The sequence below is a fragment of the Platalea leucorodia genome (assembly GCF_965183815.1).
Source record: "Platalea leucorodia genome assembly, chromosome: 7".
Taxonomy (NCBI): Eukaryota; Metazoa; Chordata; class Aves; order Pelecaniformes; family Threskiornithidae; genus Platalea; species Platalea leucorodia.
Genome location: NC_138829.1, coordinates 65,348,081 through 65,420,169, shown reverse-complemented (window position 1 = coordinate 65,420,169; position 72,089 = coordinate 65,348,081).

Genomic DNA, 72,089 nt, shown 5'->3' with positions numbered 1-72,089 from the left:
CCCACTGACTTGAGATGAGTCTTGGCTCCCACGTGCCTAAGCCACCTTTTGAAAACACCCATTAAGTTCTAAGGAACTTAGCAAATGTCACCTACTATCTTAAAAGGACATCAAACTTCATTTTATTATTCTTGCCTAATTATTTAATCTGATATCTATGTAGTGATATCTAGAGATCTAGTATGTTTGTCTTTGCTGCAGCACATCAAAAATCTAGCTTAACTCACCTCAAAATTCTAAATGAAAAGTCTAACTCAGTTCAGCCCTCAGATAAAAAATGAATACTAGATAATGAAGTTAGAAATATCTTTATGACATATTTTAATCTGGAGAACAGATTTTTAAAATAAAGCAGTTGCTTTGGCATTACTTAGGCAATCCCAATGGCATTGTGTCCATTCAAATAATAACAGAAAGTAAGGAGAAAGAAAGTACCTAAATTATGGCTTATGTAGGATTAACCTGAAAAAGGGAAACAGTGTAATACAGAAGAAATGTGGTTTTCTTTTTTATGTCAAACCTCATTACTGTTAATGATGAGGATAAGGTCTTTAAAATTCTGATATTTAGGGACTGCCATAGCAACATTTAGATCCATCAAGTCCCACCGCTGATGGTGGTTGCTGCAGAAGAAATCCAGCTGCAAGCAATTAGAAAATGATTTGCCTCTCCAGAAAATTTCCTCCCATCTTTATTAGTTAGGGGTGGTTTACATCTTGAATGATGATTTGTGTTACACCAAGCTACTGCTCACCTTTTTTATAAATTTTAAGCATTATCACAATGCACAGCTTTTTTTCTTGATAATTTTTTACATTAAAAAAAGAAAATATGATGCTGCAAGAGAGTCAAATCTACAGCAATAGATCAAATCCTTCTAAAAATCCAGAGTATGTCTCCTGCTCTCACACCAAACTACACAAGCCTTGTGAGGAAATAATTGTGACATTATATGAAGATCAAAGTCAATCCCAGGAATACACACACATATTTACTTGCTAACTTTATAAAATTGTCTTCTTAATATGTGAAACAGGCATTCAAATATTCGAAACTGTCTTTTTTTCTCTAATAGCTTTTTTTTCTTGAAGTTTGCTTCAAGGCAGCCTCTCTAAGTAGCATTCAGTGATAACAGCATGTGGTGGTTGCTCAAAATATGCAAATTCTCAGACTACTAGCAAGGCATACTCTTACATGGGGCAACAAAATCGATTGAGCAGGAGTCTAAGGGAGCATAATCACCAGTGCTCTCCCACAAACATGGGCTCTGTCAGATGTAAGAACAGAAATATTTGTTATTCAGATTTATAATTGGAGTTAGCTTTCCCAAAATCTATGTCCTTGGTTTAATTTCAAAAAAGGATGTTACCACTTTATTCTCAGTAGGTAAAAAGCTATTTCATCTTGAAAAAGAAGAATGACAAACACTAGCAAACTCTTTTGCGGTTTAAAAACTCCTGTCTGTGCACATTACTCTTTCACAGAAAAAAAAAAAAAAAAAAAAAAAAAAAATCTCTGTTTTGCTCTGTACACAAGGCTGCAACTAATTACAAGAAGAGACAGATGCTGAGTAGCCTTAAGGCTTTCCCTGCCACCACAGTGAGTCTGTGCGCTAGTCAACAAGCAGGTAGTGAGTGAACTCAAATGTTATCTGACAAGGCAGCAGATCCCATCACCTAGGGTTAGAATACAGACAAGCAACTCCGTGTTCAAAAGTAAAGACAGAAAAATTTCAAGCAGATTGTTTCTGACAGAAATCATATCACAGCCGCACTTTCTGACAAAGTCTACGCGAATGAAACTATACACTTTCTGTTTCCCATCTTCCCCTTTAAGAAACAGCCGGTATTTCAAAGGTGCATTGAAGGTGACAGCTCAATGCACAATGGTTAGCAAGTTCTTCTATGCTTGTTTTCTCTTTGGAGGGACTGGAGGAAACCTACTGCTTATCTATGGGATAGCAGAAGATTGCCCCACTTTTTCATCATTCTTTGTTTCCTAAACACTTCCAACTTGTTCATAGATGTGAAGTATCAGTTTCACAACATCTAATTCACAATTATATAAAGAGACTTCACATGACTATGTAGAAGCTTTAGAGAAGCTGCATCACCCTGAAAAGGAAAGTTAGCAAAAAAATAAGACCTGGTTATAATTGCAAATATCATTTCCACTGCAAGACAAACATTATTTCCTAGGAAATGCACCAGCTGAACCCTAGCAGAGAATTTGGTTGTTAGCTTTGAAACAGAATTTTTGTCCTTCCTCTACAATAACAATGATCTCCAAGTTAAAGAAAATTATATGCATTTTTAAGTGTTGCACACCTCTGCAAAGTAACCAATTTGAACAGTTTTCTTGCTTTCCACCCAGAAAGGATTGAATTGATCTAGATTGATTTGGCTGTTTCACTGTGAGTAATGTCAGAACAAGACAGGAGAAATACAGTGTTCAATGGAGCACATCAGATTTTATGTACGTAGGTTCTAGCAGTGTCGCGGATTTTGACCCCCAAGCTGGGCATTTGCTCCCAATGGCCCGTGAAAACCCGTAGGGAAGTTTTGGGGCTTTACTGACTAGCATTACAAATACCACTTACTTTTGCTGAAGAGCAGTATTTTCCAACCTTAAAAATTAAACGGAGAATGTGAAGCATGCTTGCTTACCCTGTGGTATCATTAAGACACTGAAGGTGAATGAGGCATTCATTTCTAAATATTCCTTTTAGCAGAATGTGATATACACACTGATAATTACCACAGATGAAAGAGAGAGGACTGTAAACAGGAGAAGCAAGTAATGAAGTATCAAACATTACAGACAGAGCAATTTCACCCTGTGTTAAAGTTATTTTGGACTCCAGGTTTCCTTTAAATTTCCATTCCTCCCTCTAACATTTTTAGGAAAGACATTAATGATTGTTTAATACTGTGGATTTGCAGCATTGATCTCTACTTTTATCGTTACTAAAATGACTATTGCAACAGATTTCACTTGAGATTATGCTAGAAAACTAGTGGTGTGGAATATGGAAAATATATTTGAGTGTCATCTCATTGGAGCCAGTCGATTTTATAGCGTTCCCTACCATGTAACACACTGATTTCTGTGTAAGATATTGGCTTTAGTCGTAATTAAATGTATGTGGCTTGGGATGTAGTACCTTCCACACTGGAACAATGCTACAACTTACATTGTTTTCTAAATTGCTTAATTTTTAGAATAGTCTCTGATAGATATTTCTAAGGATTAGAGCTATTAGAATTATATTCCCAGTAGTAGTCCCCAATTATATAGTTCTACAATAAATTTGGTTTATTAGCCTTCATACCACACAGAAAAAGTAATTTGTATTGTTGGAATGTTTTCCTGTTCTAAGCTAAAGTCTTGTATAGAAAATCAAATTCCTGTTAGCAGTAATAATTTGTCCTTAAAAGTCTGGTTAACAAGACTGCGCTTGCTATATGGAGGTTTATCATACTATAGCTGCTTTCGCCAACTCCTTCAAAGTTAATGTCTCTGCTCACTGATACAGTAACAGCAGTGTCATACAGTTTATGAACAATTTAAAAGCAGTTAGACTTTGGGGCCAGTCATGTACATCATGTGTAGATTTGAGTGTCCTGCCTGAGGTTATGAAAGACCTACAGCCCACTTCTCTTTCTTTAAAAGAGTTCTGAAGAACCACAAAGAGAAAAAGCATCATTTGCAACAGCAATATATTCTACCACAGTATTTCCCCATTTCTTCTGACAAACTCTGGATCTCCACTAGGGAAATCAACAAGCAGTCTGAAAGGTGGGGGACTGGGAAGAGCAAAAACTTTATGGCTTTTGTATTAAGAGAAAGTGCCCAAGAAAAAAAACACACATGAAAAAATTAACCAAAACCTTGATGACTCCAGAACTTTGGTACCTCAAAATTGGCATACGGTTTAATTCATCCAGGCAGACCCTGAACTTGAGAGCACTTAGGCTTTGGACCTTTCAGATTAAATGAATGGTTGGATGACTTACTAAATAATAATAATAAGCTCTTTCTATAATCAAATGAGCTGCCTGGTCTCTGTGAAATCGTTATATCATGAACGCCTGAACGTCATGAGTTCTTTTGATTAATGTGACTAGCCAGGAAGGCAAAGTTCACAGAAGGATGAAAATTACAAGAAGTTAAAATTACAAAGAAATTACAAAAGAAAATTACTAATATAGCCCAGTGACTCAGTTACTCAGTGGTTATTCCAGGCATACAGTAGGATGAAAAATCTGCTTCAAACATTAGCTCCTTATCCACTTTTTCATCCTGATCCTTGGAACAAAAGCTATTAGTTCATCCCTCCTTAGACACAGGATCAGTTGATTTAAGAAGTGTTGGGCAGCTGTACACAGGCAAGATTCCTAATGCATTTGAGAGAGGGTCTCTACAAGTTGGGGAACGTTTTGTAGAGCTGAGCAGAGATGAGATATATTCAGTAAGAGAAGTGGACAAGTGTCCTTTATTGAACATTGCAAAAGCTTAACCAGTTTGTTAATGATAGTTATGCTCTTGTAGTAAAAGCAGGAAGAAAAATGTTTCCATCTGATCATTCATTGCTTTGGCTGCAAAAAGCCAAGTACAGATCAGGGCTTCGACAAGAAGGGGACCTTTGCCTGGCAGTCTGTCAGAACTGGAGCTCACCAGAATCCAGACTGCTATTTATCTGAAATAAATAGTAGTGGTGTATGCATACCTCTGTCTGGCAAGTTTCCTAGTGTTCACTGCTTACAATCCCTACAGACTTAGCAGTTTTTAATGAAAGGAGGACAACAGGTTACTAGAGGCTCTATATTAAGATTATGTATTATCAGGTCCACGGACTTTTTCTTCTGTCAGATTCAATTCTCTGAACTACAAAATCAAGATATCCGAGACTGATCTCCAAAAGCAGTCTTCTCTGCATGCAGGCTTCCCTGCTCTCACATGCAACAGACAGAAGTTGTTAAGAAGCTTGAAAGTAATTTTCATTTTAAAGTATATTTTTAAAGTCTACTTTAAACATACAGATATACTACAAGGGATATATATTTATCCAATTGGAATTTAAAGAGAAACCACAGAGAGAGATACGTGTACTTTAAAAAGCATCTGGCTGTCTCATTGCAAAAGAGAAACAGAAGAGTTCTAAGAAATAACTTAATGACTCTACAACTTCATTGTGCCAATAAATGAAAAAAATAGGTTAGGCTTGGAAGGAATTTCCTATTTACAGGATGAACATTATGTATTCCTGCTACTTCACTGCTTTTAAAATACTTCAGAAATTATAGCCTCGTCACCACTATGTCTGTTTTCTGCCTCCATAAAATTCTACGTACTTAGAGGATATTTCTACAGTAACATTCCTCCACTTTCTTGATCTTTTGTCTATTTTGTCGACCCAAAAGGCATAAGAGAAACTTTTTGGAATCTATTTATACTAAATTCTGTACATTTTCCAAAAGTAGTCACGTGTTTTCTTAATTAACACATCTGATGAAACAACTGGCATTCCCTGCAAATCCAATAAAAAAGCATTGGAAGAAATGGCAGATACCTTCTATTAGGAAAGTATGATTACTTTATGAAAACAATGAAGTAAATTACTAAAGAAACAATTTGCAAGCATGCAGAAAAATATATGGTATAGATTTTAGAGTGTGACCTAAGTATTTCTGAAGGACTCCTTAGAAATTGTCATTACTGCACAGCATCACAGCAGTAGGAGTGCTTTGTTGTAGCTGTCTCATGACTCCAAATGAGGAGGACATTGCACGTCAAGGAGCGTTGTACTGAGAAGTTAACATGCCTCTGGCACTTTCAAAAAAACCACATCCTACTTTTAAAGTTAGAAATACTAAACTTAAGAATCCAAGTGGCTAAATAACTGATTGGGGACTTCTTAGGAAACAGACCCTGTTGTCAGTGAATTAAGGATAAGCAGTTGTCTGAATTCTATCTCTGGATTGCCTAAGGGCCCAGAAGTCAGGTTGTGACACAAGCTATAAAGCAACGCAAGTGGGTCAGCACAGGTACTCATGAGACTCTAAAATAAAATTTAAAAGTGTACTCTATATGTACTCTAAAGTGCCTTTCTGTGCATTATGATCATTTAAGGATAGCACGTGCCTCTTCATAAATGATTCACTCAGGATGCTGTCTCTGCAGATGAAAACATACATGAGTTGTCTCTTAATCTGTTGATAAGCCTTGTTGCAAGGAATTCAATGGCCAATTTCATGTGTAGCCTACAGAGGTAAATTTTTGGGGGGGCGGGGGGGGTAAGCAGCACAAGATAATATTTTGGTCCTGCTACAGATAATTTCACTATGTATTTATTTATCACACTAGTTATGTGTTAATTTTAGTGTAGCAAATGAAAGAAAGTAAGGTTTTTCTCCTCTCTTCTTCTGCTGTTTCTAGGTAATTGTTGCTAGTTAGTCCATACAATTAAAAGAGTTTCTGTGCATCAGGTGCTTACAAGGACAGGAACTTTGCTTTGGTACACATCTGTAAAGTGCTATGTGTACTTCTGATCCTTTAAAAAATAAACAACACTAGTATGCTTCATTTAACATATCTAAAAATATTTTTCCCCCAGGAACAGCAAGCAGGCACTCTGTAGCTGGCCACAAGGCCAATAAAGTACCGTGCACAGAGCCAGTGAGGATTGTCTCTCTACGTCTCACTGCCCATTGCTATGATCTCTGGCTCCTGCTTAAAGCTCTACCACATTGGGAAGTGGGTATTCCAGTAATTAATAATCAATATTGGGTACTGTTACTGTATACATCTAGCTATTTAACCTAGCTTTTTTTCCTAAATGAGGTCCTTTGTTATAAAAAAAAAAAAAAAAAGAAAAAAGAGAAGAGAAAAACATTTTTAATTATTTTTTCAGCCCTCAACTTGGTAAATTAAAGGAAAAATACATATTTGTACATAAAGGGCAAAACATCATATAGAAGTGTACGTTGTGTATGAAGATAACTGCCTGCATACTTTTCTGACACAGAACATGCCAAAAAGCAGTGTTAAATCATACCTTCCAGTTTCCTTTGCGTCCTTATCACTGACATTATTTGCTGCTTCTTCCCATGTGCTCCTTCAGGGCACCGTCCATTGGCAGAGGCTGGCTGTTCCTTTTCTGAACAAGAGATTCTCTATACAGCCTCCTGACGAAAGTTTGATCATCATTGACAGTTGCCCTGCTGCTCTCAAAAATGCCAGGAGGAAGAGCTGAGGGACAGACAACTTACAGGTACAAAGCCATTTCCATAAACGTTGGCCACAAATCCTGCCTCTCTAGAAACACACGAGCAGTGCAACATTTACAGAACTAACATAGCTTTTGTAGGAGAAAGACAACATGTGCTTGTTATCATCAATTTTGCATCTCAATTGTTTTTGTTAGAAATTCATTAGATTTACCTTGTGACTGGTTTTAGTTTGGCTGGTTGGGGGTTTTTTTGTGGTTTTTTTTTTGGTTGGTTGGTTGGTTTGGGTTTCGGGTTTTTTTGTTGTGTCTTTTTTGTTTGGTTTTTTTTTTTTTTTGAGTTTTTTTTGAGTTTTTTGGTTGGTTGGTTGGTTGTTTTTTTAATACATGTTTTGGAAGAGTTCTTCCTATTTGAACTACACATTTTCTAGAAGAAATTTTCCTGCTATTCAGACAGCACCTAGTCAGGTATTTGCAATAACCCAGATTCCCTTACTTGTTCAGGGACACCGTTTGAAACAAAAATCCAATGTAACTAAGCTAATGAATAGAGCTGCATAAAGACATTTCAGTTATACAAGATACCTTTTACTCACCCTGAGCCATACTTAGGACTCAATTACTCCTAAAGGGAGAAAAGCACAGAAGATTTTTTTTTTTTTTTTTTTAATAGATCAAATTAGAAGAATCGCCAAGAAGCTTCCCTGAGAAGTCTTCAAAACTGGACATGGATTTTCCACGAGGACATGGATTTTTCACGAGGAGCCACTCAATAGGAAACAGCAGGAAAATATCTGCTTCAGATCTCCTAAAGTACATCAGATACGCTCTAGTCTGTTGCTAAGTTTGTTTCAACTAATTTCAAATGGAATGGCAATGCACTGCAATCTTACCCTTAAAGAAGGGAAAACCACACATATCCTCAGTCTCAGAGCAACAGCATGGCGATGTAGAGAACAGAAGAGAGAAGTAGAATATAAGAGTAATTTTACCAGGTTTTAGTAGTAGTAGTCAAACTACTAAACGTATACACCTATACAAAGGAGGCATATGTAAACCGTAATCCTGTAACGCACGTCCTGTGGGTGAACTGCTGTTCAAACATGGATCTACCTTGACTTCTTCAGGATTCTTTGGGACAAGATAAAACCAGTCACATTATAGATCCTATGTCTAATTTTTTTTTTCCGATCATATTTATGAGCTCAATTATTAATTGTTAAAAATATAGCTAAATTGAGTAAAATGTGCTGTATATTTGTCTTGACTATGCAAGTAAAAGCTTATTGAATCAGTATCCAGGAACACACTGGGGACACTCTGTGCCATATACTAAGATTATTTGTTCGCTGATGTTTATTTTCCACGATTACCAATATCTTACCCTTCAAACAACAGATAAATGCAAGCATTTGTTTGAAATAAACATTATTTCAATTTTACACAACTTAACGGGGAAAAAAAGCACAGGATTAAAACTATTTTCACTAACCTCCAAGAAAAGCGGTTTATGGCTTTTGGGTATTTAATGAATTAAGTCTTGGTTTTGTTGTTAAACATGATTTTTAGCCACATTGAAAATTGTTTCTTGGTAATGATAGGTTTTCAACAAAATGCTGCTTCTTTTTTTTTTTTTCTTTTCTTTCTCTCATCAACTGCTATTTTGTTTCTCTTTTTGTCTCCAGCTGCTCATGTTATTACTTGCTTAATTTTTCCTCTTCTCTTTCGATCTTCCCTCCCTCCAGGTGTTTCAATGCTAGTTTTCAACTGTTCTATTTTGTTGCAGATTTCTCAAGCAGGGATTTGCTTCCATCATGTCGATAGGTTTCACGTATTTATTGTTGCTATTTTAAATTAAAATAATCTTATCAGATCATTGTCATTCCTGTTAGAGTGATTTTTTTTTTTGCATAAATATACATGAGATTAATGTGTCGCTGAACACAGCTTCATTTTACAGTATAATTTCAGCTTTCTATTTATTGGTTACAATCTCAAGAAAACATACCATCAGCTCATCAAAATCAATATATTGTTGGAATTTATATTCAAGAAGAATTACTACATTAACATTCACTCACATTCTGAGTTTGTTTGTGGGCTTTAAAAATGGTAGCAAATAATTTTCCTCTCCCTGCACATGTCTGTTGCAGGTGACCTGCAGACTGGAAACCATATTCACGTAAAGTAAATGCCACAAACAGAATGTGTACAAACCGCACAAGGTACGGGACAAACAAGGCTGATTTCTATAAATGCTATGTCATCCTGTAGCAGTGGAAAAATCAGAAGCTGATTGTTTAGCTTCAGTCTAAGCCTATTTACATAAACTTCCCACAGTTTGGTACTCTAGGGAGCAATAAGGTCCAGCTCTGTAGTATTATAGTGGTCCAGCGGAACGTTTGTCGCTTGGGCAGTTTCACAAGTGAACTCAGTCATGGACTGAACTGAAACAACCTGCCCACCAAATTGCAATTGCTCTTAGAATTATATGAATAATTATCTCTCATGACAAATATACTCTCTCAGATGTGTTGATAAACCATTTACTTAGAAATAATCTGATTTTTCAATATACTTCCATTATATTTTGCCATGTTCTTGAGATGACACATTCACTAAACAACCGTTAGAACTTAACAAATTTCAGTGATTAAAATATCATCTTATAGTATTTGACATCAATGAGAACCACAGGCACAAATCTCAGAACCTAATTTATTTACATAGACAGAAGCTTTTATAATTGGGGAGCTACACAGGGATGGAAGAAGAAAACTGATCAAAGAGCAGCACTAACTTTGCCTCCTTACACTGATTTTACACTTAGAATAACATCATAACATTTTCTTATTTATATATATGTGAATAAAAATTTTAAAGATATGTATTCATATATATGTATATGTATATGTTGTTATGCATTCAAATTTTACGTGTTTATCTATACCTAGAGAGATATTTCTTGTACATTTCAAGTGTTAATGCCACGAGGAGCAATCTGTTCATAACCACGTTTTTGTTTTTAGTTAATATTTCATGCTTGCTTGGAGTGGTTTTTTTAAAAAAAATCATCATTCTCTAAGAGACCTGCTGATGCTCTCAATCATTTCCCTTCATACAGTAAAGCCTCAAAAAACTCACCAATAATTTCTGTGGATAAAGAATGTCTCTGAAGCAATATGAATAGGAGTTAGCCAAAAATACAACTAAAAAGGCCAGCACAAATACCTTGTGGATTTCTGAGGCAGATACATTTGTATCTTCATACTGTCAGCATACCATAATCTATACTGAGACGCCCTCAGTTTTAATTCATCGGTGCTACCTTCTGGGCCAAATGCTATGACCATCACATCAAACAACTGATCCTTGCACTGAGATGCTTTTATACTTGTTCGAAAGTGAAAAATAAGGAGTACATGCCTAAAAACCTAACTTCAACACACGTTTAAAGTTTAAAGAAACAGTCAAAAAGTCTTAATTTAGTAATTCCACTACAATAAGACTATATTTTAGATAATTTACTTTAAACTTATGAATAATTGAAGTCAGTAAAATTTCAGCAAAGTGAAAATGCAACCGACATTCCAGTTTGCTCTACTTCTGCTGTTTTTCTTGGCATTACTAAAAAAGCTGACAAGCTTCCAGCACCATAAAGGTCTATCAGCAGTGGCCTGATAATTTCTCCATAAGATTTTTCAGCTTTTTTTATTGAGGGGATCATGTTGCAACACAGAGAAATATAAGTCTATAAAAAGGTAGTCCCAAAGCCTCAGGACTAGCAACTCAAAAAAAAAAAAAGGTAGTCTTTAGTTACATCGCCTTAAATTGACTAAGGATACAATAGACATCTACTGCAATCAGACTACGTGAATTTTAAAACTAGATTAAATGCTACATACCTACACACCTATTTTACCCATCATTTCTTAATGGAGGGGGATTCACATAGAAACAGGTAGTGATAGAAACAGTAGGAAAAAAAACGTTGCCTAAAAAGCCCAGCTTCAGGAGAGGAATCCCCTCGTGGTCTGCTGTGGGGCTTCCTCCTTTGGGCTGCATGGTGGTGGGGAAACAAATGGGTTCAAGCCTGCCATTATCCTACCTGGGATTCAGCTCAAAATAGGGTTACACTGTCACTGTATGCAATTCTCAATCTTTTCTCGTCTGCAAATGTTTATAGGACACAGGGTATCCTTTACCAAAGGAGAGAACATGTAACGATAACATATTTATGAAACTTAAATGGTTCAATTATTTTCATCCCAGTAGCTTTATGGGAGAGGAAAAAGTATGAAACTCCATGAAATGATATAACTCCTAGAAATTATTACAAGGCTTGTGCATTACTACTAATTCCACCCTATTAGATGATATTATATCTTTTCATAATGAAGATTAAATGCAGCAGAAACTATATAATGGCACAACTACTGTAGATCAAATTGAGTCTACCATAAGAAAAATGATCACTGATCCCAAGACGTTATGGAATAGTAAACTTAAATTGTGCCGCTTTTCAAGTTTATGTGACTATGATTATTTAATTTTCCTTTGTGCGTGCTCAAGTATAGCTGTTATGTGACTACACATGAGAGAACCTGAAATTAATTTGTCTGTATAAGATCAGTGACTGTACAAATTCTTATGAAAACTAACATGCCATGACAATAGTAATTTTGATAAAATTACAGCAAGAACTGCAATTCTCTGCCATCTGGCTGTCTCATCATAACTACTTTGATGTGCTTTTTATTACTTATTTACTTACTTCAACTACTTTATCAGTTGTTTCAGAGCTTAGAAATGTTAACTGCAGAACAATATTAAAGAAACAGCATCTCCAAAGCTTAGCATTAATTCCTTACAAAAGCTTAATCTGTAGTAATTTTTTAATTAAAATCCTAAAAATAATAGATCTACCCTAGGAAAAAGCAGGCATTTCCTATTTTAAAATGCAAATATGTATCAATTTTCAGAGTATCCTGGTTAGTTTCTTCAAAAGTCTGAATGAACTGCCATTCTCCTTTCATCTTCCTGTACAAAACCTTTCAATTAAGTTTGGAATTTAATTACATATTTACTTAATATACAGACACAATTAACAGACTAGCAAAGAAGTATATTTAAGTACATTTTTATAAATCACGAACCCATTTACTTGCGGTCAGGGTATCAGTACTGTGCATTTCTAATTCAATCACATTTATTCTAAGGAAAATAATCTCTTTGGGGACTTCTTATGACTACTAACTAGCCACCATAATTTATTTTCTTTATAAGGGTTGGAAAAGAGTGGAGAAGGTCAAATACTGCCTTTATCTTACCACTACAAATTCGTTTGCCTGATAAAGTTCCTGATCTGAAAACATAGACCTTTTCTAATTTTATACTGTAATGTTTCAGATTCAAATTCCTGAGATAAAAACCGGCATGTCCAAAGCTCAAAGAATCATCCCTCTTTCAGGGGATATGGATATTTTCCATATCCATTAGAGAATTATTATATCATAGTATGCAATATGGTTCAAAACATGCACACTAAGTATCATCTAGTATATAATATATAATTTCACACATGTACATTTTATAGAAACGTTACATTTCCGAAGCCTAAGACTAAAAAAAAAAATTTACAGAATGTAAGCACGCAGCTACCAACCTAGCAGCAATCTAGCTCTGGTTGTATTTTTTAATGCACTTTTTAATACTTGAGAAGTACTTAGATACCACCTGAGAAGAGTCACTTAAGTATAAAGAATAAATTTGGCTAGGTAAGTAGATTCAGTGCAATGTCTAGTGAAGACTATCATGAAACCTGCCATCAGACCTGGCACTATTGACATTCTTGTTACTGCTAACAGTTCAGCAGGAAGGTTATCAGGGGTGAAATCCTGGTCCCACAAAAGTCAAAGGCTAACTAACCCACATTGATCTTGGTCTGGTTATGATTTTACTCATGACCCTGCTTCCACTTTGAAGTGGTGGTCAAACCCTCACCTGGTGTGAGCTGCCAGTTCATTGAATTAATTGAGTTCAGTGAAACTGTAAGAATTAGTACCAGGTTAGACTCTAAATCTGTATCTCTAGGTCAGGGCTAACGCCTGTAACGGTAGAAACTCCGCTAATGATGCTGTATTGGTATTGTGAAGCTGGAAGTGTACAACACTGTTAGCTTCACCTTCCATGAGCTCTAAATTCTCAGAGAATTAAATAAAAAAAACAACAAACAAAAAACCCAACAACAGATAGTGATTGCCATCAGAAACTCCTTGCAGATGGCATAAAATAGCTTAACTACAATTCACTGGGAGCTAATTTCAGTCATTGCTAATACATGCTGTGTAGAAAATTAGTGTCAAACAACAAAATGGCATGATTTTTTAAAAGCATTTGGATTCAAGTTTCAAATACTCTCAATTAACCAAGTTTCCAGATTCAAGTCTCTCCTATAGAATTACACACTGCCAGCTATTCTTTTAGTTTTAAGAAAAAAATACATAGGATGTTGGACTTCATTGTTAGATTGCAATAATTAGAGCAATAAAACCTATGGCTATATAATACAGCCATGTATTTATGTAATGACTGGACAGATATAGCATTCTGCTAAATATTTGCTTATCTGAGTCATTTTTCTCTGCTGAACAGTGGAAAGTTTCTGCACAGAAGTCTTCCTTTTCTCCTGTATTCGGTCCCTCTGGAGCTTTATTAGTAGAGACTCGTTGGAATAGGCCATGCTACCGAAACTATGGAGACAGAACATGCAATTCAAATTTCTTTCCCTGGGTCCCTTTATTTATTTTTGTAAAAAGCTTTTTTACTTATTAATTTGAAGACCTACAAATTAAAAGACCATCAAGTGCACCATAAACAAGTGTATCAGTTGATCTGCAGATTTCTTTCAGCGACAAAAAATAGGCTTACTGTAAAAATACTTCAAAAAAGCACCAGACCTGCTGCTTTGGTAACACCACATAAGAAGATAAGCAACATTCATGGATGATACTTTTATTTTGTTTTCAAACTTCATAGATTAATGTCAAATTCAAACAGGCAATAATGGGCAGGTACTCTGTACATCTAAGACGTTAAACTACTTTTTTCATCTGTATAGAGTTAAGACTGCAATACTGTTAATTCTACAGGGTTTCTGAAAGTCAAGAGGTAATATTTTGGATTAGAAGGTGAAGAGTTGTAAGAGTAACGGATTTATTTTTAAAAAGCTTGTAGATACTAGTAAAAGTCAAGCAATGGGTTGTGTAAAACCAGAGGCAGGTACTTGACATAAAAAACCCCCACACAATTTTTGCTTTCTGTTATTGTAAAATTAGAGAACTTTCTGATTTCCTTTGCACCTACATATATTCCAAAGTCTGACCTGTGTTCATATATACTTCATATATATCAGGCAGCACATAAAAGATAGATGTACAGAAAAATACTAAATGCAGAGGCCAATTAAAGCTAAAGGAACTAACAACAGTTGTCTGTAACTTTCTAAGACCTTTTGAATATGAGACCTTTTGCATTCGTCTTTAACACCGGCGTTGTTATTCCATATTAAAACTCAGAGCATTCTCAACTCCATAGCTTAAGCGAAATCTCTGTTGGGCTTTTTATTTTCCTCCAAGCAAACTGTGCAAGGATAAATACTTATTAGTTAGGAAGCCAAAAATGTTGCAATTCTAAACAAAATAAATTATTTGTAGAGTGAGGTTTTGTTATGAAAGTAATTACATAGCAAAAACCTCCGAACAATTATGCTGGGACAAAACTATGACTTAGGAGATAAGGGATAGAGCCAGCAGGGATTAAAATGTGCAGGATTTCCTGGTCATTTACTCACTGGAAGATTTGAAAATCAGTTTATTCATAGGAGAAAAATAACCTATTGCCATCAGTCCTTGATCATAAAACAGACATAACTTTAAACTCTCAGTGCAATATTGAAAGGAGATAAATGTGCATCTAATCAGCTTTGCCCTTCATAGCAGGTATCACTTTGGCAATCAGGAGCACACTGTGGATAGCAAAAATAATGGGAAGACAATATTCTGAGTGGGGAAAAAAAACAGCCCTACACACTTTGCAAAATACACAGAAAGACTGTAACCACAGGTGGCCGTTTTTGCTGACCTAAAACAATTCCCTAAAACGGTGGCTGTGATGCAGCCAGAACATGAAGGGCATGCTTGCTTTTTAACTCATGCATTCTTCTGGAATCCTGAGGTCTGAGTAAACCGCACCATCCCCAATAACCCTTCAAGATGCAAAGGAAAGCTCACACTGACAATCCACAAAGAGGGTGCATTAAATGACTAGCTCTTACTACTGAAATCCCAAAGAACCATTTTTCTTTACACATCTATATCAGGAATGTTATTCACTTCCACTTGAGAGAAACCTGACAAAATGAAGCACCTTTACTGAACAGGATGGTAATTTTCATAAAATGCACAGTCAAACTGGTAAAGACAAAATCATCTAAATTCTCCAATTTTTACTTCAATTTGAAATAAAATAATGTGAAATACAGTCATTGTGGGTTTCTTATAATAAGAAACATTTTACAGGTACTAACACCAATAAGTAATGTATATGAATAATTTTTTTCTGGCAATTCTGAACTGCTTGTCTTTCATAGGATTTCTTATGGCTATTTACATTTTCACTCAGTGAACATCAATTACCTTCCTGCAATAAGCCTCATTTGCTACCTTTGAGTATAATAGAAACACCATTAGGATGATGACATTACCCAAAAGAAGGGCACCACACAGTTGGTAGACATAAATTAAGGACCCTTTCACATATGCATTAGAAATACTGCTGTGACTGAAATATGCATAAAATCTGTATCTATTAGAGCTATTAGTGTGTGCTGGTGATGATTTTGAAGGAGGAGGGGGAGATTGTGATCTACTACTTTGACAAAATTATGTATTTCCTTTTTTTCTCAGTATGTGCCACTGATGCAATAAGCAGAGGCCCCCAGCTGAGCTGCATTTGGAAATGCCACTGAGCATGGTATACGCGCTTCACTTCCCTTTGCTGAAGCAAGACACTGTCAGGAATAGAGTGCATGTGTGCTGCCAAGCCCGCTCCTCCTTCCTCACCCTGACCTCCGCTGCTCTGCGGATGTATGCCTGGGTGAAGGCACCGTTCATGTGGAAAACAGCTCCTGCAGATCAATTCATAGGATTTAGGGACATTTAACTTCCATCAAGACCACATCATCTTATTGATATTTGAAGACTAACTTATTACCGAATGTTAATGGGACTAACATGAAGGGCTGTGTATTTGCTTGGGGGGGAAGAAACTAAATTAGAGATTCCTCCCTTGGAGTCTGTTAAGCAGAGGAAACTACTTCTGAGCGCCGTTATTTTTACCTGGGTTCTTATGAGCTTAAGCAAAACAAAATTATAACACAGTATGATGATGTATTATGTATTAAAAGCGTAAAATGCAATTCCCTCCTTCCATATTCATTTGACATACCAATGAGCCCATTATGAATAAGGAAAATATTGGGACGCTCTCTCTCTTACAAAAGGATTACGGATCATAGTTGTCATGTGCTAGGTAACAGAAAAGCTCTAGTTAGCTTCTCTTGTGGACACATTAAAAACTATTTCAGTTCTACCAGTACTTAGGAAAAAGGCAGGTTTTATGCTTGCTCTTACAAACCAGAAGTTAGGATAATCTCAGACCTACAGCAGACATTCTGCCAACAGTGCTACAAATATAGAGTTAAATCCATCAAACATCCATCATAAATATATGAAAACTTGCTTAATTATCAGACAGAAGTATTTAATATGCAGAAGGGTGATCCAAGACTCCTGACATTCCATGACAAAAAGCCACATTAGCAATACAACAGAAGCAGTAACCTGGGGCTCCTCTGGCTTGTAAATTAGGCAGATGAAGGTGCATGGACAAAGGCAAATAAAGGAGAGAAGCAGCAGATCTAGGAACTGCTTTCTGTAGTTAGGAGTTCCCTGTATTTTGAATCTCCTTCTACACTGCAGTTCTGTAGTCTGACAAATCAGAGGTAGTAGTCCTACACAAAGCGCTTGATACTGAGCAAACAGGCATCATCAGGCAAAACAAAAGCGTGCATCTGAAAAGTCTCCCTAAAGATCGAACATTAATGCCCTTCAGTTAACCAGATGTATAAAATGTTTTACTATATTTGAAGAAAATGCTGAGAATCTTGCAAGGTAAAGCCCACAAATCAATAGTAGGGTTAGTAAGATTTTTCAGATGCAAGATTACCTTGCTCATAGTAAAAAAAGGCTTTTTTCTGGAATCAAACTTATTTATACAATTATTTTTATGAAGTTGCCATCAAATCCTGGACAATCATTGTAATGTAAATATTCAACCACGCTGGAAGAGAATGTACGTGTAGTATTTCCTTGGTAATTTTCCTTCTAATCTATTTCATTTTTCTCTTATGCACGAAAAATAATGCCTGTATAGTTGGCTAGACATTATTTCCAACTAAGCTTGAAACAAATAAGATGTTACTGAGTTCTTAAGAAAAATGCAGTAAGGAACTAGCCTCTTCTATATTTTTTTCCTAGAGAAAATGCATATATAGAGACTAAGTGCATAAAAAAGTAATCTTACAGTGTGCATGTGATATATTTTACATTAAAAATGATGGTTGGTAGAGGAATACTCATATCTCTTCAGGCATTTACATTACTACAACATACAGTAGAAAATATGCAGAATAGATGTGGTTTCAGATTAATCATTTAGACACTATACATTTCATAAGGATAAAGGTCATAACAGTTGAGCAACCCATTTCCATCAACATTTTAAATAAGATTATGTGATGCACAGAATTTTCATTTAAACTAACTGGACAGAATGTGTGCAAGGTATTGTAGCATTCCAGGAAATTATCCGTCTGAATGAAGGAAACACTACGGTGGAAAAAAATAACAGTTCTTTAAATGGAAAACAAACAAAAAAACAATTAAGCATTAGATTTTTCTTTTCATTGTCTCAGACGTAGTTTTAAAAAACTGTTTCATTTTAGGTACATGTACAAGTGCCGCATCTATTCAAACCCTAAACTTATGAGGTTTTTTTAACATATTTGAACTTTTTTTTTTTTAACATATATATAGGGTTCTTTAAAAAAGTACATTTAAGCAAAATGTGAAAGGAATGTCTTCTCAGAAATAAATTTAAGAAATTAATAAGAATTTGGAATTATGATAAATTCCACTATTTATTGCAGACATATGTATCTAGGTGCAAAACTACAGAGAGAGTTAAATATATTGCTTTTCTTCCTCAGATAATTACATTGTTCTGCTCTTTACTATATAAATGTATGGGAAGAGAAACATTAATTGTTTTCCTGTTACTGTGTTCTTTTGCATTCAATTATTAGCAATACTTAGTAAAATATTTGATAAATATCTTTATTAAATGACTGATGGATCTCAGTTTAGAAATTACATAATCTGGTAAGGAATCAATTTTTTCTCGTGAAAAATTGTCTCTATATTGAAAAGCAAGACCTCGTGAAACAGACACCTTCCTTTCCCTGCTTCTCTTTCATCCCAATGTCCCATTCCCTGAAAGAATGAGATTAGAGGGAAGATGAGTAAAAATTCTTTCAGATTATGAAATAAGTATTCCAAGAAAAACTTTTTCTGTCACAAATATATTGCAAAATCAGAAATAAGTACACTTGATACCAAGATCAGGGAAGAAGAAAGGGAGTGCCTCAGGAATTGAATCTTTCCTAAAGCTTTGGAAGAAGAGAATATGTCTTGTTACATTAACCTTCACTTAAAACTATAGGGAGTGTTTAAGCATCTGATATTATTAGCTTACTTATTGTTGCTTCATGTTGAAAGGGAGACATAAAGAGAATGGAAATTAAGACGGGTCTCGTCCTTCTCCATCTCACTGCTTTTTTCAATTTCAATCAAGAACTATGGCTAGCCCCTTGAATTCAGTCAAGCTATACCACAGAACAAAGTTAAAATGCCAGAGCAGCCTTGATGCAAGCATCCAGTGTTCCAGTAACATTGAGAGCCCCCAAGAACCAAATTCAGCAGCTTTACAGCCATTTGGCAGTACCAGACTAGGCTAGAGCAGAAAAAAAAAGACTGAAGTCTTGGGGTTTAATTTTATCAGATAACACTAAATTCTTGTGAGGTTCATATGTTGATATACAATGTCATCTACAATCTATGAAAAACAAGTATTTTGGAAAATAAGACCACACAACTAAACAATTAACAGTTAGGAAACTAAGGCTGAATTGGAATTCCAACTTTCAGCTCCTTTGTTTCATATAACTGATTTTAACCTTATTCATTTATAGTAAGACAAATCCTTCCCAATCAGTTGAAAGACACCAACGATAAGTTTAGTCTAGATATTTTGATTACTTACATATTGCTTCCTTAACTTACATATAATTTTTCTGGCACTTTAGATGTGCTGGAAGATTTAGATTCCAGGAGACTGCCCTGCTAGTCCTGTAAATCTGCTAGTGTTCATCTAACTGAAGTATTTCCAAAACACTAAAGACTCAAGCAGTGTCTTTCAGAGACTGCAAATAGAAAGGAATACTTACAGCAATGTCTCATACTGCTCCTCTGCTACCTTCCATTATCACACCTCTGCATATCACAGCCATCACAGTTTTAGTTTAACTAGACAGTGCAGAGGTACTTCTGCAGTATTTATCAAACTTTATCATCCTTATTAGACCAAATATTCATACTTAGAGGGGAAAAAAATAAAAATAATTTTTTTGTTCTTTGCCGAGGCTTGTGCTTCTGTGGAATATTACCTTACCGTGCTCTCTACAGGTTTGTAATTGTTTAACTCCAACTGCCTGCTAAAGGACAAGATATTGCAATAACAGAAGGCCCTATGGAAATTTCAGCTGCACAGCAGCTCAGTGTCAGGACAGCGGATCATATTTTAGGCATTAACAGAAAAGGAGCTTTGCACAAAAATGAAAATATCCCTATGCCACTGTTAAATCCATGAAGAACCAGCATCTTCAAAAACCACAAGCAGTTCTGGTTCTTGCCATCTGAAAAAAGATATATAGAAAAACTAGAAAAAAGCGTGAAGATGCACAACAAGTACAATCAAAGGTGTGTCGTGGTTTCTAAGCAAAGAACAACAGAGTAGAATAGGATCCTTCAGTTTGGAAAGAGAAGACAGGGAGTATGATGGGAATCTAGTAGATGAGCATGGAGAAGGGACTAAGGGATGACTGCCTGACTGTTCACTGTCTATTTCAATGTAAGAAGTAGGAGGTCATCAGATGGAGCAAGCTGTTACAGGTTTCAGAACAAAGAAAGGAACACTTCTTAATAAATGCTTAATTAACCTGTGGAATAACTTTATATATAATGTTGTAGCTACTAAAGGATTATACGTTTTGAATAAAGTCATGGAATAAAACTTTTCTCATGTTTTTAAAAGTCCATGCTACCTTCGTTATGCTGATAAACCCTTGTAATGGTTCATTTCAACAATATGAAGCAAATTGAAAGATGTATGTTCTAACACATACTACTGTAATATTCTCTTGAATTATTTTTACTGTGGATTTGTTATGTATACTACAAGATTAAAAAAAATTATTCTTAATGGACTGGAATAATCATAATTGTCACCATGAAGAAACCACCGCCACCCCCTCAAAAACCAAAATACATTATCTTCATCTGTCTCAAAACATATGTATACACTGTAGTTCAAGAGACTGTCATGGTATGGTTATCTCACATTCAGGGTACTAATAGGATGATGGTACTTGTTCCTGGGTCAGTGAACAAGCCAAAGCTGCCTAAAGTCAGACTCAAGCTTCAAGAGAAAAGAGGGTTTTGCTTTTTTTTTTTTTTTTTTAAGAGGAAAATGTACAGAAATGTTTAGTTTTTATGGTTCCACACTGTTTCATCTTTGTATGCTCTCTGCTTTTTATTTCAGCATAGCTGTGCTAGTAATATTCTTGCCTTCAGGCCAGAAGGTCAGGGGTTGAAGGACAACATAAAAATTTAGGCTCTAATTCAGCAGTGACACAGAGGCACAGTGCTCGTAGGGGAAGAGCAACCATACTGTCGAAGGTGTTGTCTTTGGATGAAACACTGAACAGAGGTCCCTACTGGCAAAGTCAAATGAAAAACGAATAAAAGCTCCATGCTGAAAAATGTATTTTAAAATTTGCTTCCATAGAGTTCAGAAAGAAAGCTAAAGTTCTGCTAGAGTTTTGTTATTTAGCTAATAAAAATTTGTTTTACATACATTTTCAAGATTTATGGAGGTCTGGCAAAAGAAAAATATTTTCGTTATCAGTGTCATATGTCAATGAATTCATTGTCAATATCAATTCATATTAGAATAATTAGAATACAAAATCTGTATCTTATTAAAAGTCATGTAGCTTTGTTTAATACAAATCAAGGTTTATAACTGAGTAAAAATTAAGCAACTTTTATTTTTGCCTTTTCAGAATCAGATTAAGAAGGGACTTGAGTTGTCACATTTTAAAATTTTTAGCTTACTGTCTTCGTGTTGGCAGTGGGTTATTAGTGAACAACTGTTTCAGTTTGTAAGAAAATTATTTAAAAAGTGTGGTGAAAGATATTTAAAAATGAATTAATTCAGTGAACACTAAATTAAGAACAAAGCTTATCTGAAAGCAAACAACTAACATTATTTTGAAGTCCATAATATTAAGCTGAAAAAAGTAAAAACATGGATGAAATACATTAAGTAGGAAATATACCAGTAATTGTTCTTGCTGATATATTTTGGGAAAGGCATGCAGCAGAAAGAAGGAGCAGCGCATTTGGGAACCTGAGCATAAGCTTCATAGGAAACTCGCTTGCCATTAAGACTCTCAAACGCCAGAATTGTCTGTCAAATGGGCATACAGAGTAAAACAGCATAGAGACAAGCATGTGAGTTGGAGTGGAGAAAAAGAAATGGTTACAGTATTTCAGAAAACAAACTTGTTCCTGGTAAGCACCCTTGCAATGAAGTGTAAGATTCTGCTAGAACTGAGGTGAGTCAAAGTAATGTGAGAAATTTAGAAAGATGCATTTTTTGTTTAAATAGGCTAGCAATGTAACCGTGTACGACTTAACTAAGCTTCACCATTGGATCAAGTGGGATTAATTCCTATCAAAACTATGGGAAAGGTGCAAACCTATGTAACACAAAGGGAGTGATGGGAGTAAATTGAGCAGAGGATATTTTTTGGCTGAATGTCAGAAAAAATATTCCTAACAGAGAAGATGACTATTATACTGTAGAAAAGACACCCCTAAGGGACGTGATAGAAGTCTCATTCCTTCACTTTTTTAAAAATGAATTAGCTAACGCACAAGAAGAAAGATACTGTAGGAAACAACTCTGTCCTTGTTGAAAGATTTTTAATACAACCTATTACATCTTTCTCATCTCTAATTTCTGTCATTTTATGACTATGAATGGAAGAGAATAGACCACGCATAGCAAGGAGGGAAATCTGGGTTTGTCATTGGCTTTCCTCCCTGCTAGCCTCCCTGTTTCTTGCCATTCACAACCATTTCCATCATCTACAGATGGCTAGAGGAGCAGGGGGCAACACACAATTACAAATTAATCTCTATTATTGTTGCAGCAGCCTGGAGTTGCACTCCAACAGCCCATAGAGCTAATTTTCTTGTCTTTTCTTGGGAGTGGGAAGATTGGTTGCACATTTGTCAGTTTTGTCTTTGTCAGGGGGGTTGTATGCTCAGTATGAGGAGATAAGTAAGTAAAACAACATTTCTCAGTTTTAATATCCTAAGACTTTTCACTGACATGAGGATTAATGGCATGAAGCTTTCTTACAAAATTCTTATGTCACATACTGTATTACAAATCTATCAAATTCTCTCCATTTCAGAGGCACTGACACATTTTCTAACCTTTCTTAACCTTAAGTCTCAGGATTTTCCCATACTACCAAAAAAAAAAAAAGAAAAGAAACAACCAAAAACCCCAAACCCACACCACCATCTGTTGCATTTAAAAGCTGATCTCAAAAGAAATTCAGCCCAATTCCTCAGATACAAGCATTTCACCGTGACTTTCAGCTATACCTACTTTTAGCAGGAAACAAAGATTGTCCTGTAATTTAGGATAAATTCTCACCTTTTACCTTCATTAACTAAATTATATTTGGATTATGAGATATTACTTCAAAATATAAGCTAAGAAGAAACATGCTTCCCTTTCTCTCTTCACTTGTGTATCACTTTACCCAGAAATAAACTTATATCTTGAAAAAACCCAAACAAACCACAAAACACCCCAAACGACACCCCCAAACCACACAAAACCAGCAAAAACAACCTGTAAAACACCCCCACAAACAAAAGAAACCTCTCAAAAACTGCTACTTGTGACATGAAAAAAAACCCCTCAGGAGAGCATGCACTGCTCTTAAGTTTCTTTACTATTTATTTAGTTCTTTTGTATTCTGTACATCCCATCTTTCTTCATAATTAAATTTCTCCAGTATTTTCTATGCCCTCTCTATATCTTTGGAAGAGGGGTTGTTTTGTTCTTTTTTTTTTTAAAGCAAGGTTCCTTTAAATACAGTTAAATAACTTGATATTGCTGTTATTGGTTAATGAAGTATCTCAAATCCAAGAATGGGGTGAGGAAAGAAAATAAAAATCGTGCAACTTGACTGGTGTGGTCTAAAAAGCTGTAACTTATGTAAGACAAGACCAGACCACAGTTAGATTGTTTGTGAGCTTATTTCTATTCCATAATCTCCAACGGAAAAATGGCATGTCCCTTTCAATTTTGACAAATCAGTAAGGATTACATAGCAGCTCGATTTATACCTGACACACGTTGGCTGTCTAGGAAACCCTTTTTTCCTTCTGTCTCCTATTCCAATATGTTAAGCATTAAAAAAGCAGCAGCCTTTGCTAACCATAGTTATGTTGTCAGTGACTCAGTTCCTGCTGTGGTCTTGCTCATTCAAGTTCATTAACTCATTCAGTTTGTTTTTATTTTCAGTTGATAATCAGCACTTGATAAATACGTGAACCTGGATGAAGATACGTCTATGCTCTCAAGCATAATCTGCCTATAAAAGCTGGCTTTTTTTTTTTTTAAAGAATTTCTTTGCCTATTTTAAGCTAATTTGAAAGACTTCATACAATTTAAGTAAATTATCTGTTAACTAGCAACTGTGAACATGATTGAGCTCCATACAAAACCGATGAAAAAATATTTTGAAGGTTAAAAAATTGGATTGTTACTTAGATAAAGTATACAAATCAAGTCATACTTTAGTTTATGTAGACTTGCACACTTATCTATGAGCAAATTGGATCCTGTAAAATATAATAAACTGCCTAGGCAAGACATCTCGTTTTGTTAAATATTCAGTATTTTTTTTGTTATTTCACTCTCCAAGTATTTATAACACCTCAGATTCTACCTTCCTCAACTTTCTCTGAAAATTTTCTTTGAAATGCAGGAAAAATGTAAAGCTAACATTTTATATGAAAACATATGTGCATATACATGTAGAAGTTTTCAATTTTTCTGAAAAATAAGTGCACCCTTATGGTTTTTTCATTGAAAACTTTCATTTTCTTTAAATCCTTCAAGACTGACTGATAAATAGATCTTCTTCCACTAATGTCAGCTTAAATATTTCATAGGCTTTGTCAAAAGAGGTAGTTGTTGCACTTGGGAATTTAAGATCAATTTACCACTGTTCAAATAGCTGATACTTTATAACCAGTGGTTAATCATGGGTGTTTTGTTAAAACAATGATTGCAAGCAAAAGTGATACAAGTGAGCATCCAACTAGCCGCCAAATAAAAGCTCCATTCATTTCCCCTTCAAATTCATTATCTGTATAACAGCTTATTGCTCATATTAAGACATCTTATTAAAATACTTTTTTGTTTCCATGATAAGTCTACTGAACTGGCAATGCAAATGAATATTTAGAAGTTCTGAAAAAGAAGGGGAATGGCTTCCAAGTAAAACTGTCAAAATGTGCATTTACTGTTCAGTTCCTTGCTGAAATAAAGTTTTTGACAAGGACATGTCACAACATTAATGGAACCCCTCACTCATATTGGAAGCAAAATAGTGAGCCTGGTCGAGCCCAACTGGAGCTGTAAGAGGACAGTTTCCAAGAAGGGGCCCTGTACTTTCTGGCTGTGCTGCACATGCAGGCAGTGTCCTTCCTCCAGGACAGTGTACTTCATACTGCAAATTTCTCCCTGAAGTCAAGTTTAGCAATTCATCAGAACCAGAGAAAACCCAAAAATCTGCAACCAAGTAACTAGGACTGTACTAACCAAAAAGAGACCCTCTTACCAAGATATTGCAAACTACCTGGCAAATTCATTGTTCTGAATTCCACCTTAGAAAAGGAAACAAATAACCCATAGGGGATGTTCCTATTTTTAACTGCTTCTCATTAAGTCTTTTGTGGAGGATGAACATATCCAGAGGACTGATGAATTTGAAACACTTTTCTCCAATTAAATATTCCAAATTAGTCGCTTCTCCAATGAGGTATTTGAACACCCAAAAGTCTCAGGCTAGGGTCCTAAGATCCACAGGCCTTTTTTTTTGCCTTGACACTCAGTGATGAAGACATCACTTATGGTATATGCGTTTTGCTTTTGCGAGTGGAACAAATAAAACAGTAACATTTTCTTGAAAAAAATTTGAGGCACACCATCTCAGCAACTTCATAAAATGTATTAATATACGCTTATTTTTTTTTAAACAACAGTTTAGTGAGAAAAATAATGCCTTTAACCTAGCAAAGCTGTCTTAAATGCAGACATATATATATATATATATATATATAAAAATACGATAGCAGGACAATGTCTCTGCAATGAATAAGCAAAGTTCTAGAATCTGATGGATGTTTCTGTGCAACTCCATGGCTTCAATCAATATTTAAGTTTCTCCATGGCATTAATATTTGTTAAGAGAAAGAACAGACTTCAGTGAGTTTGATAAAAACTCTTAGTGGCACAGCTTTCATTTACTTCCACCAGGAAAAGTAATGTATAATTTCAAGTTTTTGTCAATACATTCACCTTCCTTTCACAAATGTTTTTAGAGCTGAATAGCTCAATGCAGAGGTGTGGAACTGATTGACTGCTTCATACAGTATAGAGAAATGCCATAAGTTGCAAGTTTTCTGTGGACTGGCCTGCATATTTACCGAACCATAAGAAAAAAATTATTAAATAATTAGTTTAGTTGCAAGTGTTGCTGCACTTCCCAGTTTGTGAAGCGTGCTGCCCTGGTGAGGGAGTTACTCAACTGAGATGAGGTACTGACACTTTCCTCATATCCAGGAGACGCATACTACATGGAGGCGTGAGAGAATTTTTCACAGTGACATGCGCTGGTCCAGCAGGTATCAGATGGGGAACTAGAGCATCCCTTCAGAGCACCCTGACTCTGCTAGTCGCTGCTAAACAAACCCAGGCAGGTCACCTCCTCCCTCTCTATGCCAGCATCCTCTATCTATCCCTTGTTTTCTTTATGTATATAAATAAAGAGATTTCATATCTACTCAGAGAACACACAGCCTTTTTCTACATCCTCAGGAAAGTGAGATTGCATCATGATTAGAACATCAACATTCAAGAAAACATTGGGTTTCGGTTTTTGGTTGGTTGGTTGGTTTTTACTTATTTCATGTTACACATACATGAAAACATGGATTCAGAAGGCACCTACAGTGCTTCTCTGAACTATATATGACACAGTAGAGAATCGTGCTGTATTTGCATATCTCCTGTTCACCACTTTTAAATAAGGACAGAGGATTGCACTAGTAATATAGCAAAAATGGAGCAATGGGACCCATTACTACGTATATCTAATGGCTCCATCGCTACACAATTAGGCAAGAGACTGTGACCTGTATTCTAGATCATGTTGCATGCTGTACTAGAGCCCTCAAAAGAACCAATTCATAAATCTATGTCCTCAGAGTTAAAATATAAATTTTGTTTCCCTTGCACGTGAACACTATTGAGTACAGCTTGAACTTGGAACATGATACAGCTAAAGAGAATGAGCAAAAATGCATAAATATGAGAAGACAAATATAAGCTCCCCAAAACCTGCAGCAGGAAAACAATTAGCACAAAAAAAAGATTTCAGCTTCAGCATGCTGTACTTTCACAGTCTAGGGAGTGAAGTCTTTAATATTCGACTCCTGCAAAGCAATTTGTAATAATCTACTCCAAGCATATTATAACATAAAGCAATAAGGTATATCAACCATATAAAATATTTACACTTTGTTAAAATAGATAGCTTTACACTTTATAAGTTATTGTGTTAGTAATTCATTTTTCATAAGTCATGATTTCAAGTTTTTCTTCACAATCATCTTTCACAAATCAACTAAGAACTAATTATGAGAACAGGCATGCCTATATTTAACAGTCTTCTAGCTGAAAATGTTAGTAATAGTGTGAGCAGTTATCCAAGATTTAACACTGCTGTACCAGAAAAGATATGCATACCTCGGTCAATCTGGAAAAGAAAGCAATTGTTTCCTATAATGCTAAATAAGTGTGTGTCTTTTGTAATACATCATTAAACCATGAAAAGCTGCCTAGTTTCATCGTACACTGGATTATTTATGATGTTATTATCAGCAGACTCGCTAATTCAGTCAAAATAGTTAAGTATGAGATGATATTAGGAAGCAAGGGTACCAAGAGACATTGAACACTGCTGCAACATAGATAAGACAGAATGATTATAGGCATGCTTACAACAGATCTTACATGAATACAGAGAATATTTTCATTTATAATAACCAAAAGTTCTATTTCAATTTATTTTCTTGTTTTTAATAGTATAAATGCCAAGTAAATCATTAAAAGAAATGTCAGCTCTATCAGTGGCAGCTGCTCTTACTACTAAAAAAGGAGGGGAAGTGTAAGAGCAGGGCAGGCAGCAAACCCCACAGCGGTCTGCAAAGTCACTAGTGGGAAAACAACAAAGGCCTTTCCATGCAACTAACACAGATGTGCCCATAGCCAAACTGTCAGAAACAGTTAAGATGACAGCTACTCACAGTTCATTATTTCCTTCTCACAGGTCACTGGGTGACAAGCTGGGTCACCATGCTTTGTCGGCTGCTACAGTCTTCCCCACCCCCTTGCCCCCCAGTTCTTATTCCATTTAAATAAAGGTAAGGCGCTCAAATTGGTATACTAATGTAACAAATATCTTCAAATGCTTTCTGAAAATGGGAATGTAATGTTTATTATTCCTTCCTTTCATTTGCAGATGGAATACATAACATTTCCTCTGTGATGAGCGGAGAACTGGATTTGTATCTGTAGCAGATACAGCTCTCAGAATAATTTTGTCAAGATGGGACTAAAGGAGATAATGAAAGCTAATTTGTCACCAATTCAAAGCTTTAACCTTTAGAACACTTACATGGCAGATATATCATGGAAAATCATTGCAACTCAGTGAAAAGATTTTTCTCATAGAGGAGTTTTACAAATAGAAATCTGAGGGGGTACTTAAAATGAATACAGATTTTTTTAAATGCAGAAAATACAGTCTCAAGTGCTTTTTTTGGTGGAACATGTATAAATAGATTTTAAAAATAATCCAGTCGAATTAATTTTTTTTATACATTCTCATCTCTCTTCATGGAGTAATCAATTTACAATACAGATGTAGATTATGACTTTTACCTATGTTTTGCCCACTTGGACTTTAAAATTAATGAACAGTGTATAAAGAGTCAAGGTCAAGCATTTGCTTAGCTGTTACAGACAATTGTACCAATTCATAGCTGTGTCATTGATGGAAGTGGGAGAACATTTCCACTTCCTTAGGAGTATTCCTTAGTCACTTTTCCTACACTAATAGGTCTTACAGAAATTATTAACTGAATTTGTCCAACTGACTCAGAAAAATTAAAATGAAACCAGCTGTCCCAGATGTGTCTTTCTTAGTATTAAATATGACAAGGTCGTAAGCATTCTGACCCAGATCCAAGAATGCTTGTACCTAGCATGTACTTAACTTGGAGCATACTTAAATGCATAGCTGGATTGGAGACAAAATATTCAGAAACTTGTGAATTCCAGCTTACTTATGGAAGCAAAGTGATCCAATAAGGCCTGAAACCAAAACTGCATTAAAACAGGTGATTAATTTTAGAAACGTGGACTAGTGCCTTTTAAAGGGACAATTCACAAATTGAATGTACTGCTAGGACAGGACAAATCTTACAGTTGATGTTATAAGAGTGCTCTCTTACTTTCCTATTTGGGCCCAAAGAGTAAGATCGTAAGAATGAGCAAAGTCATATAAAATGCTGTTAGGAGTTACAGAAGTTACATTTCCACAAGGTAACACCTAAAACATGAAGTTATTTTCTTGACCTAGGCTAAGATAATACTATGTAATGTCTTTCTATAAGTGTCCATTCAAAAAATTTTTGAGACTATGAGAATAAGGATGGGAAGGAAATTAGTGGCCATTAGTTACTTAAGTCATTAGTTCTTGTGCACTGGGGAAAGTAAATCAGTCATACAGCTCACCTCTCTACTTACCCTTATTCTAAAGATCACACCTCCTCAGCAGCTTGAACCCTCCATATCTAGCAACTAGCTTATGATTGGATTTTGGTCTGTTTAGGGCAATACTTGTCATTTAGAAAGGATACTTACTGGAATGGATGAGTTTTTCACCTTTCACATAGATACTCAGGGATTCAGTCAAGTGAATCAGAGATGAGGTTCAGGTTTTCATATCTTATAGGCATCATGTAAATTAGTAAAAGTATGAGATGCATTGAAAAAACCACATTGGAAAGAACACTGAATAAGATGTTCTCAAAGATACTAAGGACTTGCTGAGACCACTAAGATAGGGGACAAAAAAAAGCAGCTCATTTCCTTGTCTTTACTATCGCATATCATAGGATAATACGCAACTGGCTAAACAACGTGCAGGTAAGAAAAGGGCTGACTACAGCCTTCAACCAGCAAAAATAAAGTCTAATTGTATGAAAATTTTTGCAGACAGACAAACTTGTAATCTAATTAACCACATTCTTTGAAACCTAGCCCTTTTCATAAGGCTCTTCCTACAACATCCTATAGAATAAGGTTTTCTTTCAACATGGGACTGATTTCATGCTGTTGTGGCTCACCATGAGATTGTGACTGTTTCTTCAAAACCAAACCAGAAAAACACTAAGAATGACAGCTCTGAAATGCATATTCGTCCAAAACACTAAGCTGGAAAAGGAGATATTTAGGGCAGGACTCAACAGTTTAAAAATAGACCTTTGCTAGTATTTGAGACTGCTAACATACCCAAAGGATCTGCATAGTTCTCACAAATACAACACAGGACTGGCAGGAGACTTGCAGTAATCTGAAGCAGCTGGAATCCTGGTGATATACCCCCTCAACAGCTAAAAATTACCCTCAACACCTATGTCTGGGCAGCTGAATCTCCTTTTAGAGACACAGTTCCCTTCCCTTCTCAGTAAACCAAAGTTTTACAAAAATCTAGAAATGTGTTGAGCAGGGCAGTTAACCAAAAAGTTTTTTATAAAAAACAGTTGAACTTCTTAGGAGGAACAGTGATCATAATCTTCACTTTATCAACCCACGTACTTGGACCAAGTCCTGAAACAAAAATTCTAGGACACAGATATAGCTTCCTCTACTAACACACAATTCATAACTCATTTATGCTTATGACGGTTTTTCATGTTATTTTGTAAAGGAAGGTAAATTTTATGGCTACTTGGAAATTGAACAGCTTTTCAAAAAGGATATCCTTCACAAAGGATAAATAAATTCCTGTATCCTATTTCTTACATCACCTTTCAGGCACCAAAAGCATTCTACAAACTACAGAGTGGAATATGGCAGCTATTTAACAGAATATTTGTGCAAAGCATTTGACACTGTCCCGCATGACATCCTTGTCTCTAAATCAGAGAGACATGGATTTGATTGATGGACCACTCAGTGGATAAGGAATTGGCTGGATGGTCACACTCAAAGAGTTGTGGTCAACGGCTCAATGTCCAAGTGAAGACCAGTGACGAGTGGCGTTCCTCAGTGGTAGGTATTGGGACTGGGGTTGTTTAACATCTTTGTCAGCAACATGGACAGTGGGATTGAGTGCACCCTCAGCAAGTTTGCCAACGACACCAAGCTGCGTGGTGCGGTTGAAACGCTGGAGGGAAGGGATGCCATCCAGAGGGACCTTGACAGGCTTGAGAGGTGGGCCCATAAGAACCTCATGAAATTCAACGAGGCCAAGCACAAGGTCCTGCACATGGGTCAGGGCAATTCCAAGCACAAATACAGGCTGGGCAGAGAATGGATTGAGAGCAGCCCTGAGGAGGAGGACTTAGGGGTGTTGGTTGATGAGAAGCTCAACATGAATTGGCAATGTGCACTTGCAGCCCAGAAAGCCAACTGTATCCTGGGCCGCATCAAAAGAAACATGACCAGCAGGTTGAGGGAGGTGATTCTCCCCCTCTACTCCGCTCTCATGAAGCCCTACCTGGAGTACTGCATTCAGCTCTGGGGCCCCCAACATAAGAAGGACATGGACCTGTTGGAGCAAGTCTAGAGGAGGGCCACAAAAATGATCAGAGGGCTGGAGCACCTCTCCTATGAGGACAGGCTGAGAGAGTCGGGGTTGTTCAGCCTCGAGAAGAGAAGGCTTCAGGAAGACTTTACAGCAGCCTTCCAGTACCTGAAGGGGGCCTACAAGAAAGCCAGAGAGGAAATTTTTACAAGGCATGTAGTGATAGGATAAGGGGTAATGGCTTTAAACTGAAAGAGGGTAGATTTAGATTAGATACAAGGAAGAAATTCTTCACTGAGGGTGGTGAGGCTGTCGATGCCCCATCCCTGGAAGTGTTCAAGGCCAGGTTGAATAGGGCTTTGAGCAACCTGGTCTAGTGGAAGGTGTCCATGCTCATTGCAGGGGGGTTGGAACTAGATGATCTTTAAGGTCCCTTCCAACCCAAACTGTTCTATGATTCTATGAATAAATTAGTATTTATCACAGTCTACTGAAAAATAGCAGCAAAAGAGAATTTAAATCACTTAGTACCTCCCATAACAGAGCTAACTGCAGAAGTTTTGAATTAGTTACCATTGCTATTTAATGCCAAACATTTCTGACACGAAAATAATGTTATTTTAGTATTAAAATGTATTTTTTCTATATTTAATTCTAGTTCAGGAAAATGCTTTAGACTGCATAGCCCCACTTTTAGTAGAAAGAGATGCATAAAGACAGAAAGTCAAGCATTCAGTGCTTAAAGGCTATCTTGACTGCAGATAGCTTTCTAAATCAAATGTCTGTGTTCTGCAAGAAAAGATTTTTAGCTTAATGTTTATATACTGTTATCTGAGGCTAAAAGCACAGACATTTAGTTGAAGAAATTTCATTTATCCCATTGCACTTAAATGAAGTGAAATACTCTGTAGTGACCCTGACATCACATTGCATATTTAGAGCATAACAATTCATACTCAAAGCACTGTGGAGAAAACGATCTTGTATAAGCCTTCATCTTACATTGCAGAAGGCATCTTTTGAAAGAGCCAATATAATCAATATTAACTTTGGTACTTTAGTTTATGTTGTAAACATACAACAATGTTTACTACTAGTTAAATCATTTATATTTAACAAAGCTTTAAAGTTATTTGATTCACCAAAAAACAAAGTTACCCAAAATACAGGTAACCTACCTCTACCTATGCAGTTCCCCAAAAACTACTGTAGCCAATACCTTCTGATACCTCAGTCATGTTGTAGTCTTCAGACACATTTGAGAAATATTTTGGATACTCAAAGACTAAATATTTGCAAGATAATATTATAAATGAAACACCAGAAATACTAATCCTTGAAGGAGGACCAGATCAGCAAATCTACAGGTTCTCTAAGGGCAGTACTTCCAAAGGAAGTGTTACGATAACCTAGATAAAACAAATCTGGTTGTTGCTTACGGTCACCTGTAAATTACTGTTATTGACTTACTGACAGGAGTAACAACAACATTAACTAGTTCAACTTTAATTCTAATAGCAAGTGATTTCTTGTGGTCTTTCATCTGAACGGGAGGTCCATTTTTAAAATGTTTTGATCTAAAAATAGCCAAAACCTCAAAAATAACTAGCCAAATGCCATTTGTAAGAGAGTTTCAGTTACCTAAGGAAAGGCAGTCTTCTGCCTGCTGTAAATAGAAGTAATTAAGAGCACTACTATTTATCTTTTATTGAAATTAAAATACAGTCCTATATTGAAAGTGACTGCGTCACTTAGTATTTTGGCTCAGCATGACTTTCAGGTTTCTAACAAAACCTTTACCATTTAAACTTAAGTCTTATGGCACAAAATGTGTCACAATGTTGATACAAGTCCTATTTCTTTATGTAATTCACATGATGTGAGGTTTATAGATAAAAATTAAAAAGTAAATTTGCAATTACTACCAAACATCATCCACATCAATCTTCAAAATAAAAAAATAAAGTACATAAATGTCACCCCTTTTCATTAATTTTAGTCAAAATCCCCGTTTGCTTATCAGCCAGAGGGTTTCTGAGATATTTCAATAATATCCAGGAAATCAATCTTACATGAAACTGAAGGAAAACATCTAATGTCATTGAACAATAAATATCAGTTCTGTCAGTGGCTTACCTTTGAGCTGAGGCCTTAGGATGTTTCTCTTCTAGTTTCCTCACCAGTGCCACTGTCAGCTGTGTAGTCTCCCCTAGGGGATCTGCAGGCATTAAATGGGCGTCCAAAGGTCCTGAAAGTTGTTTCTGATTGGGGTTGCTGACATTTTTTTGCAGAACCTAAGAGATGGAAGTACAACCATGTAATTTATATATTGCTAATTAAAATAACGTGTGTCTACTTTTTCAAGTAAGGCTGTTGATTAGCAGGAAATGTCAGAAATACAAATAGCTATGTCAAGATGCATCAAGAAGGACAAATCTAGCGATCTAGTGATTTTTTGTTTGTTTCCCTTCTTTCCTTGAGTTTTTCCACATAGGAAATAAGAAATTTCAAAAATTTGTCCTACGTGGGGTATAAGCTTAAACTGTTCTGAGACACAAATATATAAATTTTTATTCATTAACATCCTGTATACAACTATCATTTGTCTAATATATAAATATCTTATTAAGAAATCAAATTAGGTTATTTATTTAAGGAAATAAGTTGACTTCCACACTGATATTTCTCTTTTCAAAACGTGTTTTTGAAAGGACTGTCTCTGACCTGCCTCTGGCTTAATACTGTGACCTCTTCTGCTGAGCTGCTGTCTATCTCCTGATGAGCTGCAGACCAGGCCCCATGGTGAATGCAGTTTTCTCTCTGGGTCACCTCCTCTCTTTCATTTAGTTCCTCTAGGTAGGTCAGGACAAACTCAGGGTAAGCCTGTAGGAAAGGACAAAGGCAGAGGAATAATGAAGAAAAACATCAGCTACATCAGCAGAATCACAACAGCCTAAACATGAGGAACAATATCACAGAAGTTGCTGCATGTAAATAACTTTGTATTTCACAACGTATTCAGCGTCACTGTTAGTGACCTTTTCGTATGCACTAAAGTGAAAACTATATAAAACATTTGAATGTTATAATATCAGTTTCAGAATAAAGACCAACAGCTCAAAATGAAAATTCTTATCAATAAGAATACACAAAATTTTGTATCCCTGTCTTTAGGTAATATTTAATTAAGCATAGGTGACATTTAGGTAGGCACTTCAATGTAGTATACTAAAAGAATTTAAAACAGCATATTCTGAAATGAAGACACATCACCTACAGAAAAAACTTTCCTGATGGTTTTGAAACCAAAAAAATTTTACTGCTTTAATTCATTGATGAAGTCAATTACCTTCTTAATACTTTTGATCCTTGCTTACATGGCAAAATACCCCAAATAAAAAAAATAAGCACAACTTAACAATTACATTGTTGAATTTGAGACATTAACATCTCAGCTACTTAACCTTATAATCTCCAGATCTTGTACCATGGTAACATGATCAGTTTTATTTCTTTAGCTCAGTCTGTGAAATGACTACATTGCAGTTTCTCAGGTACTACTTCAATTCAAGCAGTAGTCAGTCCGCTGTCCTCATGATAAAATGGGCAGAATCTTCCTTTATATGAAATATTTTTTACTTATAATGAAAATTGTAGTTTAAAGTTCTGTGAGAAACTGTACTATTTTTAATAGTAAGTGTATACATATTAACTACACTAAATTAGACCAAAAATGGGAGGTATTCAAATACTTTGACAGTTAACATTAACAAATTTAAATCAATAATCTATTATACCCTTATGGTTACAGAATGAAGTGTCTCACAAGTACAAGAAAAGCCATCTTTTTCTATTTCATCTCTCATTAGTGAATAAACATAAGCGATTTCATAAGGCAGGTAATACTACAGTATTTAAGCATTTGGGCGTATTTTCCAAAGCCAATTCTGCACGGACATCCCATAGACTCAGTGAAACTTCTAAGATCAAGTGGAAAGCGGAACACCAAAACTGAAACCTACGCCCAAGTTCTGAGAAGACTTTTTTGCTCATATCTTAAGAATACTTTATAATATTAAAATATTTTGATCTTGAATTTTACTAGACATTCTTAACAGTAAAGCTCAGGTTTTAGGTTCAGTTGCATCACTTTTTCTTTAGCCTTCTGTCAAACTTTTCCCATGTGTGCAGGTATTTTCAATTTAGGACCACGTATTTTACTTTAAAATAAACCCCTTCAACAGCAAGAGTACAAACAGTGGGGTGCTTTTATTTCTTGAGGGAAACAATTCTTCACCAATCAATAATACTAACTCTCCTGCTGTTTATCACCTTGTGTAGACAATATATTATGGAACTTCTCTCCTGCTTCATAGTTCCATCTGTGTGTTAATTCTGACGTAATACACCAGCTTAGATTTCTGCTATATTTTTCAGACTTGGCTGCATAAATAATGAGCTAAGATTCCATTTCTTTCAATAATAAAGTCTTCCTCTAGAAGCACTTCACACTCACTTTACTTACTAGTGCTGCTAAGAAAAGGAATTCTGGTTTCTTTCTCTCTCCCTTTTCACCTTTTCTGCCTGACCCCATGCCATCATTGCTTCTCTGCCAGAACAAAGCATTTGGCAGACATGCAGTGAATACAAACAGAGAACTGGCCTAAGTTAAAATTATCACAGTAAAATGATAGTTATTACCCACATGTGTACTCAAATGCAGTTCACTGTGTGGCATGCTGGTGCCAGAATGCCAGGCAGCATGGAAGTTGGGGTGGGAGTCCCCGTCTCTGCTTGCTTCAGCTCAAGGGCTAGAGCTCTGCGTTTCCTTCATGCTAAACAACTTCTGTAGGTATTCCAGGGAACCTGTCTTCTTCAGGAAAGTGAAGAAACAAAACAAACTCCCAGTGCAGAATGCAACAAAAGCCTCAAGCCTTCCCAGGACAAGAAAAATCATTTCCCAGCTAGTTCTACCCATACGCAAATACAATACTTTGGAAAGTTTTATTTCTAGTCTGAAATGTGTTCCACCATGTCTAGGGTACCTTTTGCTTTCAGTGCATACCACATGCTGAAATCTATTGTGAAATATATGTTCAAAACTCATAGTATGTTAAAGAGCACCATTAGCTTATCTTGCTTACTTTCTAGAATTGATAATTGACTTATACTTTTATTTACTTATACTTTTTTAATTTACTAATACTTTTTATTGACTTATACTTTTATTTTATTTAAGTTATCCGTAAGGTTTACATGAATAAGAGTACATAATTTGACCTATCACAAATATGGATATTATTAAATATTAGCCTATTAACTAAAAATGTAAGGGAAAAAATATCAGGATTAATTTGTTGTTTCTGCATAAGAATAGTTTGGGAAACAGGAAAGCAACATCAGGATTGAGTTATGAATCAATATCTTAAAAAATACTTGATTATTTTAATGTTTTTTTCAGAACAAGCTAGTACTTGCTGATATAATAAAGTAAACCATACCTTGATGGCATAGGGGAGAGTGTATGCATAGAGGAGAGTATGTTAATGGCAAACACAGTAAGCAGTAGGTATTAATTCCAAGAAACTGAGTTTCCTTCTCAATCTGAATGATGTGTCACATATCATTACATTGTATTATGCTGCTTTCCTTTATGTCAGTTTTTGTTGGCCTACATATGCTGCAACTTAAAATAACATGACGCTACAGATAAAGTGAATGTGATAGGAAATATATAGAGAAATATACCATTTTTCAAAGAGATCTACTACTAACTACTAGCATCTTTTCCTGATAAGAAGAAATACAGGACAGAACTGAACAGTGTTTAGTTATTAACTCTCAGACACCTTAGAAACCTCTCTCCTCATAATATACAAACTACAATAATTTTTATATTCCAGTAAATAACAATCAGTATGCATAATGAAATAAAGAATAGTACAGCTGACAACTGTATTTTTATTTAATGGTGATCTGAATCATTCTAGCACAACTCCAGATAACAGACAAAGCAATGGGAACAGTCTCCCTTTCAGCAGACTGTCGGAGTTGTGTGAGTAATAGAATCTAATCTGATTCCAGATGAAAGGATGAAAAAGGAAAGTTGGTGCTAGAGAGGAGCATCTGGTATTGATGTCCTACTGGACAGTGGTCCTCTGCAATTTTGCCAGGGTTAACAGTATATAAAGCTGCAGATGTTCCCAACACTTCTATGAATGTTCTCAAAACATTCAAATGCTCAGAAAAAGGTACAATTTAAAGACTCTTCAGAGGCACAAATCATGAAATATACCCCCCAGTATCCTAATGCAAAACCATCTCTTATTTATTTGAAGAGAACAAGGTTGCTGGGGATAAAACCACATTTCTGCGAGTACTCTACCACCCTTCCACTGCTGTCCATGGATTCCTGATAGTAACTTGTATGACCCAGCTGACCTACAAAACATCAGACTTCAAACAAGCTGCTGACCGAGATCCCCGGCCATAAAACACAGATGAAGAACAGCTCCTCTATTCAACACTGCGTGCTGAAGACCATTGCCCTTGCACCATCCAAACTGTTGTCATTCAAACCCTTGATCTGACCAAAGTTACTAGAAAGGAACCCCTCAGCAATATATTTTTCCAGGAAAATATATTTTGTTTTAATCAATGATCTATGTTAAAAGGGCTATTTTCTTTATCTATGCAAGAGTAAGCACAACCAAACAGTAATTCAATGTTATTTTGAAAAAAAACTTCTCTTGCAATTACTTTTTTACTTCACCGAGGGGAGGGGTGTTTCTAAATTTGGCATTTCTGCTTAGCCCTGAAGAGAAAAAAAATTTTGTTGTTATTCAGTACTAGTTTTTAGGACACCTGCTTTGACAGAGGATTTTATTAAGACTCATTGAGATGCATCCATAACAACATTAAAGACTGTATTTTAAAATTCTCCCCACATCACATTAATTTTGCACAAAGGTGTTGCATGATTTGCCATAAAAATAGGATGCCTCTAACTTCTTTATTCAAAGAACATTTCACTGTTTACTGAAGTTTTTTTCCATGTTTGTTCTATAAACAAACTCTCCGTATATTGTGCTTGTTAAATATTAGTAGAATGTGTAGTAGAATGTGTTAGTAACATATCAAGCTTGAGCTTAACGGTCTCAATTTCTATCCCAGAATGTGTTTTAAGCCTCCATTAACAAATTTATAAAAGAGCAGTGAAGTGTACAGCTCATTTTAGATGCCAGTTGTTCTTTAGACTTCTTTTAGAGTTGCCTCACTTCTGAAGACTGACTTCTAGTTACCATAGGTTACTATATTGATTAAAGAATAAGATCTATTTTTACTACATAATTGAAATGTGTGCTACAATTCAAGAAACAAAGCATTAAAAACAAAATAAAAATCAAAATTCATAAGTAAAATTATGAACTGGTTCCATTAATTCTAAAAAGGTTTCAATAAAATACAGTATGTTTCTATTTATTCCCTAAATAGAAAAAATTTCTAAAAATAACATGAACAGGAAATAAGGCAGTAATATCACAGCATTGAAGCAGCAAGCATCATTCATTGAAAGTTTCACATAGAAAAAAGAACACACTAAAAAAAAATACCAAAACACAAAACCAAAATCCAGCATTCAGCAAATTCAAATACCATGCTTTACAGTAGATGGAGCCATTATTTCTTAAACCCACCATTGGTAGGAGCTGCTTTTGTCCCTTGTTACAAAACAAGTAATTCAAAGACTTATATCTCATTTTACCAAAACACAGAAATAAATTAGCAGAGAAAATAGGATTTACACTTCAAATAGCATGATTTCACAAGGAAAAAATGCTTGATTTCTGGAAGTAACACCATGAATAAGCATCTAATGCAGTAAATAAAGATGTGGAAAAGAAACAGCAAGTCCTCTGCAGCTTATTCTATTGGATAAAAGGAATGGGATGCGAGTCATGCGTTAAGGCTTTTTGAAGTGAAAAGGAATGAATTTATTTTTCTAATAATGCAAACTAAATCAGAAAAGCTACCTCAAGTAGAACAGTTTCTAGCTCTATGATACTGACGACATTGGGATTTCTAAATCAGGTTCCAAATTATTACATTTCCCATTAATGTTTAACAGCATTTGAACCCAAATCACATTCATTAAGAGAGAGAGAAGAGATTTCTGAAAATACTTTTTCTTTCTACCTAGAACAGACTATTTCAGTTGGAAGAGACCTACAATGACCATCTAGTCCAACTGCCTGACCACTTCAGAGCTGACCAAAAGTTAAAGCATGTTATTAAGGGCATTGTCCAAAGGCCTCTTAAACACTGACAGGCTTGGGGCATCAACCACCTCTCCAGGAAGCCTGTTGCAGTGTTTGACCACCCTCTCGTTAAAGAAATGCTTCCTAATGCCTAGTCTAAACCTCCCTCAGTGCAGCTTTGAACCATTCCCACGCACCCTATTACTGGATACCAGGGAGAAGAGCTCAGCACCTCCCTCTCCACTTTCCCTCCTCAGGAAGCTGTAGAGAGCAATGAGGTCACCCCTCAGCATCCTTTTCTCCAAACTAGACAAATCCAAAGTCCTTAGCCGCTCCTCATAGGACATTCCTTCCAGTTCTTTCACCAGCTTTGTTGCCCTCCCCTGGACACACTCAAGGACCTTCACATCCTTCTTAAATTGTGGGGCCCAGAACTGCACACAGTACTCAACGCGAGGCCACACCAACGCTGAATACAGCGGGATAATCACCTCTTTTGACTGGCTGGTTGTACTGTGTTTGATGCGCCCCAGGATGCCGTTTGCCCTCTTGGCTGCCAGGGCACACTGCTGACTCCTATCGAGCCTGCTGTCGACCAGCACCCCCAGACCCCTTTCTGCAGGGCTGCTCTCCAGCCACTCCTCTCCCCATTTATACTTGTGCCCCACATTACTCTGTCCTACATGCAGAGTTCAGCATTTTGACTTGTTAAATTTTATCCCATTAATCATTGTCCAATGCTCCAATCTATCGAGATCCCTCTGCAAGGCCTCTTGTCCCTCAAGAGAGTCAACAGCACCTCCCAGTTTGGTATCATCAGCAAACTTGCTAATGGTGCATTCAACTCCTACATCCAGATCGTTGCCGAATATATTGCACAGAACTGGCCCTAGAATTGAGGAACACTGCCAGCGACCAGCCACCAGCCAGATGTAGCCCCATTGATTTTCTCAAGACATATATAGATATATATTATTTTACTTGTGAATCTCAAGATATATATCTGTATGTACATACGTAAGATTTTATTTCACTAACTGTATTAATAAAAAATAAATACATCAGAATATCATATTTCCCTAGAATAATAATCTAAACCTGATTTTCAACCTCAATTGCCTCCATTTCTGAGGGTTTATGAAAAAATACTACGAAGCTTTGAAAGTCTAATATATTGGAATGTAAAGCCTTTGTAGTAAGGTTCTTGAAGCCAGTCCAAGTTTTTAGTTATTTATACGTTAAAAAAAATTGAAAATCAGCTCATGATTCAAACTATGTAAATTTAATCAACTGTCCCTGACTAGTTTCTTGTGGACAGTTTTTCATTACAACAAAGCTTTCTTTATATATCAAGAGAGACACTGAACAACATTTTTATGCCAGATATGAAAGTTGGGAACAACACATGCTAAGAAGGAAAGGAAAAGTTTGTATTACTGTTAACTAAAATAAGAACTGCAAATCTCTCTGTCAATCTGGCAAGCTCTACAATATTAGATAAACTTTAAATTATCTTATTTATATTAGCTGAGCAAAAATCAGATCATCACAAAACTTAAGTTTATATTCTACAGGTAGAACTGCTGAAGTTGTATGATATAAAGTTATCTTTACCTAAGTTTGATACAGTTTTTTTGAATCTGAAAAACAGCTTCAAAAAACAAAAGGCACTGCACACGTACAAGAAAAAAATATGACCCTGATGCTTAAAATACAGTTTACATTTCCTACTTTCTCTGAGATTTAAATAACCTGTATAACAGTTTTTTTCTCGAGCCTTAGGGGAAAAAAATAATTTAAAAACCTTTAAATTTGTTAAAAGCATAATATTCCTGGCAAATTCAAAAGTCCAGATTTCAAATAAGTTCTAGTTTATGTTGTTTCAGTTTTCTTAGTTTCAGTTTTCCAGATTTCTTCATTGTCTATTAATTTTGACATTTTATAGCGGTCTAATAGTTTATTTTTAATGTGACAGTTGAACAGAGGTTGCTTAAATAGATGCAATTTTATCAAGTCTTGAAATAGAAGCTGCTCCTGCTCTGTAGTTTCAGGGTGTTTACAAAAACACATTTCTGAAGTAGTGTCCTACATCAGGCAAGAAAGGATTCTTCGCATGCCAATATACCGACAGTTGCTTAAGGATATATAAGCCAGCCAGGATCATGCATGTCTGACTTGCATAACACTTGCTTTAATGTAAATAAATCAAAACTAGCTTCAGTACACAATCTTTGTGTCTGGGATATGTCTTGGGAATGTCTAGCAGAGGTAGGGGTTATTTTTCCCCTAAGTGTCAGCAAGTGACAGATCTCAATGATACCCCATGCTATTTTTCTACAGGGAGTACCAAGAAGTAGAAATATACAGACTTACTATGAATCTTGACATCTCTAACAGTCCCAGGGTATCACATCAGCCCCTTTAGGTTATTTCAATTGGATCTACATATCCATGAAAATAAAAATCAATGTGCCCAATGGTCTAGTAAAACACTCACCCTATCCTATGCAGTTGTTTCTTTTCTGTGAAGCCCGGGTGTAAAAGGCACAGTGACCCTCAGAGCTATGCCATTGGGAACATATCCATCTTAGCAAATAATCTCTCATGCTGAACACGTTCATAGGTACAATCTATGAAGAGATCTTTCCCCTTGCTCCTTCCGTGGTGGCCGAGGCCTAGTTATAGCAAACATTGTAAATATTCGCAGGTGTTCTTACTGGAGCCACATAGAAAGACAATAAGTATGTAACTGGATTCTTTTAAGGCTGTTAGAGGGTATGGAAGACTTGCCAATATCTAATATATACTTTTTCTGGTATGATCGCATCACATCGTCCAGTTTACCAACAGAGAATATCAGAACATTTCAATGACAGACAAAACCATGGATTGATACTAGGAGAAAAGGCTTTGGTACTGAATATTAGATCCACCATATTATTTGCTATATGGGGCCTGGGTTTCAAAGTCCTCTGGAACTAGCAAATATTTTTTCTACTATGTCAGTGAAGTTTGGCAAGATTTACAGATCTTATGAGGGAGTAAGTCATAGAAAACATAGCATAAAAGAGAGACAGCAGCGCTGAAGATAAGCAAGGTATTTATACATATGAGGTATTCCAGGTATACATAAACATACTCTACTTGTGGTTGGAGGCAGCTAAAACAGCCCTCCAAAATGCAACTTACTCACTGTAGGGCCAGAGTAAACTTGGAGCTACCCAGAATATACTGTACAAATAAAAACAAAATAAACACTGCTCTTTTTTGGGGGGAACAAAAAGTAAAGGAACATAGGCACGGGTCCTAATCTGAGATGAGACAGTACACTTCAACTAACTTCAGATCCTTACAAGATCAGAGGAAGCATTCAGGTCTGGAAACCTGAAACTACACGTAACCTTTTTTTCTTTTCATATTTTGAAGCAGCAAAGTTCTTAAAATATATAAATCTTTATCAGCATTTAAAATATCTAATAAGTAAGATGATATGATTCAATTGTAATTTAGTGGCTAGTTATAAAATTGGAATTTAATTCTCATCAGAATTTAAATACCAAATGTCAGCTATAACATAATATGGATTATTATAGCATGAATTACTTACTATATCAGATTTAACAACTACCAAAAGCAAACAGTAGTACAGATAGTCCAATATTATCCAAAATACATGCATTACTTATATACAGAACAGCTAGTGCAGACGCAGAATACCTTTCCTGTATACTTTAGTTTATATTCATCTACAGATGCGCCACCGCCACCAATTTCAACTGTAATTGGCCGACCAACAGCAAGGCAGCTCTGTACCACAGCTCAATTCAGAATCCTTCCGGCCTTCCAATGAATAGAGAAAAAGAAAAAAAAAAAAAAAAGGGGGGGGGGGGGTGAATAAGTTAAAAGAACCAGAAAATTCAACAATGTGTCACAAATAGAGAGGTCATTATGCCTGAATAACCCAGGATATTAACAGTTGCAGAAAGTGAAACACTATCCACAACTTAGCAGTCAATGAGCCCTGCTCAGAACCAGTGATCTTCTGTACAACAAGGGTGGCATTTTACAGTTCAGTGCAAAATGGAACAGACCCTTGATATCTTCATTTGTCCTTTTTCTGTGCATATTTCACAGTGCAACGATTCAGGGTCCATAACGTGTCACTTGTTATACTTATAACTACAGAGTTTACTTGAAATATGTATGCACAGAAAAAAAGTTCAGTGAACTGCAAAGATTGCAACAAATCTATAGTCTTTGAGCTAATATAAAGTTTTACTCCAAGTCTGAAACAATGCTGATTAAACATACCGAAAGTACAGTTTGAACTGCTTTTGCTTCCAATGTGCACATTTACAACAGAAGCAGATCACTTAGAGCTTTGCTAGAAATCAATGGCTCAAAAATATTTTTTTCATTAAACTCCATTTTTAAATAGCAATAGCTATATTAATAATATCATTAAAGTATTTTGTTTTCAACATTTTACTACACTGGCTATAGGGTAAGAAAAAATTAGGAGTGGAGAGAATTGTGCTATAAAGGACATTATCAGTTGCAGTGACTGTCATCATCACAAATTTCAGTCCTTAAAAAGTTATAGTAGAAAAGGCCACTAACAGCTATTCTATATTGGGAACATTGATAGTTTTTCTGTATATATTTCTATGAACATTTTCTTCTTGTACATCCTCCTGCACAACCATAAATAATCATGCTGAACCAGTGATTAAGAAGTAACTTTAGAAAAATATCAGACCACAAAGATGGTTTATAATTTCTAAGAAAAACCCGCTGTATGAATACAGCTTAATATCTGGAAGTGTTTCAGACAACATTATGCTACAGAACAGCAAGAGATAAACAAATGATAATTGAAGTTTACCTGCGTACTGTAGAATGTCAGCAAAACATTATTTGCTTCAATTAAGCATGAAAATAAATGTTTCAGCAGCATATCCAACTGGACTGAATGATTTTATAACTTCTGATAAAGTTTTGTATCTGAACTTTCACAGCTGGGATATTTTCTTCTGCTACCTCAGGCCAGAAATGGCAACACCATGAGATAAGTTTTTCCTGAATTGCTGGCTTGACTGCAACAGAAAACACTGGAAAACACAAAAGTGCCAGTTTCATGAGCTTCCCATATCAAAGTATTTTTAGATGGATTCAAAGAAGGTTTCAGACTGCCCTGTGTTTACTTAACTGAACTTCTGAGGGTCCCATGTTCAATCTTTTCTTCCAGTTATATGTTTCATATGAGTTGCTTTTCGAAACTCAATAAATGAATGTTTTCATGCAAATAAAAAAATCAGGCGAACCTCAGTTAAGCAGAACATTAAGACGTAAAGGGAGATATGTGTCTTCAAAGAATGAAAAAAAGCTTCTAAATATTAATATCTCCGTTATCATGTATCTTGGAATCATAACAAGACCTGTATTACAAGACAAATACTCAGAAAAAAATTGTATAAGACAAATGGTCTATTAAAATGTATTCAATTCATTTTTCCACACAGTAGAATTAGACAGTTGAGTATATGCTATTTCTTTGCCATGAAATAAAGAAAAGAGATTGAGCTTAGGCCACTTCAAAAGTCTGTCAACATCCTGATTTGACAGGATTATTAAAAACAAATCCAGTTTGTTTTTGCATGTTTCAAGCATACTGTGAATCTCTCCCATAAGCCATAGGAAAAACTTAACTAAAAATAGTAAATTTAGGTAAGACATACACTGAGATTTCAGGAATGGAATTTGGATGGTCAGAGTTATTCAGGGTGAACAAGAAGAAGGTTTCCATTTAGGAGTATCAGTAAAAAAAAAAAAAAAAACTATGAATAGCAGAAATCACTAAGTTTGAGTTTAACTAAACTCTGTAAATCACTTAGTCTAACTTACTTAAAGTGTAACCCCCCAGAATGAGCTATTTATCATTTGTCCTGTAATTCTTGAGAGAAATCAAAACTCCAAATAATAGTTAGTGTAACACTATCCCAGGCTAAACCAGCTAATTGGGTAAATACTCCTTCTGCTGACTGAATGATGGGCTACTTACAGTATCACCATCTCCTTTCAGATAAATCTGTGCAGTACAAGCAGTTCACATTTAGCAATAAAGTTGGCAATATGCTAATGTACTTGATGAGTGTGGAATGGCCCTGTTGTTGTCAGACCTTTGACTTGAACTTGATAGGGCTGATTTGGCACTCAGGGACTGGTTACATTCATCAAGAGGTGAAGCTTCACAACAAAGATAATGTGGTGGAAGCAATTAGTATTCAGAACATCAGTAATAGGTCTTTGGCATGTGACTGTGGGCTAAGCAAGGCTTTAATCATATCTGTATGTAATATACTTTAAAAAAGCCTATCATAAAACTATTTTAATTTTATACAGAAATATCACCTGGTTTTTCATGTAGAAGTATTTTTAAAATATACTCTAATTTATTAAATCCAAGCTGTACTGGTCTTCACAAATACATATTCCAAGACTTTTCTAAGCTTTCCAAAAAGTTAAATATATATATTTTCAATTAAAGTGCACAACAAAGTGGCAAGAGGTAGCTTTCTCCTTTTCTTCTGGAATTAGTTTGGAAGTGTTAACATCTGCAATTTATGGCATCAGATTACACTATGTTGAGTGAGGGTGAGTCAAGAATAGGATAGCAATAGTATTTTTCCCCATAGTTTCTATCATCTCTAAAAGAATCCCTGCCAAGGAACAAAATTATTACTCTGGGCTAGCCAGTAACTTGGGTTTGGCTGTATCAAAGACCCTGTCTCTACCCTTCTCCCCAGAATGTGAATATGAATTCTCATTTGAATATGCTCCCTCTGCTGTCAGTTAAGAGAACAGGAAAACAGAGATAACTGATGACTATGAAAGCAGACCAGTTGTTAAAGATATGTCACAAGGAGCTGTTTTATCCCATTTGCATTGTTGGAGTAGAGGAAGACCACACTGAAATACAGGATCACATCAGCTCCACTGTTTCTAGAAAATGTTTCATCAAGAAAATGCTTTTGTAACACTTTGGTGACAAAGGAAAAAAAATAAAAGATTAAGTCACAGAATCATTTGTGTTGGAAGGGACCGTAGGAGTTCATCTGCTCCAAAAATCCTGTTCAGAGCTGGGTCAACTCTGAATTTGAACCTAGTTGTTCAGGGCTTAGTCCTTTCAGGTCTTGAAAACTTCCAAGGATGGAGATTCCATAACCCTTTTGGCACCTTGTTTCAATGCTTAATCATCCCTTAAAGGGAATCTTTTTCATCTTATATCATTAAACCTCCTCTTTCAATTTATGGCTATTGTCTTTTGTTCTCCCACCATGGACCTCTGAAGAGCCTGGATTCATCTTACTAGTAATGTCTTTATAGGTGTCAGAAGGCTGCTGTCAGGTCTGCCCAAAGCTCCCCTACTCCAAGCTAAACAAGCTCGCTTCTCACAGCCTCTTTGCACTTAACTCCAGCCCCTTGACCATTTTGGTGGCCCTCCACTGGACTCACTCAAGTTTACCAACTTCTCCCTTAGATCATTCTTTGTTGTGCAGTCTAAGTGCACATGTAACAATTGCCACAAACAGCAAATCTCCCACACAGCCCTGCCATGAAAAAGTATAGAAAAAATTAAGAAAAATCAAATTCAACATGCAGAAAGCAGAAGTTAACTACATAGCCTCTACTGTATTTTTCTAAAACTTTTATAATAAACTTCATAGAAGTTTGTACTATTTATTGCTAACTAGCTGGTCTTCATACTATAAAACAGATGATTAAAACTGTACAGATAACTCGTTTCCTGCTGAAAATAAATTATTGTTACTGAAGTTTCAAAATATCACTTTGCTAGTTAGGAAAACGCCAGGCTGGAAATACGAGAAACTGCTGTTAAATGATGTGACAACATAAAGAAAATCTAACCTATATTTTATTTTCCAATGAAATATGAGATGAACATAGGGCTGAGTCAGAGGAAAAAAACATTTATAACTGAAATCTAATAATCAAATCCTGATTTTGAACACGAGATTGTTGGTATAAAAGCCCAGAAACAAGTGAACTTTGCACTGACTTATGCCTACTCTAGGCAAACTTACTGACCTAGGTAATTTGCCAGAGCATCTGAATAGTCGGAAAGGTGTATTTTAAGTGAATGCAGTTTAAAATTAGATAGGAGTGGTAACACTTTCAAACAGATCACTTATCTGTTCAGGAATAAACTGATATTCAGTTATTTTTCTGTTCCTTATGGGTATAGACAAGGTATTCATAAGGACAATGGGTTGGATTGAATTCTAGTATTATTTCAAACCATGTCTTTTTCAAGGAAAGATTAGTTAGAAGTTTTCAGCTATGTCTTTACTTTTCTTATGACTACTGTCATCAGTTTATGCTTCCATGACCACAAGGCTTAGACACTGTAATTCCTTCCAAGCACAGGAAAGCTTTCTCTGCCACTTGATCGGAGTACAGGGAAAAAACCAAACACTAAAGCCAACTTCCCCTGCCCCTTCCCCTGTGAATACTGGCTCAGATTTCCCTGCAATATTTTACTTTAAAAAAAAAATAAAAGTTTGAGGCTTATTTACACTAGAAGCATTTTAAGGTTATTTTTTTCCTCATGGTGACTTGTACAATCATTACACTGGCAAATTTAAAGAAACTAGAGATTATCTCCTAACAATTAAATTGAGGAATAAATTTTTTTTCTATAAGATATCATTCATGTTTTATCCTAAGAGATTATTATTCCTGCATGGTATTGATTCCGAGGTTATAAAATTCAATTTTCTCTGAAATTCAAACCAACCTAGCCTTTTCAACTTTGAAGAAGTGCCAAAACCACTGTTCTTGTCATGAGGGAAATATTCAAAATCCAGTGAGAGTGCAAACACAGTGAAAGAAGTGTCAGGTCTCCTTATTGCCCTTCCATGGGCATTTTCAAGCCTTCTACAGCCCACACCTGATAGAAACATCAGGACTGCCCTTCCTCTCATCTCCTTCCTTCGCACTTGTTGAGAGCAGAGATGGTGTAGCTCCCATGACCTTGTGATGCAAGGAAGATCAAGAGTCCTTTTCATAAATGACAACCCTTCGTTAGAAGTAACAAACTTGCACAAAGATGCAATTGCGAGACGTTTCATTGTATCTTCTTGTGGAATTATTCAGTGCTCATAAGACTGACTGAAGGGACAATATTTCTGTTCAGGTTGATAGTTTCCTGTTCACTGTCCCAAAATGTAGCAGAATCTCTGCTGGTCAGCACAAGTTGGAGCAATGTGTGTTGTATAGAGGAAATTCAGTCTTCAAAAGAAAAGAGCAAGTAGTTACAGGAAAACAGAATTAGTGAAGCTTAGTTTCTTATGGATTTATGACTTCATGTTGGATTCGCAGCATACAAGTATGCAAGGTGAAAAACCAGTTCAACACTCAGCTGTGAGACACAAGTCATTCTTTTGTGGATTCCTTGGTATCTAATTAGACTTGTGCTTATGCTATACTCTTTCTACCAACCAATGTATTTTCATGAGACTTGAATGACTTTTAAAAAAATATCTTACCTGTTAAATATCACACTGAAATTACTTCATGATCTTAAGAAAAAAAAAAAAAAAAACAAACAACACAAGGATATGGAGACAGAGATACACTTTGTCCTTTAAGGAAACCAAACCAAAAATATCTAATATAGTTTTAATGAAACTTTAATGAGCTTCAAGCTTTTATGACATCATTCTACAAAATATGAATATTGTACATTCACACAAACAAGTTAGACTGCAAACCCTGCTTCAGATACCCTTCATAGTTTATGTTCATGGCTGATTTTTCACACTGTCACAAAAGAAAGTATCACAGCCTATGGGTACAATATCTGGTGATCAGCCATACATTAGCCGGAGCCCAGAACATCAATGGTACTGCTAGCTTCTGAGGGCATTTTCTCTGGGAAATGCCAACATCATTTTCTCAATGGCAAAGGCACAAAACATCTTGGGATCAGCCTAAACCTATCAAAATAAGTTAATGTTATTATACTTACAATTCTACTCTGTTAACAAAATTAAAGTATCTCTGTTATGCAAACTGCACTTTGGACTTACAATGCAAAGCTATCTTTTGGTGTACATGGGTTTTTTTATACAAGAGTTACTAAATTGGCCTATTTGCATAAGGGATGAAGAAAAGTCTGTGAAGCATGGTAATATTAATGAATTAATTTTAGGTTAAAGGTTTTAACCTTTCAATATTTCATTTAGTGGTTGATCACAGACCAATTCCCAGGAATACAAAGAAATATCATGGTTGTGACAGTACATAAAGAGTCAACATCATGCTCCTCTTATCCCACTTGAAATGTTTAAAAATGCAGAATCAGAAGAAAGAGCATCTATAGAAATGACTGGTCATTAACTTTCTTTTTGGGGACTCAAACTTTTTCAATTTGTTTTACAGTTTGTTCAAGACTACCAGCCCATGAGAGTCAGAGGGAGGAACTAACTGAGCTAGAGCAAAGTTGCAAACAAAGCTGAAAAAGTTTGCAAACAGCAGTAGAAAAATTACACTGACTGTTTTATTGTACCACAGAAAACTATCACACGTTACAGACAGGGTGCCTTTATCGCACTTATGAAAGAGTTTTCTTTAAGCATTCATAAGACAAAACACCAAGTTCTCCTTTAACAAAATTATAAAACTTAGAAATGCAGACAAGAGTATAATGCATCTAATAAGAGCCTAAAACAAACAAAAAAATGTAAATTAGACAATAAAAAAGGGTTTGTTCATTAGTTAGCTAAGCAAAAGTTTGCAATATTAGAAAAACAGCAGGGGGGAAAACAACTTCCATAAAGAATGCCAATGCAATCAAATCAAAATTGTAGGTAGTATAAGTTTTTTCCTCTTATAATTTTTTATATAGACAAACATTTATTCTAATAATTGAAGTTTGACAAAATACTCATAGTGAAGGGCTAATGCTCTACTTAAGGTGTTTAATTCATACACGGGTCTCTATTTTTATCTATTTTTTTACCTATTAGATAGAAAACTATCTAATAGTTTTCTTCTATTCAAAATATCTTGACTGAATAGTTATACACAACATGCAACAGCATGATGGAAAGTCAGACTTGAATTATCCATAAAATACTAACAATCTCCCACTATGAATGAATTCGTAACCTTTACAGAGAAATTTAAATTGTTCCACATTCTGCAAAAGATCAAGAACATAGAAGGATACAGAATAACTCTTCTAAAACTCTTATCAGAAATAGACTCTTGAATTCTACAACAGCAATACTTATTTGTCAAAAAAAACCAAAACCAACTCTCCCCCAGCCCCCCTCAGAAAACCCAAAACAGCTGATAAAATGCTAAGAGATTATATCAGTTGATGGTTTTCTATCCCAACTTACTGGTTTATAGATGATCTTCCTCAACAGTGATAAAAGAACAACAGGTTGTAATTGTCAGGGTTAGCTACAATCCCAGGCTTATGCACAAGGATTATACATCCTGAATTCTCCTCTGCTGGAAAGGTTTTACTTAGCAATAAAAGATTAAAAGTAACAGCCAGGGGCTCAGCTCTAATACCTAAACCTGAAAACATTTAAGTATGTACATCCAGAACACGCATCTGAGCCTTTTCCCTCTTAGCGTAATCCTCTTAGTGCTTTCTGTACCTCACTGAACTTCAAGATTCTGAAAATAAAAATACTGTATCTGGCACCTTTACCCTGAATTTAGCTTTAAAGAGTCCCTCTTGAAGATACCACATTACAATTTATAATTTAGTGTTCAGATGCATAACTGTTGGATTCTTTCATCCTGTTTTCTAATAACAAAGTCACAGGATATAAGCACAATTTCTAGTTTTAAGTCTGCATTAGCTATTCCTTTTACTTTTATAATATATTTGAACTAGAAATATTCAGATGTTCCTGATCATAAAATGGCTTTGAGAGACATTAGATCACTGTAAGCTTATAAAATATAAAACCACTACAGAACAAATAAACACTGTTTAAGTTGACTATTTTGAAAAAAAATGCTAAGCATATTACTATTCTGCTGCCAAAATGAAGTTGGATAAAACTCAAATCTTCAAGACAGAGAAGTACTAGTCACTTCTAGCTTCTTCTGCATACACCTTTCTTGCATCCTACCAAGAAAAGAAACTAACAGTTCCAGTGCTGTCTACTCAGTTGTATACAGTAATGAAGTCACATCAGGAATTTATCCAAAATTGATTGCATTGCAGCGATCATAGTGGCAAACTACTACGTAAAGACCCTCTAACCAAAATAATTTAAATTATTCTAAGACAAGTCAAATGGCTTGTCCTTTGCTGAGTCAGGAATAGCCATAGAAGTGAGGTTCATCTCAGTTCACTTTAGCTACATCTGAGCCAATCCAGCTCTATAGCTAATGATGAGAAATAAGCACCAGTGGAGGGCAATTCAGGAAACTTGTCTAGAAATTTACTTTAGGATGAAATTAATAGCTCTTTACAAATGTGTATTCACCTCAATTAACTATAAAAGTAGTCTAGATAACTCGGTAGATAACTATATATACAAGTTATCAATCCTAGTTCAGTACCTGCTTAAGTATAATTGCCTCTTTATTTTACATAAGAAGTTTAATTTGTACCTAAATATCTAAGTATTGTTATTAACACACTTGATTTCATAAGCTAATTACTTCTGCATTGAGACCCTTTATGCAAAAATTCATATCAGAATCATATTCTAAAATCTTATTTTATATGAATACAATAAAGATATGCTTCCTGTATCTTTTCCTATAGATATGTTTGACATGCATTCGCTTCCAAATCTTACATGAAAATAAATACTGTAAAAGTCTTTAATCCTTGGAGGATGTGAATTTATGGTACCGCTGTAAAAATTAAGATAACTGTAACAGGATCCTGCTGATCCACAGGCCATACAAGGAAAATTTAAGATCTTAAATTGCAAAAAAACAGGAAGTGAGAATCATATACATGAAATAATTCTTAAGTAACATAAGTTTTATTATATTACAACAAAAATGAATATATTGACCTTCTACTGTATATAACAGCTTTTCCTGTCAATCCTGGCCAAGCTGTGAAGTGCATGTTAGTCAGTGCACCAGAAATTTTCTGGGAGTCCTGAACAAGCTTCTCAACCAAGGGCAAACAAAGGCAAAGCAATTGATTTTGAGAGCTCTGGCAAGGATGTATTTTCTTAAACTAGTGTTTTCTTATGTAAGAATTCCGTTTTGGCCTCATATGACTGTTTAGAAAACAGAATGAAATGTACCAATAAGACATAATTGAAGTGTTTTATGACAGCGTAACTAATTATAATCAGCATAAAGCTGAAATAGACTGAAACCACAACATCCTTCCAGTTAAACTCAAACAAAGAAGAAAGAAATTATCATCTAATTCTGTTTTCACTCTGACCCCAGATAAAACAGACAAAACACAAAACAGTCCTCAAACTATTCCAAACAATCAGTGACACCGACTCCAGGGATTATGAGTACAGTAATGTTCCAAACATATTTTCTCTCTGAGCTTCTAACATGTCCCCCAGATTGCAAGCTCTAGAGAGGAAGATAATGATGGTGAAAGTTTTCTGGCACTACATATGCAGGGGAATACAAGGTTTCCTGCAGGCTTGGAATTTTGTCATGCACTTCACTGATGGGCAGGTTTGCCCCCAGTGCCTGTAACCAACATTGAGTGGTATACGTTCCATTTCCTGAAGTTTCTACTTTTTCCCCTGTGAAAAGTTAATGTTATCCCATACCAATATAGAAACAGAAATAAATTTCATCCTGATAGATGTATTCCTGAGGTTTTCATCACTATAGAATCAACTTGGATTCTGTACTCACAAACGCGAACCACCCAGCAGGAAAAGCTGTGCATCGACAGGGAAGTACCACAAACCTTACTTATGGCACCTTGGCAGACCTGGGCATAGAGAGAAGGTGGAGAAGAAAGACTATGACTAAGCAAATGCTGTCACTAGTTATTGATACACACAAGCATTATGTTAAATAAGTGAGTAAAAACAGAACTTGCTTGTACAAATCTCAACTATCTTTCAAAAAGCCAGCCAGTAAGTAATAGCAATGAAAGACTTGAGAAAGAAAAAAAATAGGCTGTTATTGTTGTAGATAACTGACTTTCTTGGCTAGTACTTAAAAATCAATATGTACATGTAATAATGGAAATATAGATCCTAATTCTGCAAAACACTTACGTTTATGTCTGCCTATTCTGACCACATAAGCATTCTCCTTAAACTGAATGAAGCTACTCGTATGCTTAATGTTGACTGCTTGGAACTTGGATACGCAAGCACTTACGGGATCAAGATTATACAAGGGGCAAACATGCACATAAGGCATTAAGAAGCCGAAGCAGCTTGTTTTAGCATATTGGCAAATTTTACTTAAGGTACATTTTAGCAAATGTCAAAACAAGTGTCCTTCATCTTTATTTCCATTTCAAGTAAGCACTGAATTGAAATAACCTATTAAACTGTTGCAGACAGGAATGGAGATGGTATTCCTATTTATTGTAGGACACATCCTGTTATACGAAGGATGTAAAATTAACTAATTTTTGTACTTATTGAAATCATGAAGAACTGGTGATAAAGTAATGTTGTGCTACGTTGTTATTAATCAGGACATTTCTAGGGAGATTCACAAGGCTAGCTTTTCAATGTTCTAATTTTTTTTAAAAGTCTTTTTCCCCCACTGTTTCTCTAATCCCAATTATTTTATTTTTTCAGAGAACTTTGACAAAGTGGGAATTAATGCACTTGTCACACCCAATCAGCAGATAAATGCTGGGATCCAGAAAAGTTTTATAAATAAACTGTAATACCACTGTTTTCAGCTGCAGTCACTCTGTCAAAGGTCAATCTCAGAACACGATTTAAGGGAGACCTGGAAATAGAAATAACATCAAAGCTGACCTTTGAGTAAAATCAAACAGCTACAAAGCCAGTAATGAGATTATATACACATAGCAATGAATGCTCTGCAGAATGAATCAAGAAAGGAAATACTAACATCTATATTGCATTTTTATATGCTGGACAGAAAACTAACAACCTAACAGCCACTTGCTGGTATTAGTTCAGGTACTTCCACCTCAGATACACCTCTCAGCAGCCAGCTTTTTGTCTTTTTTAAGCTACAGGTTATAGGGAATAATTCCATGTCATTGGTATCTTTGTACAAGCTTTTATACTGGCACAAATAAGAACTGTTTGGAAAGAAAGATATTTAAACTGTATGATTATCTTTACACTGAAGATAAAGGTGGTGACTGGTTATTGTTCATGATTTACAAGCATTTTAATTGTCCTTAAATAAAATGTTAGGAAATTATGCATATTTCAATATTATTTACCTGAACTACAACAATGAAATATCCATTGGAGACTGTTACTGGTAGATGATAGATCTATTATACAGCTATATAACTGAAAGCATTCAATTTGTTAGAAAATAAAAACAGGAACAAAGGATTCTCTTTTTAATAAAGGACATTGTAAGAGACTTGTCTTAATTTCATTCATTATTTTCAGATACAAGTCAGCTAGGATAAGTATTATTCAGATAAATTTAAAAAAAAAGCATTTTTTTTCCTTCCACATTTTCCACTGTGTACATTTTATAGTATTTTGTGCATAAATGGTTTCCACTACACATGCATGTATTTTCCTGTTGTCAATTTGGGTATTTCAGGCAGATAATCAGAAATCAAGGTTAATGGTTTGGGGGCTGCTTGGGTTTTTTGGGGAGGGGATTTTTTGTTTGCTGCCCTCCCAGGTTTATTTCATAGGTTTGGATTTTACTGCAGGGGTATTGAGAAGGCAGCTCAACTTAAAAAAACCACACACACACACACTTTTAATTAACTCTGGTGAAATTAGCCCGTAGTAGTTGTCAGTTTGACTTTATAATAAGAATTTTTTAATGGACCAAAATACAACTTCATAGCACAGTAAAAAACACACCAAAATATGTGAAATTTTAAAGTGTAAAAAACATAGATTATTTGCACAACATATTACTGTCCTTCTAAGGAAATCCATCATAGATTGATGAGGGGAGCAGGGAGGAAAAAAAAGTAGAGCTGCTTTTGAAATCAAACTACTATAACTGTTCATTATTAATAATCTAATAGTCCACCTTCCATTTTCTATTAAAGAATGAACTAGCATGTTTTATTTGTTTAAAGTTAGTCTTTGGGTACAGATATTAGGATAGCCAAAGCAATCCTTTTTGATATATGAAACAGTCAAATTGGCTTATATAAAGTAAAACAAAAGGATTAACATGTTTCAGTTAGAATCTTCGCTGAAGACTGGAAGATTTGCCACTGAATATTTTTCCTGCTTACTTTTCAATTTTAATTGATTCTGAATTTACTTAGAATATTGCCTAACATAGATTTAGCACAGGCATTTTTTTAAAAAAATCAATTAGCTTGATCACTGGTGCAGTCAAACATCCAGATCACAGCCAGACTTTTAAAGGTAACTCATTGCCGAAGGATTTAGACAGGTGCCTAGTAACTTTTTCAAAAGTGCATAGTCACTTAATACATTTAATTTGGTCAGAGGTAAGCATTTCAAGGTAATTCTGAAAAAAAACAGCAAGTGTCTGATCTCACTTTTTAGTACCTAAAAACCTGTCATTCTCAGTGTGCCATTTTCATTTAAATGGAATACTCTACAAAATTAATTTACTTTGCTATTTTTTCTGCATCCTGAACTTGTTTTCATCCAAGATTTTAAGAAATTAACCTAGCTTTGATACTATTCTTCATTTTTGTTTAGCTTCCAAGTAACAACAGAAATAATTAGTATAGGATGCTATTTTAACTTAAGAATGCATTTTATATTTTCCAGCCAAAATGTGGGTAAATAGTTTTGAGGCTGATAAAACATACATTTAAGAAACTAGAATTATGAAAAGTATTTGGGCTAAAAACCTAGTTTAAGTCTATTCTAACACTAAAATTGGGAAAAGAAAGTTATTTCTGCACAGCAGAAAGGACATTCAAATCCATGTACAAAGCTTTCTTGACACTTCAGAACTCATACCCTCACTGTAAAACACCACAGTCCTAACTTTCTGAAGACACTTATGATCCAGTAATACTGATAGCTTTTGATTTTTCCTCTAGGGATATGAAGGATATTTAAGTATTATGTGATACTAAACAAAAGTCCACATATAACAAATTCTCTTTCACTATTCCATTGACATATCACTTAAAGTTGTAATGATTTTAATGTTTTCTTTAATCAAAAATTATTACAAAACCAAAACCTAAATTCTAACTGATTGTAATTTAACACACTTTTTGTAAATCAGATTAGATAATCTTAAAAAATAATCCTAAAATGCCAACACAAACAATGGATTTATAAATCTTCACAACTAGTTTTAGATGTGAGACTAGAAGTTTCCTGTCAATAGGCATAACTTCCAATACTTTAACATGTTCAAAACAGGTAACACAGCAATGAATTGATAGTGCATATACAGTTTTCATTAAGAAATCAATTCTATGCAAAAAAGGATATATCTAAGGAATTAAACACCCGCCAACCACGATGAGGATGTACCACAGCTTGGATGCATCCTGAAGAGGGAAAAGAAAAAGCTTTGGTAGGCCAATCCTTATAAAGCTTTACCAATTTAGCTTTCTTTCTGCTCTTATTGGTACTTAAGAGGTTAAGACTTTATTTGTGAAAACAGAGAGAGATAGCGGAGAATCATCTTGTCTGCAGCTTCGTAAGTCTTGCTTAAGATCCTTTTCAATTACCATCCATTTCTCCTTTAAAAAGGGACAAAAAAATAGAGGAGTGGAAGCAGGTCAGGGCAGTCTGTGACAATGACAGTGTGATGGGCTTGGACCCCCTGTGGCGTTTCCATCTGCTATCATTAAGGTGACTATTCAGACATGAAAAAATCCCTCTTGCTGTGCTGACAGGCAGACATCAAGAACTATGACAAGGCATTAAGACAGAAAGTAGAGACAGAGATGTCATATTCCACAAACAGTCCTGCCTCAAACAAGACCTCTAAAATTGTATTGGAATTTAAAATAAAAATCAAAGGGCTTTTACCTGGAGGTTATCAAACTTCCCCTCGTGTTAATTTGACAACGAAGATATTGCTGACAGTCACAAACGCTTAGCTCCTACCTGTAGTCTCTACCATAAGAAATACAAATTTTTTATTTTTTTGTTTTTTTCCCCCTCACTCCTCAGTAAAAGCGGAGTTTTAATTTATTTCCCTTTCTCATCAAAAAGCTGAGCAGGAAGACCGAGGCCCGATGGTTTGAAGCACGTTAAGCACCGAAGCCTTTACCGAACCGCGCCAATAATAATGAAAAAAAATAAACTAACAAGGCGATGCCTCGGACAAGCCGGTTTTGCTGCCGAGCCGGCGAGGCGCGAAGGAGCGGTGCCGGTGCCGGCAGGGGGGGCGGCAGGACCGCCGCCGGGCCGCCCGGCGCCGCAAGGCCGCGCGTTTTCCTCTCCGCCCTGGAAACGGGTCGGTTCGTGTCCTCGCCCAGCTTGCTCAGCTTCTAGCGGGAGAGCTCCCCTCCTTCCTGCCGAACGCTAGATGGTCAATAGTTTGACGATAATATCGCAAGCCTCATGTAGCAATTTCCAACGGCATCTCTTCACCTGCCCTACCCAGAGCAGCCTTGATCGGAGCGCGCGCGAGCCTCGGGCGCGGCACGTGGCATCGTTTCTTTTGGAGGAGCTCATTCATAGCATCGTTGCAAAGGGTATTTCATTTACAGACTTCCCCCTTCCATCAGGCAATCTCTAGAAACGTGGGATCTAACTCTCCAGCACAAAGCATTGGTACGCAATTTGCTGTTTCATCACACTGTGAAGATGATTCTGAATCCTAACTCCTCTTCCTTTTGCTACTCTTCTGACTAAAAAGCAATTTCTCTGCAAGTACTACTAACTCTTGAAGCATGGTTACATATATTTTGGGTTTCTTCAGTCATAGTTCTGGTGCAAGCTCTCATCTCCACTTCTGCTCTACATACTCTCATATTTGTTCCAAAACATTCACATCTTCACCTTTATGACTTTTTTTTTTTAGCCATGTGATGAATCAGGCTAGAAAACTGATCCTTTGGGTTTTTTTTTTTTTCTTAAAATAAGAGAGAATGGGGCAGTAATATGTGGATGAAGTGCCAAGGACAGGGACTACATAAACAGATTTGTCACTGGAAGAAACATGTTTGTAATGGTGCCCACCTTACCTGCTCACTCTCCATCTTACCACTTCATTAAATTGCCTCCTGATCACACCTAGCAGAGGCACATTAGGAATGAATGCTAAGGAAGGGGAAGGATGGTTAGGTAAAGAGATAGATAAAATTGATATATTACTTATATTAAAATCCTCATTTGAGCTCAAGAATGGAGGTATATATACACACATAGATATAGGCTTCCATATTTTTAAGTCATCCAGCTACACAATGGTGGGAAACTAAATACTGGAAATGAACGCTAGACACCAAACAACGTTTTCAACTGTTATACCAATTGCCATGGTATTCTGATACCTATGAATTAATGAATACTAATCAGTTCAAATCAATCTTTGAAGTATATAACTATTACTCATGGAAAGATAAAGATAATACCCTAATAGTTGAAATTACATTTATTGTTCACTTAACCTCACATGCTTGTTCAACAATCTGTAGTAGTATAAAAAAATGCATTTTATTATTTGAAATCTGTGTTTTTGTATAACATGTTTAAGTTTAGTTAAATCACTAATTTACATGTCAGATATATATAGGAGAAGATAAAGTTAAAAAACTATGTGCATTTTCCTCCACCCATTTACAGAAGGAATGGAGGCATGACATTAAGTTTCAGGAACCACTACAACTATTTCAGCCACAAGTTTAAGAGGAGTTCCTGCTTCATTTAGAAGAAATGAGATTTTTAAAGTCATCTAAGCTAAGCTAGTTGTTTAGGATTTTTCTGTAATCTATAGTATGAGATTTGCCCCAGATAGGTGCCTTTCACACTGGTTTTAGGATTAAACAAGACATTTTGCATCGTTGTCTATCTCTGTCCATTGAGAGCAAACAGCTCAGCCAACAAGCTTATATTAGGTATTTCATTACTATTAACAGACACTAAAACCCAACCATCCATCAGTCTCTTAAACAAGGAGGATTGTAGCAGGAATTTCAGTGCAAAAATGTAATTTCCATGCAAAAAACATTAATTATATTTTGATTATAATTAAAACATTGGAATAATGAAATATCTATGCCACACATTAAATACAGAGGCCACAGTCACGGTTGCCAATATATCTTATTATCAAATAATGAGGAGCTTTTGCCTTTGAAGTATCTACGCAAGGAACATCTGTGCCTCATCCTCCCACCAGTTGAGCTTCTCTGACACCATTTAAGTTCCCCCTCCAGGAAACTCATAACAGGCTCTAATGCATCCTGTAACACATTTTGACATGGAGATAGCCATCCCTACAGATGTCTCAGTGACAAAAACGATTTAAGAAACAGAAAAGGCACAAAAATACCCCTTCTCATGTCAAGATTTTGACAGATTCTTAGAGATGCAAGGCTAAGGGGAAAAACAAGTGGTTAGGAATGAAATCAGGAAACAAGCAGAAGAGAAATCTAGATAGTATCTAGAAGTATACCCTGTGCTAAACAACCCACCTGTATAAGAAAGATCTACCATAAGGGCTAGACTTCTTCCATGCTCTTGTCAACATAATATCAATTAGAAATCCTTTCACTAAATATTTTAAATGTGAAATATCTCCAATTGGAGACACAGGCCCAAAGATTGGGACCATGAAAATCCTGAACATCATGTGTAAGCTGTAACAGAGACCAGTGTCTTAATGAGCCTCTCTGGATTTTTTTTTTTTATACCATTGGGTGTGAAAACACTGAAGCCTTATCAGCCAGCATTTATGGGCAGAGGTCCACAACCCCTATATACCTTGACTGAGTTGGGAATGAAACCATGTTCCCTTAACTCTAGCAGGTACCTTACCAAGATTGGCACCAAGACCTGAGCTGAAGAGGACTGGAATGCCAAGCAGGTCACAAACCTCCAGCGGCATATCCAATTCATTACTGTATTCCTGAACAAGGTGACTGAAAAGAGGTGAAGAGGAGGGAGAATAGAAGATTTCCCAATTATATATATGGGAGGAGAAATAACTCCCCAATGGGAGAAGGTATGGGATTGCCCTATGCCTCCTTGTCTCCCTGCTAGACAAAGCTTGCTTTTTCCACTGTGAATCTAGGACTGAAGACACTAAGCATTAAAAAGTTAAAAAAAAAAAAAAAAAGGAAGAGTTTGTGCAAACAGTGAGGGGAAATCAAGGGTATGTCAATAAAAGCAAATATACCAGCAAGGAAATTTACAGGGAAAGATAGAGCTTGTTACATACGGAATAGCAAAGAAGCTGACATGAACTTCAAGAAACCATCAAGAAAAGATCAAAGTGTAAATAAGATCATAGGGGTCCTTTTTTATTTTTACAACTTGTTTTATGTGCCTTTTATGTGTGGAGGAAATAAATAAATAATCTTTTGTTTGAACTTTAATCAACTCACAGATTCCAGCAACAAAAGGGCTTATAGGTAGCAATCCCTGTTGTTTCAACAAGAGAAACAAGGGGTTCCATCCCCAGAGACCCCTACAGTAAAACGTGGGATCATTCATCCACAAATAATGTGGGTTTAATTGACATTGAGTGGTGTATTGACTCTTTATATAACAGAATGTTTAATCTAGCAGACAAAAGTAGAACTAATCAGGCATAATTTGAAAAACAAATCAGCACTTATTTGTTTTTATTTTAAATAAGTACATAGTAATATGATGGATGCTTTAATACACAAAAGCTGTAAAGTGACTGGTATCTTTCCAAGAAAAGGATTGTACATCAAGTAGAAATTGAGACTTATATAGGTATCACCAGGCAAAATTCTAAGCACAGCCACCTTTCTTGGTTTTCTGGTCTTCCAATCAAGCATCTGAGAATGATGAACAGTATCTTAAAGCATCTAAGTGTGTTCATACAAAAGGTATCTTTATTCATAAACATACCTTAACAATTTCACATCATAGGCACGGTGTGTATAGGTAGTCATGTACTCTATCCAAACAGAGTAATTTAAGATTTAATAGTTTAAACTATTTGTCACTGCCCTTCAACCAAGATATGATAAATTATTTGAGCTCTTGGTGGGTTTCTGTTCAGTGTGAAACAGGTTTGCCTAAGCATACAGACCTCAACATCATCATCCCCAGCCCTAGCAAACCCAGATGCTGTTGGCAATCAATAGTGGTAACAATCTAGCACATAATGTTGTGTGTCATACAACATGACTTTGAGCTGATCTACTTAAAAACAAGCCTGACACTAACGGCTTGCAAGAAGAGGCTTCCACTGTTTCCAGTATTGATAAGGCAGCATTGATATTAACAGTGGCAAAGTTTAAGAATTTCTCTACTGAAAGTCATAGTAAAATACCATAGAGGAAACTGTGCTGTAAAATGAAGAACGGTGACAGAAACTGAACAATAAACTACAGAAGTCACATAACAGAAGAACCTTTAATAAAAACATTATGGAAATACTAATCAAGCATTCTACAAAAAACACTATTGAAGTGTCCCTGGATCTCTACTGGGCAGCCATAAACAAAACCAAAGGGGCAAGCAGAATGAAACAAAAAGGCCCATTGGGGAAGGAAGGAAGAGTACAAGACATCAAACAGATGGTGTATTTTAGAAGTAGCAGCTACTTGTTCTTTCCAATGTTACTGCATGTTTGTTGAATTCAGCAAGAAGCTGCTTTCAAATATCTTAAAGCATGTGTTTACAAAAATAAATTTTGGACAAATTTTTGTGGCTTGCCAGAAATCACCACCACTGAAAAAAGGTCTCTTAGAAAAAAAGATAAATTTGTTTCTAGCTTAAAGAGATTTTCAATAAAGAGCTCCAGGAATGGAGCCAGCTTCTACCAGCTGCTTTCAAAGCAGATGAATTTTCAACATATAACAAGAATGATCACTAGCTAGCATTTATGGAAGGTATTTCAATGGTGCCAGAGCAATTTGATTCAAATTTTAATTCTTTAATGGATCCATTAAATCTATTTTTTCAGTAGTCATACTTGAGCATAGATTAGATTGGTAGTAGATTCCAGGCTTCCCTGAAGCCCAGCTGTTTTACTGATATAATAATGAACTCAGATTAAGGAAAGACACCTACTTACGGAAAATATGGACATTTATACAGAAACTGCAGTCTGACCAACTTGGTGACTGTATTGACAATTAATCTGTAGTTTAAAGACCTCTCTGCATGAGAGCTGGGTTACAGAATAAGGAGTGCTACCAGAACTACCCTATAAGTTAGTGTTCACATCAAATTGGAAGAAATATTATAGTTATCATGAAAGCATAAATCACTTGTCACTTTTATAAAAGCAGTTGCCAGAAAGGGCACAAAAGAAAATGCAATCATTTTTGAAACTAAAAATGTTCATCTGGACACAAAATTCTAATTAATTGACAAAGTGATATTATATGACCATCTGGTTAGACAAGGAATAAACTAAAGAGATTTTGTGCATGTTGTTTTTACCAAGAAATATGCTGGCTATGTAAGGAATGAGCTAAGATAACATGGCAGGAGATAAATCAGCTGCTCTCACTCCAAGTCACATTGATAGAAGCTAAGCCCATTACATTCGTTAACTACCTACAGAGTAGAAATGCCAGCGTAAGCTTGTACCAGGGCTTAAGTTCCATTGTCACTTGTCCTCTGAGAATTACTCCTGTGCATCAGTGTCATGACTATCTCAGATGCCTGAGCACAGCGAGTCATGCATCTCTACCTGGCAAGTGTCCAACTGCACAACAGATATTGGTATTGTTACCACTCTGATGTAGGAAAGGCCCTACTTATCCATCCCCTGTGCTAATCTTAGTGGTCACCAATCAAGACTGCAAAAGCCCAATCCTTCTGAGTGAAAACCTAAAATCATTTAATTCTAAACAGTAATACTTGAATTCAAAGTGGCCATTTACTTACTCTTACTAGGTCTGGATTGATTTTCAGAGTAATTTTCCAGTTATTTTTCATTAATAAAAAAGTACTTCCCATATGCATTTGACAACTTCATATACCTGAAAGACAAATATATGCAAGTTAAAGATGCAAAATAAAAATAACAATCAACTCTCAGTAATCATTTGGATGCATCTACATTAGTGTTTTAATTTAGATCTAGAGAAGCACCTTCGAGTCAGATTTCCCAGTCATCCCCACTTCTCACATTTCATTTCACCCCACAGTCTTGGAACTGGATTCTTTTTGTATGAAGCTAAGCAAAACGTTGCATTGCAGCAATACATCTGGTGTTCTCCAACCACAAATAAGGCATTTGGTCTACAGACTACATGCAAGCCAATCAAGTAAAATTGCATTTAAAGTGTTTGCAGAACCATCAGCACTCACTCCTTTGCTCCCTAGAGCCTGTGTGTCACAGTATTTGCTAGACATAGACACTGTCTGCAAAACTCCTGGCCTTTCTCTGACACTTTTTGCCTTAAAAGAAAGTAAGGAGGGATTTGAAAATTCCATAGCTATCACTATTGAATGCAAAAAGTGCCATTAAAACCTTCTGAATATTTAGTTCACTTACAAAGTACTATACTACTGTATTAAAAATACTAAATATAAAGGGACTTCTTGTTTATAAGATACACATAGTCCAGTGCTGTTCATAGTCTTAAATAAAATTTTCTTTTGCCTTTGAACAACTATTTCTTTCATATGAAAATACTTCGTAACAGTGTTTTCAGCAGAACAACTGAAGCAATGCAAGGCCAACACAAAATTCAGAGCTTTCTCTGTATGAGCTCTGTGCCTCATATATCATCATATAAATGCTGACACCTTTTTATGTGTCCTATAGGTAAGAATCTCCCATACGCCCAATTCTAAGTAGTCTCTAGTACATCATGTTGATTACTGCTGTGCACTGCACCAACTTTCATAACTGCAATCCTCATTCTCTTTGTCCTCCACCACCACCTCCCCGCCCTTCTTTTTCTTTTAGAAACAGTATCAAAACATTATATTTAACATTTCAGATGTCTGCACACTGTGAGGACAACAAGGGTGATTTTATTTTACATTACTTCACAAAAGATAGTCATAACCTTGCCACAGTAGTTCCACACATGTATTATATGCCCCAGGTCCAGCATGTCTCATACAGCTTCAACAGGCTCTGGCTGAAAAGCAACAAGGGTGTTCAGCCTTAAGTCTGTCCTTATCCAGGATCTTCTGCAGCTGAGACAAAAATCATCCAAAGGATCACCTCCAGAGGGAAGATACTGCCCATGCTGCTTGACCCCAATACCTTCTAAGGAGAAAATATGAAGGATAGTCCTCTTTTCTGAGACTGGCAACAAGTTTTCCTCTCACAACAAACTTTATTTTGATAAAAAAGGTCTTTCACCTTGTCCTTTGCAACCTGTGGATCACGGAAAGTGGCAGGTGGCCAGCACCACAACATGCTTGATAAGAACAGCGTGAAGTGAACTTGAGACAATCCTTTCAAAACACCTAAGCAATGAGTAAGAAGTTCTTAATGTCTAGCACAGCCAAAAGAACTTTCCTTTGATTCAGTCCTTTAACCCTTATAGGAGTAAAGGACAATGAAGATACAAATCACAGGCTTGGATCACAGCAAACGGGTCTTAACAGGGAAAGTAACAATTTATACTTTATGACCTACTGCTAAAAACATTAAAATAAAATCACTGATCTGATAAACTGCATGTTAATTGGAAAACATCTTTTTCATTCTTTATTCTAAGTAAAGAAGATAATGCATTGCTACAGTTTCCTACAACAGGGTAAACAGAGCAACAGATGTAAGAGTAAGTAAAGGAAGCAGTGAAATCAATGATGAATGTAGTGACAGAGATGACATTAAAAAAAAACCCCTAAGGTCACACACTTTCAGAGAAGTCTTTTCTTTCCAAAAGGCTGAGTGCATAGTCATTGGCTTTTCTGAAGGTGAAGAACAGGCTATTGATATTGCCCTCAAGTATTGCTACTATGCCTTGAGATGCCATGGTGCAGTGGAACAAAGGATCTCTGAAGAACAGCAGGAAGTTCATGCCAGGTGTCAAACCTGAAGGCAATGGGTGATGCTACTGGACAACACATAAGGCCCACACTAATTCCTTCCAGCACCACTAAAGAACTGTTAAAAGTTCTGCCAAGTCAACACAGTAGGTGTTACACCAAGAGCCATTGAGCAGTACCCATTTCCTATATTACACCTGGGTGAAAAGTTGTTTTGGCTGTAGAGAAACAGAGAGAGATAACTCAAAAGGTGGGGGAATGAAAGAAAGATGAACCCAAGGTTTACTGCCCTTTGCATAACAAATGCAAAGATCAGCTCTTAAAAACTAGATGCAGGGGACTGTTGGAGCAAGTCTAGAGGAGGGCCACAAAAATGATCAGAGGGCTGGAGCACCTCTCCTATGAGGACAGGCTGAGAGAGTCAGGGTTGTTCAGCCTCGAGAAGAGAAGGCTCCAGGAAGACCTTACAGCAGCCTTCCAGTACCTGAAGGGGGCCTACAAGAAAGCCAGAGAGGAACTTTTTACAAGGCATGTAGTGATAGGATAAGGGGTAATGGCTTTAAACTGAAAGAGGGTAGATTTAGATTAGATACAAGGAAGAAATTCTTCACTACAAGAGTGGTGAGGCACTGGACAGGTTGCCCAGAGAAGCTGTCGATGCCCCCGCCCTGCAAGTGTTCAAGCCAGGATGGATGGGGCTTTGAGCAACCTGGTCTAGTGGAAGGTGTCCCTGCTCATTGCAGGGGGGTTGGAACTAGATGATCTTTAAGGTCCCTTCCAACCCAAACTGTTTATTGCTACAATGATCCACATAAGGGTTATAGAGCTCTCTGTATCATTTAAGTTAAGATGATTTTTAAGATGTTTATTCCCACCAATTTAACTTTCCTTTCTACATCTGTATTTTCCCTTCGTATTACAGCATCTGGGAAGAACAAAAATTGAATAAGAGTTAATCTATTTACTGCTAGACAGATCTTAATCTATTCAGAAAAGAGTTAGACTATTTGCTATATTTTTTAATGACCGCATAGTACAAGAACAAACAAAATCCAGATATTTTCAGTGTCTTTTTTGATTCAGAAGAAAACGTAAATACTTAAAGACTGCATTAAAACACCCCTAATCCAGACCATAACTATGTGTTTAATCCCATTCTTACAGAACAAATTGGTTTAAAGTAAAACTTGTTTAAGGGCCAGATCGGGATAGTTCTCTGAAAAAGGTTTGTATGTAAATCACAACTAGTCTAAGATCAAAGTTGTAGAATTCATATTTTGGGTAATTTTTAAAAGAAATATTAACTTCAGCTCAAGTAAACCAGTTCACCTGGTTGTTACGAACCAATACAGAAGGTGCCATCTCTGCTTCCAGTTCTCATGGATCTTTATTCAACTCTGTGCTGCAAGCACACTGAAGTTACCTAGAACTGCTGCAACAGAAAGTTTCCATACTTGATGCAATAAACTCAAACCAGCTACACAAACCACCCATAAAGTTTATCTCTGTATATTCTAAAGAATAAAATGAAAATTCAAGCCTGAAGAGCAGTTTACAAACTTCCAACATAATTAAGAACTAGAAAGTATGAAAATGTGATGCAGAGAATTTCTTGTTTGCTGTTTTAAATAAGCACATACCACACACAAATATATATACGCACACATTTCTAAATGCATACCTGTGATCTATGTGATAAAAAAATAAATTAGAAAAACTGAACTCTGCTTTTAACTGAAAGAATCTAGACATTCAGTTATATGCTCCAAGTTAAACTTTTCACCTGTAATCTATGAGGAGAATCAGGCCATTGGTGAGAAACACTAATCAAATGTATCATCAAGGCATAATTTCATCAATGAAATAATGCCACCTCTTGACAAAAAATGGCAGATAACCAGTGCAAAGCTTACTATACAAACAGCTAAAAAATTTTGGTACTATACTGTCAGGTAACACCTGGGTTTTGGGATTCACCTAAACCAGCAGAATACACCAAAATGGGACTTTTTAGCATTTCTGTGTTTATGCAGCTATAACTATCCTTTAATGTCATACAACACAAAATACTTTGTATGCAAATCAGAGCTAAACAGCCTTCATCTACAAACCAGCACCTATATTCCCTGTAGACATGACATAATATCTTGACATTCCACAGAAGTAAGCACTTGGACTTAAGAATAATCTAACCTGCGAGCGCAAGCACAGAAAGATCAAAGCAGATTATGCTGCACAGCACTTATGACATGAATGCATTGTGTATTGTACTTTTCGTTCATCTCAGTCTTTTTCTTTTTTTAAACCACAGAGTATGCTTCTTTACCTACAGTATGGTTTGGTCATATATGATTTAATTAAGAGTCAGTCTGCACATATACAATGCTTGATTCAATGACAATTTCAGATGGATAGCTAGATGTGTCAGTATTGTGGAATTAGTTAGACAAGCATTTACTGGGTACTGGAGAGGAGAGTGAAGGAATGCACAATGAAACAAGCTTTTTACCTTGCATCTATTTTGCAATGTAATAAGAAATAACCATGAACCAGAGAATAACGAAATAAAAAGCAACCATAAATCAGAGGTCAAAGTTTCACCAAAACCAATAAATAAGCATCTCAGCTCTATGTGCAACCATATTTCCCCCCACCTCCCACCCCCCCCCTTTTTTTGGGGGGGGGGGGGGTGTTTGTTTTGTTTTGTTTTTTTAATTAAACAGTTGACCCTGTGAGCTGTTAACCACATGAATAATCCTTACCTGAGACTTGTTAAGGAAGTGTTTTTAATTTCTATGGAGCACATGAAAAAATTTCTCATCAGAGAAAATGTTGAAAAATATGTTAAGACTGATTGTTACAACATACAAATCTGTTGGAAGAGATTTTATAACTGAAATATATTTGAGGTATACTTTTGATTGAACATGAGCATATACATGATGTTTCAAACGAGCTATTCAGGCCCCATTCCTGCTCATACTAAAGTCAATAGCAGAGTTCTATTGTGATCTATGAATAAGTTAGCAAGTGTGGCACTGATGTTTGTGTGGAATATATTTGAGTCAATCTAGGCTTTTTATGCATAATGTGAAAATATATTTGAGTATATTACAATGTATCCATCATAAGTACCTCAAGAGACTACAATCCTAAAATAAAAATCAGAAATGTTGCTTGAAATGATCAATAAGAAGCCCAACATTGAGTCTTCTGACGATTAAAATGGTTCACGGAAACAAATAAAAAGTGAGGAAAAGGTTTCTGCCAGTTACCTGTTGACACTTACTCTCCTTTTACAGTTGTGAGATTAAAATTATAACAAGTACTCCTCCCAACAGAAAAAATCCAGAGCTTTTGATAGAATATGCTAAAGTTTTCATATGAATATTCACTCCATACTCAGTCCAGGTGTAACATAGAGGTACACTAAAGACAGCAGTCATCCTAAATCTTAAAAAAAGCCTTAAGTTCTTTTTAAGTGATTTATACAAGATGGCAATTATCTTGGTGATAGATACCTAGGATTCCAATACATGCTAACAAGCAAGTATTTCTCTTAATATAATAAAAATAAATTATTTTCAGTGAATTATTGATGTACTTCAAGTTAAAAAAACATTTATGTAACTTCCAAAATCATATGACTTATTAGACAAGAAAAATATCTATATAGTGCTAAAAATGTTTTCTTTCAAATAATTAGAAACAATATAAAAGCCCAAGAAACCCAAAAAATTCAGCTGACATAACTGACAATTATGGACTGAAAACATACACCTGTGGTATATGATAATATGCCTGCCCCCAAGACATGGGGAATACAGTTCCACCACACAAGGAGGTGAACAGGCTTGCTTTCACTAGCCATACTATGATATACCTAACAAATTATACTGCTTTAAGCAAATGAAATACCCAAAATATCTAAACCTACCTCAAAAGTTCCATAATTTCTAATAGTGATATAAAAAAAACAACAAAACACAAGCTCAGCCTTTTCATTTAATTTCCAGCAGCACCTAGACCCTCACCTACAGAAAGCATTCAGAAGTACTGCAATTCCTGAGGCAACAGGTGCCCTCATTCTTGCCTCGTTAGATCACAAGACATTGGGAACAGCTGCAGAAAATCACAAGAGTTTACATAGCATAAACCTGAATGATGCCAGGTCAAAACTCATTTTCTTACTGATTTGAATTAATCAGTAAAACAAAGTTAACTGCATATATGTATTTTGCTAGGCAAGTGTTTTAACTTCAGACAGCAGCTCATTCTGAATGCCTCTGAAGAGAAAAGCACAATTATGCATTGGGTTTAGTTGCAACAAATATCCAAATAGGAAAGTATAGGTCTAATTCCCAGTCTCTACTGCTATGTAGGTACCATGTTCAATCCCTTCACAAGCACATGGAGAACTAAGGCAAGCTAAATAACAAGATGTTTAATTTGCAACATCTGCAAGCTCTAGTCCTCAAAGCTAATTGTTCCCAGGCTAGTCCCAACAGGCACCATTACAGCTTTCCTTATTCTCTTACATTTTATATCTTGCATTCAGAATATGAGGAAACCCAACTGTGATTGATTTTAATGTTGAAGAACACTTCACATTATATTTCAATCCCTATTATAGCTTGGATAGGGCATCATGGTCAGAAATAAAGAAATTCTCTTCATTTTCTGAATGTTCAATACTAAACATCAGTCTTTGTAATATCTCCCCACTGACATACAACTGAGCTATACATGCTTTCTAGAGACTTTGCCAGAAACAGCTGTCCAACAACACCAGCACAATTTGACCTGTGTAAAACTTCTTGTTCTCATCTCTGGCAAAGAAATGAAAAATATGAAGTTTTTTTCCAAAGCAAAATCTGGAATTACCACAATTTATAATACAGCAAAATGCCATAATATGAAAGGGAAAAATTCTGGCTTTAGAACTAGGCCTTCCTGGAAAAGATAGATCATATGGCAAATTGATTTCTTGAGTGATAACAATGAATTCTATAGGCTTCCCATAGATGTACAACAGATCCACGGTACTCAGTACAATGGCTTGCTATAAGAAACAATGAATATCTGAAACTTAGATATTCACCCACTTTCTTTCTGTGAAAGAGTGAAGAAAGAGACATCAGCTACACTGTTATGTAACCGAGTTCAAGAAACAAGATTTAGAGTTATCATTATAGCCATGAAATGGCTGAAAGAAGTAAGGACAGGCTAAGCTGAAAAAAAGTTAAGACAGCAAGTTCCAAGCACGCTTCTAAGCTGATCATAAAGTTGACAGGAACCCAGTGAAGTCAGCAAAGTGGTCCTGTTCTCTTCGCTTGAGTTTTAGACTCTGTAGCAGGTACCTAACACTGTTTTAGGCACTGTAGAGCAAACCTTGTTGTGTAAAAATCCTCCTGAATTATTTTAGTTCTCCCATGACTATCCACTAACCAAAGCAGATATACATATTCACATCTAGAGTGGATAAGCTACTGATCAAAGATCAGAATTTCTTAAAATATTTGTTTGTTAAAGTAAGGTTGAGTATAGCTTAGATCAAGTTTATAGCTTAAAGTGTGTTTTTCGAGAGCTATTAATATACTTTCTCATGAACACTATAGACCTTCAAGCAATTCTGTTGATGTTTTTAATGTTCCAGGAAAATCTGCTAGGAAGTGCTGTTTAATTTAATG